The 71,912-nt window shown below is 46.1% G+C and overlaps 1 protein-coding gene across 1 annotated transcript; it reads left to right on the forward strand.

The window, feature by feature from the left end:
- Nucleotides 1-5,604: 5,604 nt before the first annotated feature.
- On the forward strand, nucleotides 5,605-50,533 carry GNPNAT1 (glucosamine-phosphate N-acetyltransferase 1). Its single transcript, XM_082275131.1, has 6 exons — nucleotides 5,605-5,758; nucleotides 34,977-35,149; nucleotides 37,559-37,621; nucleotides 39,571-39,698; nucleotides 47,957-48,018; nucleotides 50,347-50,533. The coding sequence occupies exons 2-6, from the start codon at nucleotides 34,996-34,998 to the stop codon at nucleotides 50,492-50,494; spliced, it is 555 nt and encodes a 184-aa protein (XP_082131257.1). The 5' UTR covers nucleotides 5,605-5,758; nucleotides 34,977-34,995; the 3' UTR covers nucleotides 50,495-50,533.
- Nucleotides 50,534-71,912: the final 21,379 nt, after the last annotated feature.

Here is a 71,912-nt window from a genome sequence, read left to right on the forward strand (position 1 = left end):
AGGTGCTTTCCATTTCTTCTGATCATCCTTGAGATGGTTCTACACCTTCATTTGAGTCCAGCTGTGTTTGATTATACTGATTGGACTTGATTAGGAAAGCCACACACCTGTCTATATAAGACCTTCCAGATCACAATGCATGTCAGAGCAAATGAGAATCATGAGGTCAAAGGAACTGCCTGAAGAGCTCAGAGACAGAATTGTGGCAAGGCACAGATCTGGCCAAGGTTACAAAAAGATTTCTGCTGCACTTAAGGTTCCTAAGAGCACAGTGGCCTCCATAATCCTCAAATGGAAGACGTTTGGGACGACCAGAACCCTTCCTAGAGCTGGCAATCCGGCCAAACTGAGCTATCGGGGGACAAGAGCCTTGGTGAGAGAGGTAAAGAAGAACCCAAAGATCACTGTGGCTGAGCTCCAGAGATGCAGTCAGGAGATGGGAGAAAGTTGTAGAAAGTCAACCATCACTGCAGCCCTCCACCAGTCGGGGCTTTATGGCAGAGTGGCCCGACGGAAGCCTCTCCTCAGTGTAAGACACATGAAAGCCCGCGTGGAGTTTGCTAAAAAACACCTGAAGGACTCCAAGATGGTGAGAAATAAGATTCTCTGGTCTGATGAGACCAAAATAGAACTTTTTGGCCTTAATTCTAAGCGGTATGTGTGGAGAAAACCAGGCACTGCTCATCACCTGTCCAATACAGTCCCAACAGTGAAGCATGGTGGTGGCAGCATCATGCTGTGGGGGTGTTTTTCAGCTGCAGGGACAGGACGACAGGTTGCAATCGAGGGAAAGATGAATGCGGCCAAGTACAGGGATATCCTGGACAAAAACCTTCTCCAGAGTGCTCTGGACCTCAGACTGGGCCGAAGGTTTACCTTCCAACAAGACAATGACCTTAAGCACACAGCTAAAATAACGGAGTGGCTTCACAACAACTCCATGACTGTTCTTGAATGGCCCAGCCAGAGCCCTGACTTAAACCCAATTGAACATCTCTGGAGAGACCTAAAAATGGCTGTCCACCAACGTTTACCATCCAACCTGACAGAACTGGAGAGGATCTGCAAGGAGGAATGGCAGAGGATCCCCAAATCCAGGTGTGAAAGACTTGTTGCATCTTTCCCAAAAAGACTCCTGGCTGTATTAGATCAAAAGGGGGCTTCTACTAAATACTGAGCAAAGGGTCTGAATACTTAGGACCACGTGATATTTCAGTTTTTCTTTTTTAATAAATCTGCAACAATGTCAACAATTCTGTGTTTTTCTGTCAGTATGGGGTGCTATGTGTACATTCATGAGGAAGAAGAATGAACCTAAATGATTTTAGCAAATGGCTGCAATATAACAAAGAGTGAAAAATTTAAGGGGGTCTGAATACTTTCCGTACCCACTGTATATTTTTTTTTGGGGGGGGGGGGTGGAGTTTGGGTGAGTTCCAACACTTTTTTTCCCCAGGACTTGACCCCTGACAGTAACCCTTCCAATGCCGCTCCATCTCAGCTCAGCCTGCATGGAATTTACTGTAAAGCGGACCGTGCCTCTCAGCTTGCACGCATCCACCATCCTTGTCTGTACCAGGGCCCCAGCTGCACCTCCATCACTCTGAGCCAGCTGGAGCTGGCCCTCTTTGTTATGTAGTAGAACTGTCCCGCTGTCAGGCATTGCACGATCGACACTTCTCTTCACAGCAAGACTCGCCATACTGTATCGGAAAAATGTCCCACTGTCATTAAATGCATGATCAACAGTTTTCTTTACAGCACCCATTTGGCCACTATCTTGGAAGAATGTCCCGCTGTCATTGGATGCACGGTCAACATTTTCCTGTATAGCTCCGGCACACACATGCCCCCCCCCCCCCCCGTTACACCGATCCACGTACCCTAGGCCATTTTATTCTTCATCCCACTCTCCCTATCTCCTCACACTTCTCTTGACCTTTAGAACACAGTAATTAAGAGAAAAGTGACATTTTTGAAAATTTTCTTTGACCGTTGAAGTAAGCAACCATTCCGGTAGCCCAGGGCGATATCCCGGAACTGCCCCCTAGAGGACTGCTGAGAATTACACTTTCTGGATTCCCCTGGGTTACCCTTAGCAACTGATAGCAGACAAGTAGCATTGAAAGTGCTTGGCTCACTCAATAATCAATCCAGGGGATGTCGTTTTTTTGTGTTTTTTATTTGGAACTGGGATAGGAGAAGGGATGAGTGGAATACTCCAACTATGAACTATGCACAATCTTGAGGACAACTAGCTGTAGTGTGCAGCAAGGCTGCTGCTTCACCTTGCCACTGAAGTGAAGATAGATAATGTGTTCCTGCTTGAATTACTCTTCAGGGTTCTAACTTGGCACCCCCTTTCTCACTTATTGTGTGTACTGACCTCCTGTCCACTGACTCTCCCTGGAGTGGTCCCCTTCCTGGGCAGACCCCCGGAAAGCTTCCCGGTACTCACGGACACTGTTTTTCCCAAGGTTGCTCTGCCTCCAACTCCACTAGTCAGCTTTCCTGGACTTCCCGGCTCAGCCCCACACTCCTGGCTCACAAGGCCGACCGCCTATGAACACCATCCACTGCAGCAGAAGGAGAGACGAATGTCACCATTCTTCTGGGACCTGGCTTCCTGCCCAAAGACACCCTGTCACATGTACCCTTGGCTTTTATCACATATCCCAGGATGCACCACTGTTTGTGCCAACCCACTGGGATAGTTACAAAAGCCTGTGTAACACTGGCTGGGTTTCCTCCACTGTCCAACAGGCTCTCCTATTGGATACAGTGGGGACACTCCCTCAGCCCAGATGAATCACACCCAGAGCACATGTAACAGACCTAACTATTAATAAGGTTCCCCTAATAAGCAGATGGAGACACTAGGCTTTACCTACCAAGCACCTACCTAGGAGGGCGCTACAATATGATTGGGTTTTTTTTGTTTACCAAAAATATGTAGCAAAATACATATTGGCATAAATTCATGAAGAAATTCATTTTTTTCAATTTTCTTATTGGGTGTGTTTTATAGCAGAAAGTAAAAAATATTGTTTTTTTATTTAAAAATGTTTTTGTTTATAGCGCAAAAGATAAAAAAAAGTGATCAAAAACCACCAAAAGAAAGCTCTATTTGTGGGAAAATTACATACATTTTATTTTGGTACAGTGTAGCATGATCACGCAATTGTCAGTTAAAAATGGTTGTAAAGCCTCAAGGATTTTCACCTTAGTGCATTCTATTCATTTCATCAGTTCAGACCGTTCATTTCATCAGTTCAGTCATGTTTTTTTTGTCATCAGTTTTTTTTCAGTGAACATCAGTTTTTCATCCTTTGTCATAAGTTTTTCATTCGTTGTCATCTGTTTCATCCGTTTTTTATCTTCTGACATCAGCTTTCATCCGTTTTTCATCCTTTGTCATCAGTTTTTCATCCTTTGTCATCCGTTTTTCATCCGTTGTCATCCATTTTCATCCTTTGTCATCAGTTTTTCAAAAGTTGTCATCCATTTTCATCCTTTGTCATCAGTTTTCATCCATTTTTCAATCATTTTCATCAGTTTTTTCATCCGTTTTTCATCTGTTTTTTATCCGTTTTTTGTCATCAGTTTTTTTTCAGTGAACATCAGTTTTTCATCCTTTGTCATCTGTTTAAGGGCTCTTTCACACGGTCCGCTTCCGTAGGCGGATCCGTGCTGCTCAGCGGGGATCGATCCGCGATCCCCGCTGAGCCGGCGGATGACAGCTCCGTCTCCACTTGCAGTGCAGTGCAGCCCCCGCTGCTCTCTATGGGGGATCGGATGAGAGCGGACCGCCTGTCCGCTCTCATCCAATCCCATCCGATCCCCAGGACGGATGGAAAATAGGGTTTCCATCCGTCCGGATTTCACGGACAGGATCGGATGCAGATGGCAGCGGGTGTCAGCGGACATGTCACCGCTGACATCCGCTGCTCCATAGGGCTGAATGGGGCATCCGATCAGATCCGTCTAAAAATCTGACAGGCGGATCTGATCGGACCGCCCGTGTGAAAGAGCCCTAAGGCCCCTTTCACACATACGGTCCGTTCAGTTCATCAGTTCAGTCACGTCAAAATGTTTCAGTTTTCCATCCATTTTTCATCCGGTTTTTATCCGTTTTTCGTCAGTTGTCATCCGTTTTTTCGTCAGTTGTTATCCGTTTTTCATCAGTTGTTATGTGTTTTTCATCCGTTGTCATCCGTTTTTCATCCGTTGTCATCCATTTTCATTCGTTTTTTCATCCGTTTTCATCCGTTTTTCATCTGTTGTCATCTGTTTTTTTATCCGTTTTTTTGTCATCAGTTTTTTTTCAGTGAACATCAGTTTTTCATCCTTTGTCATAAGTTTTTCATCCGTTGTCATCTGTTTCATCCGTTTTTTACCCTCTGACATCAGTTTTCATCCGTTTTCATCCTTTGTCATCAGTTTTCATCCATTTTTTTATCCTTTGTCATTCGTTTTCATCCATTTTTCATCCGTTGTCATCCATTTTCATCCATTTTTCATCCGTTGTCATCCATTTTCATCCGTTTTTTTCATCTATTTCATCCGTTTTTCATCCGTTTTTATCCGTTTTTTATCTGCTTTTTTTATCCGTTGTCATCTGTTTTCACCCATTTTTCATCCGATCCGTTTTTTTTAACAGATGAAAAATAGGGCTTTTATCCGTTCAAAAAAAAACTGATGTTGACAGAAGCGGATGAAAACGGATGTAAATGAATGATCAACCATTTACATCCGTTTTTTTTCCATAGGAATGCATTGATGTCCGTTTTTCATCCGTCAACAGATGGATGAAAAACGTACGAACGGTCCGTATGTGTGGAAGGGGCACTGTGTGAGGGAAATGCTGTGACTGGAGGAAAAACAGAGATCCGTGTTCCTGCTTAGCAGATACACAAGATCTCCATTTTCCTCTATGACAGAGCGGCGGTCTGCCTTGTTTACATACAGCGTTCTGCCTCTCCTCAGGACGATCGGCGGGTCCGGGTGGCCCTTGTGGCCGCTGATTAGCTCCTGCTGTGTCCAATCACAGCGGGAGCGGGGGCTCTGCGCGCCCCAGATCTTGTGCACAAAATCACGTACATGTATGTGATTTCGCGCAGCCGGGGCCGACCTGCCGCAGTATATATGCGGCAGGCGGTCCGAAAGTGACGCAGTGCCGTATCGCAAAAAAAATGGCCTGGTCGTGAAGGGGGGTAAATCTTCCAGAGTTCAAGTAATTTAAATAATTACAGTGCCATCATCTATATACAGAAATAGAAGGGATGATGTAAATTGCATAGTGTGTGTGTTTAATATCACTTTCAATATTAAAAAAAAAAAAATTTCCACAAAAAATTGCAAATAAAATCTAGTATTCTAAAAAAAAATTGGTCTGGAGATCGTCTTTATTGCCACGCAGTAAAAGTAACCGGAAATAATCCACTGGCCAGCACAGACAGTTCTTGCTTCACCTCCCAGTTCAGAGAAATGATCGCTTTGCTTATGTAAACAGAGCTCTGCGCATGGGGGCGTCGCCATAGCAACGCATAGCAGCCCTTCCACCTCCCGAAGCGGCGGCGTGGGAGAGTGACGTCAAGCTGTGGACAAGGCGAGGCTGGGGGCCGGCTTTCTGAGCGCTGATTGGCTGAGGCGCTCTGGGCTCGCCGCTCTCCCAGCAGACGTCACGCCACGTCGGAGTTTCCCCCACAGTAAGCTCGGAGGCCTGAGGAGCGAGGGAGCTGAGAGAGACCGGAGCCGGGTAAGAGCGACTTCCCTGACCGACGGGGGCCCCCCTGAGACTTCTCTGTGTCCTCCAGGGGCCCCTCAGTCCTCCACTTGTGTACCATAGACTGAGAGTGTTATTGCTGGCTGCCCCCCCCCCCCTCCAGGGACAGTCCCTGGGTTTGTAGCTTTGTCCCTGGCTTCTATACCCCACCCTACCTTTCTCCTTCACTTCCTGTCCCAGGGACACAACAGGAAGTTAAAGGAAATCTCCCAAAGTAAGGCGAGTTCTCCCTTTAGGTAGGTGTCCCCATTGCAAGACTTCACTTCACCTCCTGTTTTGGTGACAACTCTTAATTGCGGATTTCCCCTCACTTCCTGTCTGGGTGACAACAGTCACCAGAGCTAATAAACAGGTGAATCTCCCAAATGGGGACACACAGCAATAAAAACCTTACATAGGGACTTGATCCTTCCCTGCTCTATTCAACGCAGTCAATCAAATCTAATGGGTTTACCTTACGGGTTTTTTCATTCTAAGTTAAAAGAAAAAGAAACCCATCAGGGTACCCTTGGGGAGATTTCCCTTCACTTCCTGTCCCACGGATGCAGCAAGATGTTAGAGGAAATCTCTCAAAGTGAGTAGAACGTCCCTCTTAAGGCAATAGTCCCTGAAAGAGGTGTCCCCATTGGACGATTTTCCCCTCACCTCTTGTTTTTAGATTTCCCCTCAATTTCATTTGCAGTGACAGCGGTCACCAGTGCAAAAAAAGAGGGTAAATCTCCCCAATGGGGACACAGGTGGCAATAAAAGCCTGACAGAGAGAGTCTGATCCTTCTCTATTCAATGCCACAAAAATAAGGTTTGTCTGGAGATATACTTCAAAACCCATCTGGGTATGATTGGGGAGATTTCCCTTCACTTCCTGTCCTAGAGAAGCAACAAGATGTGAGAAGAAATCTCCTAAAGTGAGGGGAATTCTCTTCTGAGGTAGGTGTCCCCATTGCAAGACTTCACTTTACCTCCTGTTTTGGTGACCACTCTTAGTTCTGGATTTCCCCTCACTTCCTGTCTGGGTGACAACAGTCACCAGAGCTAATAAACAGGTGAATCTCTCAAATGGGGACACAGCAATAAAAACCTTACATAGGGCCTAAGCTCTATCCAACGCTACAGGAATTGGTTTTATATAGAAACTCATCTGAGTACGGTTGGGGAGATTTCCCTTCACTTCCTGTCCCAGACAAGCAACAGGATGTGAGAGGAAATCTCCCAAAGTGAGGCGAGTTCTCCCATTAGGTAGGTGTCCCCATTGCAAGACTTCACTTTACCTCCGGTTTTGGTGACAACTCTTAGTTCTGGATTTCCCCTCACTTCCTGTCTGGGTGACAACAGTCACCAGAGCTAATAAAGAAGAGAATTCCCCCCCCCCCATGGGGACAAAGCAATAAAAACCTTACATAGGGCCTGATTCTACCCTGCTCTATCCAACGCTACAGGAATTAGTTTTATATAGAAACCCATCTGAGTACGTTTGGGGAGATTTCCCTTCACTTCCTGTCCCAGACAAGCAACAGAATGTGAGAGGAAATCTCCCAAAGTTTGGTCCTCCTCCCTTGCACTTTCTTCTTCCCAGATCCACCCGCATCTTCTTCCTGGCAGTAGCACAAGGTAAGGGGGTGCATTGTGATGTAAGGAAGGGTGACTCTTGACTTCTGATCTTGGGGGGGGGGGGGGCTCTTGACATCTCATGTAGGGGTTTAAGGGGGAGTGGGGTGCTCTGGACATCTAATCTTACAGATATAACCGGCCCTTTGAGGGCAACCATAATGCTGACGCGGCCCGCGATGAAATTGAGTTTGACACTAATGCCCTAGAGCAGTGATGTCGAACCTTGGCACCCCAGATGTTTTGGAACTACATTTCCCATGATGCTCAAGTACACTGCACAGTGCATGAGCATCATGGGAAATGTAGTTCCAAAACATCTGGGGTGCCAAGGTTCGCCATCACTGCCCTAGAGAATGAAATAGTGGTAGTTCCAAATTTATGTCACATGATTTTACCACAGGTCTAGGAAACACACAATTTCAGTAAAAAAAAAAAAACATTAAAAGTTGATTTTAGGTGGCACAAAAACGCAGTAAAATACCTAAATTTTTGGTAAAATATAAAAGCTGAATGTAAAAAGATACTCAACATGCCAAACCTTAAACTTGGCGGTGCCCATGAAATGGCGACAAACTTCAGTATTTTCCATAGGCGATGCTTTAAAAGCTCACTATAGGTCATCGGTTTAGGGCAGAGATCTTCAAACTATGGCCCTTCAGTAGTACAGGAACTATAATTCCCATCATGCCTAGTCACGTCTGTGAATGTCAGAGTTTTACAATGCCTCATGGGATGTGTAGTTCTGTAACAGCTGGAGGGCCGTAGTTTGAGGATCCCTGGTTTAGGGTTATGAATGAGGTCTGGTGATTAGAATTATTGCTCTCATTCCGGAGTGAACAGCGATATGTAACGCGTATCGCAATCAATGTTTTCAGGTGTCGGCGCCCCACCAGATGTTTACATTTGTACGTGCCTGTATGTGGGGGTGAGGGGCCTAAATTTTCATTATGTCATTTATTTTTCTCCTCTCACCCTCCAGGACGGCAAACTTATGAGAGATGTCATGCTCCTCCCTACCGGAAACACAATCTAATTCACAGCTGTTAAAAGCCCCCACCCTTCCCCTTGTCCCTCAGTTAGATTGTGTTTCCCCACAGCGAAAACATTTTTTTTTTTTTTACTTACCTAAAAAACTTAGCGTTTTGATGGTACCCCTGTGAGCCAGGTTCAGTAAAGCCAGTGAGGGCTGCACTCTACCTGCTCGCCTCCTAAGGCTTCTCATAGGTCGCCCCCGAAGACACTCGCCATCAGTCACCTGGGGGATCCCTCTAGGCGGGTGTCCTGCTGAACAGCAGAAGTCTCCTCCATCTTCTGAGTGGCGTCCGGAAGATTCTAATTTTCCGCCGGAAGATTCTAATTTTCCGCCGGAAGATTCTAATTTTCCGCCGGAAGAGCGCGCTCCAAGCCTCGCTTGAGAACCGGATCTTCCGGTGAAGCGTCACGGGCGGAGCATGCGCGACGCTACCCGGAAGAGGGAAGCGAACTCGGAGGAGACGCCAGACCCGCGACTGCCAGGCCACAAAAGCCAGGAAACCTGCCGAAACAATGAAGCCTGCCGCAACCCACCTCACAGACGAGGAGGGAAGATCGGGGCAGGCAATGTCGTCTAAACCCAGGTTGGAACCAGGTAAGTGAGGTTCCTCAATGCCTTGTTTAGACGGGAGACTGACGGCTTTTACACATCCCTGATGTATCGTACACAGTAGGACTTGCATCTGTCTTTACTAGGAGTATAGTGAAGAGTAATCCATGTTGTGCTCTTCTCTTACACTGTCTCCAAGTGGAGCCCAGGAGGCTCCTATGATAACACCCCCTTTATCTGCAGGCACTAGTTCCTCTAAAAAATGTGGTAATTGCAGGGAGAGGCTGCCTAGCTCTCACACTAAGCCATTTTGTTATAAATGCATTAACAAACTGGCTGGTAAAGAGGCCTCGGGGTTAATGAAGGATTTCTTAAAATCTATGCAGGAAGAAATGTTAGCCCCTATACCAGTGATGGCGAACCTTGGAACTCCAGATATTTTGGAACTACATTTCCCATGATGCTCAACTACACTGAAGAGCGAATGAGCATCATAGGAAATGTAGTTCCAAAACATCTGGGCTGCCAAGGTTCGCCATCACTGCCCTATACAGTCTTTCTGTAGCTCTGCTCCCCTTCCCCAGACTATAGAGTCAACTGAATTCCCATTAAAGAAGGCCTCTTATCTCAGGAGAGTTCAGTATCCAAGGCTTAGTGCCAATGTCCCAGGACCTTCCCCCTGCCCAAGTTTGGGAGGGAGAAGAGATAAGGGATATAGAGATCCAGGGAAGTTCTCAGGATAGTTCTGGAGAAGAGAGTGGAGTAGACCCTGATGGTGATATAGAGGTAGTTAGAAAAAATAGGAACTTGTTTAGTTTGGAGGCTCTGCAAGGACTCCTCCAAGCAGTCTATACTTCAGAGGAAATTCCTGAACCCCCTAAAGAAATTTCCGCTCAAGGCAAAATGTATAAGGGGTTGGGAAAAAACCCATTGAAAGTAATACCAGTTCACCAGTCTCTCAAGGGGTTAATCCTTAGAGAATGGCGATCACTAGAAAAGGGTCTAGTCCAACAGAAATCCTGGAAAAGCAGATTTCCCTTTAAAGAGGAGGAGACAGGTTTTTAAAAAACCCAAAATTAGATGCTCCCCTATCCCAAGTAAGGAAGAGGTCAGACCTCTCCTTTGAGGATACGGGGAACATTAAGGATGTTATGGACCGTAAAATAGAGTCCTTGCTGAAAAAGGCCTGGGAGGCCAACTCAGCTAGTTTGGCACAAGCCCCTGCAGCCACTTGCTTTGCTAGGAACGCAAATTCCTGGATGGATAAGCTTACAAAGCACCTGGCACAGGTTAACCACTTTACCACCGGAGGATTTTGCTGTCTTATGTCCAGGCCACTTTTTGCGATTAGTCACTGTGTGACTTTAACTGACAATTGCGCGGTCTTGCGATGCCGTACCCAAATGAAATTGACGTCCTTTTTTTCCCACAAACAGAGCTTTCTTTTGGTGGTATTTGATCACCTGTGCGATTTTTACTTTTTGCGCTATAAACAAAAAAAGAGCGTAAATGTTGAAAAAATAACAATATTTTTCACATTTTTTTATATGAAATTCCCCCCCAAAAAAATGTAAAAATCTAAATTTTTTAAAATTTTGGCCAATTTGTTTTCTGCTACCTATGTTTGGTAAAAAAAAATTCACAATAAGCGTATTTTGATTGGTTTGCGCAAAAGTTATTGCGTTTACTAACTAAGGGAAAGATTTGTCTTTTTTTTTTTTTTTTTTTGCGGGACTGTGACATTGCGGCGGACAGATCGGACCCTTGACTGACATTTTTGACACTTTTGGGGGTACCAGTGACATTACTACAGTAATCAGTGCTATAAATATGCATTGTTACTGTGAAAATGACACTGGCAGGGAAGGGGTTAATTTTATTGGAGAGCGAGGGGTTAATGTATGCCTGGTGCTTACTGATGTGTGTGGGGGGAGCGGATTGTGTGACACAGGGACAGATCGAGGGTTCAGCTATGCTGAACCCTGCAATCTGACCCTGCCTGTCACTTAGGAGATCCGCCCGCTTTGTTTACACAAGCGGGTGGATCTCCAGACTCGATTCCCTGACGATCGGGGAAAAGCAGCGGCGATCGCCGCCGCTCCTCCCCTGGCCCGACTCCCGCTGTGACTGAATATAGTGGGAGCGAGCCTCCGGCGGCGCGTGCGCGTCGCCTAGAAGGTGGAGTGTCTGGCGACGTAGTACTACGTCGTCAGACCTACAAGAGCCACTTTGCCGCAGTACAGCTCTAGTGAGCAGACGGCAAGTGGTTAAGATAAAATGTATAAGGGGTTGGGGAAAAAACCCATTGAAAGTAATACCAGTTCACCAGTCTCTCAAGGGGTTAATCCTTAGAGAATGGCGATCACTAGAAAAGGGTCTAGTCCAACAGAAATCCTGGAAAAGCAGATTTCCCTTTAAAGAGGAGGAGACAGGTTTTTCAAAAACCCAAAATTAGATGCTCCCCTATCCCAAGTAACGAAGAGGTCAGACCTCTCCTTTGAGGATACGGGGAACATTAAGGATGTTATGGACCGTAAAATAGAGTCCTTGCTGAAAAAGGTCTGGGAGGCCAACACAGCTAGTTTGGCACAAGCCCCTGCAGCCACTTGCTTTGCTAGGAACGCAAATTCCTGGATGGATAAGCTTACAAAGCACCTGGCACAGGTTAAATCCCAGGACTTACAAGACTCCCTCCCTATTATAGAGAAAGCAGTTGCGTACTTAGCAGATGCAGCTGTAGAGTCAGTGGTCGCTTCAGCCAAAACAGGAGCTCTTATTAACTCAACCAGAAGAGCTATCTGGCTCAAAGAATAGGATGGAGATTTTACTTCAAGAGCTAAGCTTTGTGGGCTACCTTTTGAGCGGTCTCTATTGTTTGGTTCAGGTCTGGATGAGGTCTTGTCCAGATCCACAGAAAAAGGGGAAGAAATTTCCAACCAAACCTAAAAGGGATAGGCCTAGGAAGAATTTTTCGAGGCCCCCAGGGCCAAAATTCCCAAAGGGCAAGGAAAGAGCCCATTAAAAGATGGGGTCTTGGAAGAGGTAGGCAAAGAAAAGTTTGCTCTTTCCCTCTTCATCCTTTGGCGCCAAAAACAATAAGTGACGCCAAAATCATGGTGGGGGGCAGACTTAAACATTTTGTTTCCCAATGGGAAAGAATTTCAGTTTGCCCATTTATTCACACAACCATTCGAGAAGGCTTTCGCCTACAATTCTCTTCAAAACCACCAGTTTCAATAACCTTGACTCATCTCCCTATGCAGGTACAAAAAAGGAAGGCCCTGTTGCAGGGAATTCAAACACTAGCAGAGCAACTAGTGATAGTGCCCGTGCCAAAAGACCAGCACTTCCAAGGTTTTTACTCCCACGTATTTGTGGTACCCAAGCCCTCCTCGTCTTATAATAAATTTAAAGAGCCTGAACAAATTTCTAGTATACAAGATATTCTCCATGGAAAACATCTTTTCAGTACAGAGGAATCTCCAATAAGATGTGTTTTATGACTACCCTTGACCTCAGAGCTGCCTACCTGCATGTTCCAATTTATCCAGAACATTAGGCTTTTCTGAGGTTTGCGGTGGTCACCGAAAAAGGGATGGAGCACTGGCAGTTCAAGGCACTTCCATTTGGCCTTGCAGCCATCTCCAGGGAAAAGCCTTAATTCCTTATCTGGACGATTTACTGATCTTCGGCCCATTCGCAGATCAGGTGAATGCAGATACCCAGAGGGTAATGACAATCCTGCAAACCTTTGGCTGGTTAATCAGCCAGGAAAAGTCATCCCTGGAGTCGGCCCAGGTTCAGAGCCTTTTTCTCCCGGAAGAGAAGGTGGAAAAAATATAGTCTCAGCCGTGAGGACCCTAAAGGAGGCCCCTTCGTGTTCCAGAAAGGATATTCTGAGGGTCTTGGGACTCATGACAGCCTGCATCCCAGTGGTAGTCTGGGCGCAGCTCCATTCCAGAGATCTCCAGTTCTTCCACCTTTTCTCCTGGGACAGGAAGGTAGAATCCTTAGGCGAGATAGTGGTCCTCACCCCCCAGGTAAAAAAAGTCTCTAGAGTGGTGGTTAAATCCAAGCAATCTAGTGAAAGGCAGACCTTGGGGTCAGTGGAACCCAGTGTGGGTCACCACGGATGCAAGCACCTGGGGGTGGGGGGCGCATCTAGAAGGTGCTCAAGCCCAGGGCACCTGGGGAAAGGAGGTGGCACAGGCCTCCTCAAACTTCAGAGAATTTAAAGCGGTGAGCGAAGCCGTAAAGGCCTTCGAAAGTCTCCTACGGGGCAAGGAAGTACAAGTCTTCTCCGACAATGCTACAACAGTAGCCTACCTAAATCACCAAGGAGGCACCAGGTCAAGGCCTCTCTTGAAACTGACCCTGGAAATCCTGACTTGGGCCGAAGGGAGATAAACCTCCCTTATGGCCATCCATTTTAAAGGAGAAAACAACAAGGAAGAAGACTTCAGTCGTCATCCCATAAGGCAAGAGGAGTGAGAACTAAATCCCAAGGTCTTTCAGATTCTGGTCAAAAAGTTTGGTTGTCCAAAAGTGGATCTGTTTGCCACCCGGCAGAACAGAAAAGTAGAAAGGTTATTTTCCCTGACACAGGAAAAGGGAATGGTGGGCTTAGATGCTCTGGCCCAAAAGTGGGAGTACAGGTTGGCTTATGCCTTCCCACCACTAGTCCTAATTCCTCGAGTTCTACAAAAGTTCAGTCACTCTGAAGGGTGTGGCGTTTAACACCCTTCGGGTACAAGTAGCGGCTCTTTCAGTCTTTCTAGAAGCAAGAATCGCCAAAGAGCCTCTAGTTAAAAGATTTTTGTTAGCAAGGGATAGAGCTGCCCCTATAGCTAAAAATAGGTTCCCACCTTGGGATTTAACTAGGGTTCTAGAGAGTCTTATCTAGTAGCCCTTTTGAACCTATAGAGGTAGTTTCAGTTAAAGTATAACCTTAAAGAGGAAGTAAACCCTCCTCTGCAACTTGTACCTATAGGTAAGCCTATGATAAGGCTTACCTATAGGTACTGTAAATATCTCCTAAACATGTATCGTTTAGGAGATATTTACCTTACATGCAGCCAGTAACGTCACTGGCGCATGCACTCTGAAGGAACGTCCGCTTGTGCCGTTCCTTCAGAGCCCCGTGCCGTGACCGTCGGCTCCCGCGCGTGCGCGCGGGAGTGATGTCACCGCGGCTCCGGCCAATCAGATGGCCGGATCCCGGAAGACGGGCGACTGAACATGTCGCCCGTCATAGAGGTAAGCGGGCGCCACGGTGGGGGCTCGTTCTAAGGTAAGTATTTCATAATGAGCTAGTATGCGATGCATACTAGTTCATTATGTGTTTGTCTTTCAGGGTAAAAAAAATATATATATTTCGGTTTACAACCTCTTTATAACAAACCTTCCTGCTGGCCGACACAACGGCTAGAAGAGTAGGGGACCTACAGGGGCTCTCTGTAAAAGAGCCTTTTATGTTAATCCTGCCGGATAGGGTTATTCTCAGGCCAGATCCATTATATCTGCCCAAAGTAGCATCTTCCTTTAACAGGAAGCAGGAAATAATATTGCCATCCTTCTGTAATAGTCCTAAGAATGAAAAAGAGAAAAAAATTCACTCCTTTGATGTGAGGAGATACCTCCTTACGTATTTACAGAAGACCAAGGAGTTTAGAAGGTCTAGTCCTCTTCTAATCCTTCACTCTGGACCAAGAAAGGGACTGCAGGCCTCAAAACCCTCACTCTCTAGGTCAGGGGTCTTCAAACTATGGCCCTCCAGTTGTTCAGGAACTACAATTCCCATCATGCCTAGTCATGTTAGTGAATGTTAGAGTTTTACAATGCCTCATGGGACGTGTAGTTCCGCAACAGCTGGAGGGCCGTAGTTTGAGGATCCCTGCTCTAGGTGGATTAGACAAGCCATTACCATGTTTTATGAGGTTTCAGGTGTCCCTGCGCCAGCAAAGCTGAAAGCGCACTCAACAAGGGCCCTAGCAACACCCGGGGGCCGAAAAAGCTGGAGCGTCTTGGGAACAGATCCGCAACGTAGCCACCTGGTCCAGCCATGACACGTTTCTGAAGCTCTACCGAGTGGAGGTGCTGTCTCAACAAGATCTAGCCTTCGGCCAAAAGGTCTTACAGGCAGTGGTCCCACCCTAAGGTAGGCCTGTGGGTTTGATTTATTATCCTCTCATAAGTTTGCCGTCCTGGAGGGTGAGAGGAGAAAACCTACCGTTGGTTCACCGGTAATGGTTTTTCTACGAACCCTCCAGGACGGCAGGCCTACTTCCCGCCCTGTTAAAAGGGTGTTTGAAAAAAATGTATAAGGTAGGTGGTGAATACCTAAGTGATTATACATCCCTTGGTTGTGAAAACCACTCTGGTACAACTGAGGGACAAGGGGAAGGGTGGGGCCTTTTAACAGCTGTGAATTGGATTGTGTTTCTGGTAGGGAGGAGCATGACATCTCTCATAAGTTTGCCGTCCTGGAGGGTTCGTAGAAAAACCGTTACCGGTGAACTAACGGTAGAATTTTTTGGTGACCGGTTCTCTTTAAGGCCCCTTTAACACTTGTGCGACTGCAAAGTCACATGACAAGTCATATCCTATGATTTCCAATGAGTACCATTGATATCTGTGCGACTTCATAGTAGTCTCTGCACTACTTTGGTCTGACTTTGATGCGACTTGACGTCCATAGACCTCATGATTAAATAGGCATTGTTTCAAGTCTCGTTGAAGTTGCACGACTTTCAGGTCGCACAAGTGTGAAAGGGGCCTTAATGAGACATCTAGGGTCTAAAAGACCCCCCCCCCCCCATGTCTCCCCTGTGCTCCACTGAATGTACATCACACTGCATTACATTCTTTCCTGGCCTTGATGGCCGGGGAAACTGTCAAAGGGGACCCAAAAGTGACGTCCCTTCCGGGTCGGCAACAAGAAGGTGAGGAGAGGGGGCGTGTGTCCGTTCTGCTCTCTCCCCTCTACCCAGTGGCAACTACAATGCTGGTCCTGGACCCAAAAATGGGCAAGCCGAGTCCGGGATACATAGCGGGGGGCGTGTGGAGCATTCAAGCACCAGGACGCAATCTCTTGTTGCCATGCCCACCTGGCGCCTGGGGTTTGTCGAGCCCTGTCGCAAAGTGTCCCCATTGAAAAGATTCCCCCTCACTTTCTTTTGCGGTGACAACGTTCACCATTACAAATAAACTGAGGTTAGTGTCCCCAGTGGGCACACAAACAGCCTGACGGATGGTCCAATCCTTCCCTGTTCTGTTAAACAGTTAAAAAAAAAAAAACAAAAGGTTTTACCTTGCGATAAACTTCAAATCCCATCCTTGTACAATTGGGGAGATTTCACTTCCTGTCCCAGAGATTAGGGTTGCACTGATACCATTTTTTTATCGGCGAGTATGAGTACCTATACTTTCAGTACCAATACTTTGTGGTGCGATGTGCGTCAATACAAACAAATTGGTGCAAATCGCACTGCAAAGAATCGCATGCGATTTCTCTCACTACTCCTGTGTGTGTGTAAAGGGAAAAGTGCCATCTAGTGGGCGGTTTGTTAAAAATGTTAGAACTCACATTAATACATATCAGAAAAGACAGGGAAAATCTCCCCAATGGGGACACAGACAGCAATCATAACCTGGCTGAGGGTCTGATCCTTCCCTGCTCTGTACTAAAACATTACAAACATTGAATGATGTGGCTTTGTGGGTGGAGCCACAGCAATTAAAATCCTCAACGCGTTTCTGCAGGGAGAAGCACCCCAAAATTCATTTAGGTGGTTGGGGGGGGGGGGGGTTGAGAATGTTGCTTTTTTACATTTTTACATCCTAAATACGGGGTGGGTGTATCATGAAACATGGCCTAAAAGGTGGACTGTTAGTCATTGGTGACACGGTCTCCAGCAGTCCACCCATTTATTATCATTTTATAATATAATTGTAATTAAAAGTTTAAGATTACATATAATGTATTATTATTGTTATAATTTAAATAATAAATCTACTTTTATAATATTATATTTTTAGGTTTACAATTGTCTATAAATAATACTAATAATAAAATAATATTGTTTTTTTTTTAAATATAATTAAAAGTTTATAATTTCTTATAAATTATTATTTTATTATTATTGTAATTATGTATATAAAGTTTGATGATGATTGTTGTTGCAATTTTTTTTTTTTTAATCTAATTAAAAGTTTATATTTACTTATAAATTATTATAACTTTAATGATGATTGGAATTTTATTATAATTTCATATTAATTTTAAATTATAAAATACTTTTATAATACAGTTATAATTACATTTTTTTTCCCAATAATTACATATTTATAATTATCTATAATAGTAGTAACTATTGTGGTTGTTATTATAAATATAACTTTTATTAAATTCTAGAAAATATCTACTTAGATTTACTATGTGTAATGATTTTCAGGTATTGTTGGAGTAAGCCCCCGGTCACACCGGTGCGGCTTGTCGTGCAATTAGAGGTCTAAATCGCATGACAATTCGCACCCTATTGTTGGCAATGGAACTGTTCAAATCGGAGCGACTCTGACTTTGCTGTGCCACACCGATTTGCAAAAGAGCTTCCTGCACTATTTTTGCCAATTTCAGGTGCGACTTGCATAGACACTGACATTGTGTGAATTCAAAGTGGAATTGGTGTCACTGGGGGCTAAGTGATGTAATCTTTACATTTTGGTAGTTTAATTCTTTATTTTTCATTCGGTGTTATTTATTCTGTGTAGTATTTTAATAGGATGGTATGGTTGATTACAGTATAGCAGTCCCCTTTCACACCTGTGGCGACTTCAAAGTCGCACAATTTTACCGCGACTTTGTTGCCGCGGTTTTGATGCGAGTTTGACTGGGCTTGAATGTCTTTGGACCTCAAAACGAAATCATGCCAAAGTAGTGCAGGGACTACTTTGAAGTCGGTGTGACTTCAAGTCTCACAGATCTGAACGGTACTCATTGGAAATAATGGAGAACGACTTTTCATGCGATTTTTTTTTTTTTTTTTTTTTTTGCAGTCCCAAATCGCATTACAAGTCGCACAAGTGTGAAAGGGGCCTTTCATTTTTTTTTTTCTTTTTTGTTATTTAATGCTGTTATTGATAATTTTAGTCCCCGTTCACACTAAGGCGACCTGTGAGGCGACCTGGTCGCCTCACAGGTCGCCGTAGGTCGCCTTCCATAGAGAAGCTGCGGACCCGTTCTAATAGGAGTGTCACAAGTCGCTCCGACTTAGAAGAAGGGTCCGGAGCTTCTTTGGGGCGACCCGGAGGCGACCGCCATAGACTTCAATGTTATGAAGTCCGTGGCGGCCGCTCCGAGGTCGCGGCGCGCTGCTCGCACCGCGACCTCGGAGGTCGCCCCCCCCCAAGTCGGATTGCCCCTGTGTGAACGGGGCCTTATTGTTTCTGTTGCAAGATTGGGATTTCAAAATAACATTAATGAATAAAAACTAAATAAATAAAAATTAGGCAGACTTGATGGGCTACTCTGTCATCATGTTCTTTGTTTGTATTTTGTGATGTCTTTGTGGAATGTAACCGTATTTTGATAATTTCCCTTTGGGATTATTAAAGTATTCTGAATCTGAAGGTAGAAGTACTTTGGTTACTGCTTTCACACTCGCATGATTCCAAGCAGTGCTGTGATAAGATCTGTTTTCATAGCGAACAATAGAATCTGTTATTTTCTATCAGTTCATTAGAATAAATTCAGTCGTTATCTTGTTCAGCCAGGTGGATGTGTGGGGAGGGGGGGATGCTTTGTCTGAGCGTAGTGATAAAGCCGTATACAGGAGGGCTGTATACAATGGTCTGGGGGGGGGTCTCTATTGTGATGCAATACATATATACATATCCTTCCAAACAGAACAAAGCTTTGTATCTTCTTCTGCATACAGAGGAGTATTCTCTTGATTTAGGTCATCTGATCCTCAGTGGTTAATAAAGTGATTTAGAATACATTCAAAGTTATTTTAACCTTGAAGTGATACTAAAGGATAATTTTTCTTTTAATAAAAATAAATTATACTTTACCTGCTCTGTGCAACGATATTGCACAGAAAGGTCTCTTATCTTCTCTGGAAGTCCCCCGGCTGGTGCCATCCACTCCTCCCTGTGTAGATATAGATTTCACTTCACGGTGGGCTTTAACTTTAGGGACATTATTATCACATTGATTTATATTGTTTGTAGTATTAAATGGTTTGAGACAGCGCAACACATTTCTAGATCTAGTTTTTTGTTTTGGGATTTTTTCCTTTTTTTTTTTTTTTTTTAATATCAGTGAGCGCAGGTTTGTTTTTGAATATTTAGCCACTTTAGTCCCGGTTCACACTGGGGCAACTTGTTAGGCGACTTAGCCGCCTGACAAGTCGCGCGCCATTCAGTGCAATGGAACCGTTCTAATCGGAGCAATTCAAGTTGCTCCGACTTAGAAAAAGGTTCCTGCACTACTTTGGGGGTGACTTGCATTGACTTGTATTAGAGAAGTCGTTTGCAAGTCCTGCTGAAGTCGCGCTGCACGGGGCGGCTTCAGAGTCGGGTGACTTTGAAGCCGCCCCAGTGTGAACCGAGCCTTATTAAGCGCAGGTTAATGTTTATATATATATACTTTAAAGAGTAAGGGCTCTCTTTCACACGGGCGTTCCGATTAGATCCGCCTGTGAGTTTTTTTAGGCGGATCTGATCGGATGCCCATTCGTGCAGCAGCTGAGTAATGCTGGCCATACACTGGCTAAAAAATTGTTTGAAAATCTGTCATTTGGTCCATTTGTTTGTTTCTCGTCCAGTGAATGGGCAGAAATAGAAAATCTGTTTTAACTTTTCAGAGCCTAAAAATCGAAGGAACAGTTTCGCAGCAGTGGCGCAGCGGTGACATGTCCGCTGACACCCGCATCCGATCCTGTCCGTGAAATCCGGACGGATGGAAACCCTATTTTCCATCCGTCCTGGGGATCGGATCGGATGAGAGCGAACAGACGGTCCGCTCTCATCCAATTCCCCATAGAGAGCAGCAGGGGCTGTGACACCTCCCTCTCCGCACTGCAAGCGATCCCCTACGGAGGCGGACCGTGTGAAAGAGCCCTGAAGCTGGCCAAACACTAGTGGAAAAATCGTTCAAACTCATTTTAAAAAACGAAAAATCATCCGTGAGAGCAGATGATCGTACCATCATGTAATGACCGAATTTCGAACGATAAATCGTCCAATGGATATAAATGAATCCATTTCTCATTCAGTTTGTCACATATGCCTAGTGCAAACAGGTCGGCTGAGAAACACATTAACCTTTCAATTTATCGTTCGTTCGGGAGAATTTTCAAAACTGTTCCTTCGATTTTTAGGCTCTGAAAAGTTAAAACTGATTTTCTATTTGGGCCCATTAACTGGACGAGAAACGAACAAATGACTTTCAAACTATTATTTAGCCAGTGTATGGCCAGCATTACTCAGCTGCTGCACTTGCAGGGCTCTGAGGAAAGGGGCAGGGTCTGTATCCTTGTATACATTATTTCCCTTTAGGAGTATCTCCCCATAAATTACCTTTTTGTTCCAGAGTCTGCCTAAAATCTGATTTGGAAAATCTGTAAGAAATTTGCACTGTGTATGGCCTGCCTAAGCCAATCACACAAGCAGGAAATGATATTTTTAGGGGGTGTTCTGTACGCCATCTGTTTTATAGCCATTGTAGAGTGTGGCGTGTCATTGAATATGTGGCATGTTGTGTATTTTAGCTTATACAAAGAAATGAGGTGGAAGTGGTGACAAGTCACTCTACAGGGCTGAATCCTGTTTGTAACATGGGAGTGACAGGATTACAAATCGTCAGTAAATATATTGAAGGGAAACGGACGTGTGAATATTTACTTCATGTCAACTGATTGTGTTACAGAGCATTGTGTATGAATAGAACCGCAACATATATATATTGTATCCGTTTCAGATATACTTACAGGCACAGGAAAAGGTGATTAACAGAGTGGATTCAAGTAGTCACATTTTTAATTATTGTAACCGTTTCCTTAAAATGTAATCTATGCAAAATAAAAAATGGCATATATAGTGCAGTCTGTAAAAAGCAATAGGAAGTAGGGCCAATGCTTTGTAAATGGCAATAGGAAGTAGGGCCCATGCTTTGTAAATGGCAATAAGAAGTAGGGCCAATGCTTTGTAAATGGCAGTAGGAAGTAGGGCCAATGCTTTGTAAATGGCAATAGGAAGTAGGGCCCATGCTTTGTAAATGGCAATAGGAAGTAGGGCCAATGCTTTGTAAATGGCAATAGGAAGTAGGGTCAATTCTTTGTAAATGGCAATAAGAAGTAGGGCCAATGCTTTGTAAATGGCAATAAGAAGTAGGGCCAATGCTTTGTAAATGGCAATAGGAAGTAGGGCCAATGCTTTGTAAATGGCAATAGGAAGTAGGGCCCATGCTTTGTAAATGGCAATAAGAAGTAGGGCCAATGCTTTGTAAATGGCAATAGGAAGTAGGGTCAATGCTTTGTAAATGGCAATAGGAAGTAGGGCCAATGCTTTGTAATGGCAATAGGAAGTAGGGCCAATGCTTTGTAAATGGCAATAGGAAGTAGGGCCAATGCTTTGTAAATGGCAATAGGAAGTAGGGCCAATGCTTTGTAAATGGCAATAGGAAGTAGGGCCAATGCTTTGTAAATGGCAATAGGAAGTAGGGCCAATGCTTTGTAAATGGCAATAGGAAGTAGGGCCAATGCTTTGTAAATGGCAGTAGGAAGTAGGGCCAATGCTTTGTAAATGGCAATAGGAAGTAGGGCCAATGCTTTGTAAATGGCAGTAGGAAGTAGGGCCAATGCTTTGTAAATGGCAGTAGGAAGTAGGGCCAATGCTTTGTAAATGGCAATAGGAAGTAGGGCCAATGCTTTGTAAATGGCAATAGGAAGTAGGGCCAATGCTTTGTAAATGGCAATAGGAAGTAGGGTCAATTCTTTGTAAATGGCAATAGGAAGTAGGGCCCATGCTTTGTAAATGGCAATAGGAAGTAGGGCCAATGCTTTGTAATGGCAATAAGAAGTAGGGTCAATGCTTTGTAAATGGCAATAGGAAGTAGGGCCAATGCTTTGTAATGGCAATAAGAAGTAGGGTCAATTCTTTGTAAATGGCAATAGGAAGTAGGGCCAATGCTTTGTAAATGGCAATAGGAAGTAGGGCCAAAGACCCATTCATTTTGAGTGGGCTGCCAGCATACCAGAACCGACACAACGTTCATGAAGTATATTTCCTGAAGTAGTACACCACAATGTATGGTAGTGCGTGTCAGAACTTTGTTGCTTTAGCGCAAGGGTGATTCAGCCCTTATAGTAGAATGAAACCTGTTTTTAAAAAAAAAAAAAAAAAAAAAAGTAAAAATGGCCCTGGGAGGTTTATGTCATAATGATAATATTAGTAGTATGCACAGCATATTGACACATTAGCGGAGTTCCAGCCTGGGAGGGGGGGGGGGTTGGAATTAGAAATCAGAAGTGACAAATACTGTAGCTGCTGACTTTTAATATAAGCACACTTACCTGTCCAGGTATCCCGCGATGTCAGCACCCCGAGCCGATCTTTCTATTGGCTCCAGGTGCAGGCGCGGCATCCTTACAAAGGGAAACAGGGAAGTGAAGCCTTGCGGCTTCTCAGCCTGTTTCCTACTGCGCATGTGCGAAGTCGCACTGCGCTTTCTGAATGGTCCTGCTGTCTTCTGGGACCTCTGTGTGTCTCCCAGAAGGCACTGAGGGTAAGGAGGAGGAGCTGCAAATGACATAGGTTGCGGCGGAGACCTTAGATGAACGTGGGAGCAGGTACATAGTTTTTTGACAGGTATCCGCTCCCCCGCGAAAGGTGCCAAATGTGGCATCGGAGGGGGGGAGGAAGCGGTAAACCTGAGCTTCCATATTTGGGTGGAAATCCGCTTTAGGGCTCTGTCTGTTTTTTTGGCGGATCTGAACGGTCCCCCCCATGCATCTCTATGGGGCATCGGATGTCAGCGGAGACATGTCCACTGACATCCGATCCGTCAAATCTGGACGGATGGAAACCCTATTTTCTCTTACGTCCTCCGACAGTCGCCGCCTCTTCATATTCGTCACATATGGGGTATTAGACTTTGCTCCGAAGGAGTAGCTAGGCAACAGAATATGTTAACAATAAAGCTTTAACATATCCCACCCTCAAGGGGTGGTCCCCTCAGTCAATACCCTCCTACTTCCTGCAACCATATCTCAGTTTTAATGTCTAGCTTGTCAGGAGTGGCTGGCTCTCTCTGTGCTGGGACTTTTTGTCCCAGACTCTTTCTTCTTTTTAATATTTTGTTTGAGTTTTCTCTCTACCTTTACTTAGCTGTTATTTTTGTCAGCATTAGTTAGTTCTTCGGACGAAGAGGATCATGCGGACTGGGTCTCGGGCTGATCCCCCTGGTCGCAGGTCGTGGGTCAGTGGCTTCCCAGTCTGCCATCGAGCGTTCAGCCAGGTAACGCTCCTGGCACAGTGAACGACCCATCCCTGTTCGGTGCAGGGATGATTGGTGAGGTGGCTACCTCACCGGACGCTGTGCGGTTTCTTAACCTCCATTATGTGCGTCTTGAATTGCGACTCTCCCTGCCTCATGTGCAGCGGCTTGTTCGCCTGTGCGGGTCCCCCACGCCATGTGAGGTAAGTGTATTTATGTGGGGACCTGTCTGTCTGGGGGGGTCTCAGTCTGGGACTGTGTAACCTGCCTTTAATCACACTGCTTGTCTCCCTATCTCTCGGCTGCATGCTGTGGGCTGCAAGGGGGGGGGGAGCTGTATGACACTGAGTGTGTCAGGCTGGGCAGTGTGAGGTGCTGTGTGCTGTGGGGCATGTTTTTTCTTGGCATGTTTGGGCATATACAGCGATCGCTGCGGCGATCTAACATGTATCCTTATATTGGGATGTAATGTGTGTGTTTTTTATGCACTATGGAGCGGCGTTTTCGGCGCCAAACGACGCCATTTTACCGGCGCCCGCTCCGGCCGCATGGTTTACATGCACGGCGGCCATTTTCTTGTAGCCTCCATAGGCTTACATAGAGCGCCCTGGCAGCATCACTTCCTCTCTCCTGGAACACCGATCGAGGCAGCAGCAGCAGCGGGGTCTCCTCAGGTTTTATCCTTCTGTTCTTGTTATCCATTGCCTGTACTCAGTTTGTTTATTCCCTGTGGGGGTCTCATTGTGCCTGAGTGTGGTGCGGTGGGCTGCGCTTGCCGCGCTTGCTAAAAGGGGGCAGTTAACCCTTGGTTGTCTGGCATTACAGGGGCAATGGATTCTCAGGAGGGCAAGTTTCCTACAGTATTGGTGGAAAGCCAGGGGACCGCTGTTTCCCCCCCAGGGGGGGATTTAGCCACTATTGTGGCTGGCCTTGCTGCCCAGGTGCAAATGCTGGTGGCTGCTCAATCTACTAAACGGCCCAGAGTTGCTCTGTCCTCTGATTCTGAGGGTGAAGGTGATGGGGCTGTTCTGGCAGGGACCCCCCTATCGGGGTCCCGCTCCTCTCTTGATCTAGTGGGGTCTGAGGTAGAGGCTGAAGTTGAGGGGGTTGATAATTCTCCCCCTGGCTCGCCTGAAGAGCTTGCAATCATGGATGAGTTGATTGCTTCCATTAAGCAGACGCTACGTTTGCAGGACGAAGTGTGTCCCCCCGCTGCTTTGGCGGCTTATGGGACGCAGAGAAAACGCAGGACGCCGCAGGTTTTTCCCTGCAATGCTGATTTTCAGCGCGCTGTTAAGGATCAATGGCGCGATCTGCGCAAGCCTTTTGCGGTACCAAGTAAATTCAAGCTGCGTTATCCTTTCTCGCCTGCCACTGATGAACGGTGGTGTGTGCCTCCACCAGTGGATCATGCAATTGCGGTTTTGAACAAAGCCACTGCGATTCCTGCAGAGGGTTCCCCTGTTTTCCGTGATGCCACGGATAGGAGACTGGAGTCTCTTGCCCGTCATACTTATTCTGTTACGGGCTCTATGCTTAAGGCTCTGTTTGCTTCTCTCATGGCGGCCCAGGCGATCGCAAGTTGGACGCAGATGCTTAGGCGCGTCCTAGTGGCCGATTCGGCCTCGGCGGCGACCCTGGATATGGTGGATCAGATCCACCAGGGTGTCATGTATCTGTGTGATGCGGACCTGGACCTGATTCCGTTGGCTGCACGTGTGCACAGCGTGGCGGTGTTGTCTCGCCGCCTGGTTTGGTTGAAATGTTGGTCGGTGGACCAATCTTCACGTAAGACCTTAGCCAATCTACCTTATGATGGGTCTCGCCTTTTTGGGGAGTCCCTGGATGTGTTGATTAAGGGGATCACCGGGGGTAAGAGCATTCTCTTGCCCCATTTCCCCAAGGCTAAGGGGGCTTCTGGGAAGAAGCATGCAAATTTTCGGCCCCCTCAGGGGTCCTTTCGTGCCTTTCGGCCGCACTACAAGGGCAAACCGTTCAAAGGCCAAGGCTCTCAGAAGAAGCCCTGGTCTGGGAAACAGAAGTCCGGCCAATCCGGACCTGCTGCCCATAACAGTTCGGCCTGAAGGGGCGCCCTCACCCAGTTTTGGGGTGGGGGGACGCTTGCTCGGTTTTCTTCAGCCCTGGTTGGCCCGTGTGCGGGACAGATGGGTTCTGGAAATCGTTCGATCTGGTTACAAGATCGAGTTTCTCTCTCGGCCGGAGAGCAGATTTTTTCCCTCAAATCTTCAACTGTCTCCAGAGCGACTGCGGGATCTGCACCTGGCGGTGCGGGACCTGAGGGCTCAGGGAGTGGTGGTTCCGGTGCCTCATCGGGACAGATTTCGGGGGTTTTATTCCAATCTGTTCACCGTGCCCAGGAAGGAGGGCAAGGTTCGTCCGATTCTGGACTTGAAGGCTCTGAACCGCTCTGTGCGGGTTCGCAAGTTCCGCATGGAATCCCTGCGCTCGGTGGTGGCTGCCCTGGTTCCGGGGGAATTCATGGCCTCCATCGATTTGAAGGATGCGTACCTTCACATCCCCATATTCGAGGGTCATCAGAGATACCTTCGATTTGCCATTGCGGAGGTTCACTACCAGTTCGTGGCGTTGCCCTTTGGTCTCGCCTCGGCTCCGCGGGTCTTCACCAAGGTGCTTGCACCGGTTCTGGCATTGTTGAGGGCCCAGGGCATTTCTGTCCTGGGGTATCTGGACGACATTCTGGTTCGGTCTGCGACCAGACAGGGTCTGGAGAAGGACCTGTCTGTCACAATGCAAACTCTGCAGGAGTTTGGTTGGACGATAAATGTTCCAAAGTCGACACTGAGTCCGTCGGTTCGTCTCCCCTATCTGGGAATGATACTGGACTCGGTGCAGGCGAAGGTCTTCCTGCCGGACGACAAGCTCAGGACTCTTCAGGAGGAAGTCAGGTCCCTCAGGGACGTTCCACACTCGTCTCTGCGGATGTGTATGAGATGTCTGGGATTGATGGTCTCGGCCTTCGAGGCGATTCCTTTCGCGCAGTTTAACACGCGGGGTCTCCAAGCGGAGATCCTGTCCAAGTGGGACGGGCGACCTCAATCCCTGGATCTTCAGATCTCGTTGAGTCATCGCACCAGGGAAAACCTTCTGTGGTGGCTCCAGTCCCCGTTGGTGTCCGGGGGCAAGTCGTTTCGTCCGATCTCGTGGACGATAATCACCACGGATGCCAGCCTGTCGGGCTGGGGTGGTGTTCTGGGCGTTCTGTCCGCCCAGGGGACCTGGTCGGAGGGGGAGTCTTCCCTCCCGATCAACATTCTGGAATTGCGTGCGATAAGGCTCTGTCTTCATCGCTGGACGGACCGGCTGCAGGGCTGCCCGGTTCGGGTGCAGACGGACAATGCCACGGCGGTGGCCTACATCAACCACCAAGGGGGCACCAGGAGTGCCCGAGCGGCTCGAGAAGTGGCCGACATTCTGTCTTGGGCCGAGACTCATGTCCCGGCGATAACGGCGGTTCACATTCCGGGAGTGGAGAACTGGCAGGCGGACTATCTGAGTCGCCAGACCCTGGATCAGGGGGAATGGTCTCTCCACCCGGCTGTCTTCCAGATGTTGTGCGCGAAGTGGGGTCTTCCAGATGTGGACCTGTTCGCGTCTCGCCTCAACTACAAGGTGAAGAGGTTCGTGGCAAGGACGCGCGACCCTCGGGCAGACGCGTCGGACGCGTTAGTGGCCCCGTGGCATCAGTACAGGCTGATGTACGCGTTTCCACCGATTCAGTTGCTGTCCAGGTTCCTTCGCAGGTTACACTCGGAACGCAGCACGGTGATTCTGGTGGCACCGGACTGGCCTCGCCGGTCCTGGTACGCAGACCTCGTGAATCTGGCCCCTTGGCGTCTGCCTCTTCGAGACGATCTACTGTCTCAAGGACCGATTTACCATCCTGCTTTACAGTCGCTGGCTTTGACGGCCTGGCTGTTGAGACCGAGGTCCTGAAGGAGAAGGGTCTCTCTCCAGAGGTCGTTCATACTTTGATCAACGCGAGGAAGTCTTCCTCGGGAAAGGTTTATTACCGTACTTGGAAGGCCTATTTTGCCTGGTGTGAGTCCAGGGGGTTTTCACCCCGCACGTACTCGGTTTCCCGTGTGCTGTCTTTCCTTCAGACGGGTGTCGATCAGCGTTTGGCGCTGGCTACGATAAAGGGTCAGGTGTCTGCGCTGGCCGTTCTGTTTCAACGTCCCGTGGCTTCCAACTCCTTGGTTGGCACTTTTATTCAGGGTGTGCGGCATCTGGTTCCTCCTAGGAGGGATCCTTTGCCCCCTTGGGACTTGAATCTCGTTCTATCTGTGTTACAACGTGCTCCTTTTGAACAGATCAGGGAGATCTCGTTGTCTATGTTGTCCAAAAAGGTCGCCTTTTTGGTGGCGATCACTTCGGCTCGCAGAGTGTCGGAACTGGCGGCTTTGTCCTGCAAGTCTCCGTACCTGGTTGTTCATTTGGATAAGGTGGTCTTGCGACCTAATCCTTCTTTTCTGCCGAAACGAGTTTCGGAATTCCATCTTAACGAGGATATTGTTTTGCCTTCGTTGTGCACGAAGCCTAAACATCCAAAGGAGGTGAGATTGCACTCTCTGGATGTTGTTCGGGCGATAAGGGTTTACCTTAAATCGACTGAGTCTTTTCGTAGGACGGACTCCTTGTTTGTTCTTCCGGAGGGTCCTCGGAAGGGCATGGCGGCTTCGGCCTCTACCATCGCCAAATGGATCAGGCAGACCATTGAACAGGCCTATGCTTTGCAGGGGAAGGTTCCCCCTGTACCTGTGAAGGCGCACTCTACTAGATCTCTGAGTACGTCTTGGGCCTGCCGTCATGGGGCTTCTGTAGCCCAGGTGTGTAAGGCGGCGACTTGGTCGACCGTGCACACTTTCACAAAATTCTACAAAGTAGATGTTCAGGCATCGGCGGATGCTTCCTTTGGCCGCAAGGTTCTTAGTGCGGCTGTTCCCTAGGGTCCCTTGTTGGGGACTCCTGGCTGTTGGGATAGTTTTTTGTATCCCCTGGTTTTTTTGTCTTTTCCTGGGTTGTTGCTCCTGTTGAGCACTTATTTTTGCTGTTGCCCAGCTGGTTTCCTTCCTTTGGTAAGGTTCCTTTCTTTGATGTGGAGACTGCGTTGCCTTTCGGCGCGGATGCGTTTCCCACCCCTCATGTTTGCACTGCTTTGGGACGTCCCCATATGTGACGAATATGAAGAGGCGGCGACTGTCGGAGGACGTAAGAGAAAACGGAATTTTTGTAAAATCTTACCTGTAAAATTCCTTTCTCTGAGTCCTCCGACAGTCGCCGCCCCCGCCCCTCTTTTGGGGTTTGAATGTATACTCTACTGCTATTCCACTAAAACTGAGATATGGTTGCAGGAAGTAGGAGGGTATTGACTGAGGGGACCACCCCTTGAGGGTGGGATATGTTAAAGCTTTATTGTTAACATATTCTGTTGCCTAGCTACTCCTTCGGAGCAAAGTCTAATACCCCATATGTGACGAATATGAAGAGGCGGCGACTGTCGGAGGACTCAGAGAAAGGAATTTTACAGGTAAGATTTTACAAAAATTCCGTTTTTCATCTGTCCAGCGGATGGGATCGGATGAGAACGGACAGACGGTCCGTTCCCATCCGATTCCCTCATAGAGATGCATGGGGAACTGACCGCTGTGTCTCTGCACACAGCACGGAGAACAGCTGTCATCCTCCTGCTCAGTGGGGGATCGGCGGATCGATCCCCCGCTGAGATAAACGGAGTCCATCCGACGGACGGACAGTGTGAAAGGGGCCTTAAACTGTAGAGTGAAAAATCTGGTACAGCTGTGCATGGTAGCCAATCTGCTTCTAAATTCAGGTTGTTCAATTTAAGCTTTGACAAAAAAAACTGTAAGCTAATTGGTTATTATGCAGAGCTGCACCGAATTTTGCACTCTCCAGTTTTAGTAAATCTACTCCATTATGACAGACTTAAAATGGATATAAACCTGATTCATGAAGTTTGATCTAAGCACATATATCTGTAGTGTTTTCTTCTCTCTCATCAAAGCCCTAAGTCCCGCTGTTTAGTCTCTCTGTTATCAGCATGATATCTTCGGACAAGTTCTCTGTCAACCAAGGTAAAACCAGGCTGAAATTTGGGCTGTAGGAGGTTGCTATAAATAGGTTAACAGAGAGCTTGTCTTGTCACAGCACAGCTCTGCAATTCTCTGCCTATGTGGAGTGTGGGGTGTGTGCCTTTCCTCCAAACATGTTATACTCTACTTCCACTGTGTAATGGTTTTGCACAGAGCAGCCCCGATCCTCCTCTTTTGGGGTTCCCCCAGTGGTGCTCCTGGCTCTTTCTTCCGCCGAATGCCCACTATAGCAACAGAGTGTAGCTTGGCCCCGCCCCTGCTCCCTCCCCACTGGCTGTGATTGACAACAATCAATGGCTCTCCATGCTGTCTCTGAGCCAATGAGGAGTTAGAGAGCCGCTGCTCTTGTGCACATTGCTGGATCGAGATAAGGGGCTGGTGGGGGGATTCTGGAAACAGAATGTTTATCTTTAAAGCGGTAGTAGACTCCGCTTTTTAACTTTTACCTACAGGTAAGCCTATAATGAGGCTTACCTGTAGGTAAAAATATTTCCTAAACCTGCACGGTTCAGGAGATATTCACCCTGCTTGCAGCTGCTGACACCAGCGACGCATGCGCTCTGAAGGTCCGGCGTATCTTGCTGGACCTTCAGAGCTCCTTGCCGGAAAGTGAACTCCCGTGCGCATGTGCGGCAGTGACGTCATTGCGGCTCCAGCCACTCACAGCGCCCGGAGCCGCCGAACCCGGAAGAGACGCAGAGGGAAGATGTCAGCTGCCTCAGCGGTGTCCAGGCGATTGCGTCGGAGCTTCGTTCTAAGGTAAGCATTTCATAATGTGCTAGTATGCGATGCATATTATGCCATTGTCCTGCAAGGTTTTTTGTTTTTTTGGGGTTACAACCGCTTTAATGCAGCGAATGCATTAAACCTAGGGGTCAGGGCTGCTTTTGTTGGGGGGGGGCGCGTGTGTTTTTTTTTTTTTTTTTTTTTTTTTTTTTAACCTTTAAAGCAAAGTTCCACCCTGAAAACATTTTTATAGATAAAAATACCCCCGGGACCGTCGAGGCTAGTGCATTTAAGCAACGATAGCCTCTGAACTGTCCCCTGTTTCACTTACCTTTTTAGAAGAAATACTTACCTTGAAAATGTCTTGTCCAGCGCTGCCATTTCAGGTGTGGGCAGCTGAAGCCAGGACGTCCTCTTCGGTGACGTCTGAGTCCCAGAATGCATTGCACCGGCCCTGCTGGTCACTTCCGGTGCAGGCGCGTCATCCCTGCACAGCTTTTGGGCATGCCCAGAAGCTGTTTAGCAGGGAATGACGCGCCTGCACCGAAACTGACTAGCAGAGCCGGTGCAGGCGCATTGATTCCTGGGAGGGATGACGCTCATCTCCCAGGAGTCAGTGCAAGCAGGAAGTGACAGCGCGGGCCGTGGCCGCAGAGGGAGGAAGAGGAAGGAAGGTGAGTATATTTTCTTTAAAAACAAGGTAAGTAAGTAAAAAAAAATATTCAACTTTAATTCCACTTTTACAGCATATGAATGAAAGCTTACCATTATAATACCCGTCAGTAGTGTTTATATGGTTTCTCACAACCCTGGTGGTAACTGTCACTTTTGTTGGACAGCTTGGTCTGATAAAAAAAAAAACATGTTGAGACTCAGAAACACAAATGATGTTTGTCAAGTTCAGCCTCGGAAAAATGTGTTTAGAATCCGGTAAGACGTGTTCTTCAGCATGTCACATAGGAAACGGGTGAAGAGTCGGGACATTGCTTAGTTATATGGAACACATTGCAAGCAAAGTGATTAATCGGGGATCCGCCCTGGGCACAGGCAGACTGAGAGATGAATAAGCAGTAGTAAGTAAGTAGACGGTACAGAGGACCTCTGGGGAAAATATAAAAATACTCCCTTCCAGTGATGAAGTCATTAAAAAGGAAAAAACTGGGTGTAGTATAATCTTACATTACCTTCCCACAATCCCTCCCTGCACAGCAGGAATTAGTACCTCTCCAGTTGGCGGTGGGTCCTTTTTTCGCTCTCTTGCGTCTGTCTGGGAGCATCTCCTGTACTGGGCGCCCTCTTTTGGCCGCTTAGTCCCATAATGATTTCGCTGTGCTCCCACACCGCTCTGTTCCTATGCCGCAGCCCTCAGAAATACTCCCAAGTGCTTGGACTAAGCAGCCAATAGCCATTCCGAAAAACAGTCATGTGGGAGAAGAGAAGGTCGTTAACCCTGTGTAAGCTCTGACACAGACCAAAATGGAGCTTACACAGGGATTAGGTTTAACCACTTAAGCCCCGGAAGATTTTACCCCTTTCCTGACCAGGGCCTATTTTGTGATTCGACACTGCGTGACTTTAACGGACAATTGCGCGGTCGTGCATCGCTGTACCTAAACGAATTAGACGTCCTTTTTTTCCCACAGAGCTTTCTTTTGGTGGTATTTGATCACCTGTGCGATTTTTTTTTTTTTTTTTTTTTTTTTTGATCATGCGCTATAAACAAAAAAAGAGCGTAAATTTTGCAAAAATAACAATATTTTTCACATTTTTTTTATATGAAATTCCCCAAAAAAATGTAAAAATCAAAATTTTTAACATTTGCGGCCAATTTGTTTTATGCTACATATGTTTGGTAAAAAAAATCGCAAAAAGCGTATTTTGATTAGTTTGCACAAAAGTTATCGCGTTTACTAACAAAGGGAAAGATTTTTTCATTTTTTTTTTTTTTTTTTTTTTAACCACTTAAGCCCCGGAGGATTTTCCTGCTAAACGACCAGGGGGTATTTTGCGATTCGGCACTGCGTGACTTTTAACAGACAATTGCGCGGTCGTGCGACGCTGTATCTAAACGAATTTGGCGTCTTTTTTTTCCCACAAACAGAGCTTTCTTTTGGTGGTATTTGATCACCCGTGCGATTTTTACTTTTTGCGCTATAAACAAAAAAAGAGCGTATATACAATATTTTTCACATTTTCTTTTATATGAAATTCCCCCCCAAAAAAATGTAAAAATCAAAATTTTTTAAAATTTTCAGCCAATTTGTTTTCTGCTACCTATGTTTGGTAAAAAAAATCGCAAAAAGCGTATTTTGATTGGTTTGCGCAAAAGTTATCGCGTTTACTAACCAAGGGAAAGATTTTTGTCATTTTTGGTGTTTTTTTTTTTTAACGTGTAATGGCGGCGATCTGCGTTTTTTTTTTTTTTTGCGGTACTGCGACATTGGGGCGGACAGATCGGACCCTTGACTGACATTTTTGACACTTTTGGGGTTACCAGTGACATTTCTACAGTAATCAGTGCTATATATATGCACTGTTACTGTAAAAATACACTGGTAGTGAAGGGGTTAACTTTATTTGGGAGGGAGGGGCTGTGTGTGTCCCTAGGGGCGTGCTTTCTACTGTGATTGGCTGTGGCTTGAGCTGTAAGGACACTGATCAACGGATCTACATAGTAGATCCATGTGATCAGTGTTTTTACAGCGAGGAGAATGACAGGTGGCTTGTGTACACAAGCTGCCTGACATTCTCCCTCTCCCCCGCCGATCGCCGAGTGACCGGCGGACATCGGGTCCGCTGGTCACACGCGTGGGGGGGGTCCGTGACCGCGCGGGAGCGCACCTCCGCGGGCACGCGCTCGCTCCCCAGAGCCTCACAGGCGAGCGACGTAGACCTACGTCACTCTGCCTGTGAGGGGCTGACTGCCGCAGTAAATATACTGTAAGCAGTCGGCAAGCGGTTAACAAAATTTTTTTTTTTTTTTTTTTTGCGACGTACAGATCGGACACTTGACTGACATTTGTGACACTTTTGGGGTTACCAGTGACATTACTGCAGTAATCAGTGCTATACATATGCACTGTTACTGTAAAAATGACACTGGCAGTGAAGGAGTTAACTGTATTGGAGAGGGAGGGGTTAAGTATGTCCCTAGGGGCGTGCTTCTAACTGTGATTGGCTGTGGCTACTAGTGTAAGAACAGAGATCAATGGTCCTACATAGTAGAACCGTCTGATCTCCATTCTTACACAGGGGAGACTGACAGGCGGCTGTGTTTACACTAGCCGCCTGCCTTTCTCCCCCTCTAACGGACGATCGTGAGTGCCCGGCAGACATCGGGTGCGTGGGGGGGGGGGTCCGTGACCGCGCGCTCGCTCCCTAGAGCCTTACAGGCTAGCGACGTAGCCCTACGTCGCTTTGCCTGTGAGGGGCTGACTGCCGACGTAAATAGTCGTGCGGCGGTCGGCAAGCAGTTAAAGATCCAACAGACACACACAGCAGCAGGTGAGTGTGGAGAAAGTAAAGATCGGTGGGCAATGATGGTTTTTGCAGTCAAGAGAACCTGACACAGTGACACATTGGGGTTAATTAACTAAAATTTGAGTGTTCAAAATCTGGTGCAGTTGTGCATAGAAACCAATTGGCTTCCAGGTTTTATTGTCAAAGCTTAATTGAACAAGCTGAAGTTAAAAGTGGATTGGCTAACATGCAGAGCTGCACCAGATTTTGCACTCTCCAGTTTTAGTAAATCAACCCCATTGTGTTTTCATAAACTTAACCATTTGCATACTATCCATCAGGATAGCCTGTGCCAAGGACCAACCTTCCTGCACCAAAATATAACAAAACCCAAATCCCAGGCCGGAACCGAAACCTTTAGTCAAGGTTGACATGTGCGATGACACATTGCATGTGATTCGGAGCGCACTGCCCTGAAAACTACATGCGATGTCTGTGTGATGCAAATTCAGCCATACAGATTGTATGGCTGAATTTGCATCGCATTTGGACACAACTCGCACAGGGCCCTTTTTTTTTGGATCGCATGGGTGTTCACACCTATGCGATCAGATTCATGTCCGAACTAACAGTTCGTAGTGCGATATGCGAACTGATCTGGGGGTGTCGTTAACTTTGTATTGACACCCCCAGCGATTTGCATATGGCAGTGTGAACTGACTGAGAGTTGAATGCGATGCATTTGCAGGGTTCTCGCATTGCATATATGTGAACCGACACTTATTGCATTTTGTACACTTTAGGGTTCAGAGTCTCTGTGTGCAGAGGAGGGGGAAGTATGATAGATATGCTGATATCTGCACTTTATTATGCCTGTTATCACTCACTCCTGCTAATGTATATGGTCATTGCTCTTCACAGGTTCCCTTCAAAGTGGGGATAGGCTGTACTTTTGAATTTCAAGAACTCAATTTTTTGCAACCATATCCTGCTTTTCTAAGTTTTTTCCTCCATATCTGATTGTTGTGAAGGAATAGCTGTCATTTATAGTACAATTTTCATACCAGAGCAAAAGTCATTTTGTATGTAGACTGCTTATCAGAAGGTAAACAGTACATGTTTGCCTGTGAATGCGGCTCTTCATCTTATCTGTCACTTTCATTTCAGGAGCTCTGCTCAGTTCACCATGATCCCAGATGAAACCCCCCTGTTTGACCCTCATTTACTGGAGGAGATTGACTGGAATCAGAATACGGTGTCGTTCAGCCCTCCCATCTCCCCGCGGAACCCCGGAGAGTCGCTGGTCCTGAGGCCGCTATGTACTGCCGATTTAAACCGAGGTCAGTGAACATCTAGAGAAAAAAAAAAGGAGCATTGTCCATAACAAACCATTACAGGCCTCCTCCTACTGCAGGTTGGAAAGCTAAATCTTGCAGACAAGGAGAGCCCTGGGGCAAAGACTGCTGTAACCCTCAGTGCCGGTTCACATTTGTGCGATGCGGGAATGCTGGGAATATGCAGCGTGATCCCGCATCGCATCCGCACCTCTGGCTTCTTAGATTGTAAGCTCGAACGAGCAGGGTCCTCTGATTCCTTGTGTATTGTATTTGTACTACCCTCAAGTTGTAAAGCGCTGCGTAAACTGCCGGCGCTATATAAATACTATATAATAATATGCGATACGCAGGGGGATGTCAATTAAAAGCTAACGACACCCCCAGTTGCGATCGCTTATCGCAGTGCGATCTGCAAGTTCGCACAGAATCGGATCGCACTAGTGTGAACCACTATGCGATGCAATTCTTCTTCTGCGGATAAAAAAAAGCCTCATGTGCGAGTTTAGTGCCGATGCGGTGCAAATTCAGCCATACAAAGTGTATGGCTGAAATTCGCACCGCACATGAGATCGCATGTAATTTTGGAGCAGTGCGCTCCGAATTACATGCGATCTCCGCAACCGCACAAATGTGAACCGGGGCTCAAAGCCATCAGAAACAATCTTTCAATGATGCAGAAACAGTTAAAGCCTAACTCCAGGTTTACTTTGACTTCAAACCAGGGGTCTCCAAACTGCGGCCCGAGGGCCGGATGTGGCCCTGCGCTAGCCTTTTTTCCGGCCCTTGGAGCACTATTCTTGCCAATGATATGAGGCAATATTCCTCCAACTGAAACAAAACAATGAGGTACTATATCCTCCACTGACACCAATGATGGGGTACTGTTACTTCCACTAATACCAATAATGGGCCACTATTCCTCCCACTGATTACAAACCATGGGCATGTTTTCACTGATGCTGGGCCCGAGACATCCACCCTCACCGACCACAACCTGGACCCCCGTAAAGTCTGAAGAATAGTAAATTGGCCCTTTGTTTGAAAGGTTTGGAGACCCCTGCTTTAAACAGTTTGGGGGAAACTGGCCTAAACAAATTACTTTCTTCACTAACAGATGCACCTGCTGGGAGTGCTGTATGAACTGTATGTAATATTAGCTACATACAGTATACAGTGCTGTGTTCTAGCAGCAGGATGGGGGACTTCCTGTCCTGTTTCTGGGATAAAATAGCTGGGATAAAATCGAGTTGAGTTTTTTATGAACTCTTTGAATGCATTGTCTCTTCTGCATTAAAGTTACTCATTTGTCTGTCTGCAATTGTACAGTGAGCCACGCAATTGTACAGTGAGCTCTGACCAAACTCCTGTGCATGCGCAGAAATTACGTCATCCCCGCCCGGCCAACGACAGCTGGCTGCCAGAAAATGTCAATGGCTGAACGGGGAGGTTATGGAGGCCGCATCGCTGGAGCTGAGGTGAGTATAGTTCCGCTTTAAAGTCATAGTAAACCTGGAGTTAGGCTTAAAGAGGTTGTAAACCCGTACAAACTTTTTTTTTTTTTGGCAACCTGTAAGAGAAACACATAATGAGCTAGTATGCATCGTATACTAGCTCATTATGCAATACTTACCTTAGAACTAGCCCCCGCCGTGCAGCCCGCTCACCTGTATGACGGGCGACATGTCCAGTCGCCCGTCTTCTGGGATCGCGGCATCCGGCCATCTGATTGGCCGGAGCCGCGGTGACGTCACTCCCGCGCATGCGCGCGGGAGCCGACAGTCACGGCATGGGTCTCTGAATAAATGGCACAAGCGGCCATTCCTCAGAGCGCATGCGCCAGTGACGTCACTGGCTGCATGTAAGATAAATATCTCCTAACCGGTACATGTTTAGGAGATATTTACAGTACCTATAGGTAAGCCTTATTATAGGCTTACCTATAGGTGAAAGTGTCAGAGGAGGGTTTACTTCCTCTTTAACAGAAATCTGGTTGGTGGGTTATGACACATTAGCGTTCTTTGTTGCAGTGCCTTACTGAATAATGCTGTTAGTTGCTATGGACCGCACAGACCACTTTCTTTCCTCCCTGAATCCTGCTGTCACCAGTTTATATAAGGACCCCTTTTGCATATTCATGTGTATAATGTTCAGTGCTACAAAAATAGAGTACTCTTCCTGATACTCTTATTTGCACTTAGGATTCTCTCACTTGGTCATTGTCTAAAAAAAAAAAAAGCCTAAAAATGAGTTCATTTAGGTGTTTGTGTGCAAGAGGCCTATTAAAAATGCATCTCTACATTCAATGTTCAAGCATGGAAGTCCATATGTGGTTTTATTTGGTAAGAGTACCGTTGATAATGAGCAAAAGTCCAGCTACAAATGAATAATGTTATTAATTTTCTTTTATTTCAGGATTTTACAAGGTACTAGGACAACTGACAAAAGTAGGAGATGTATCAGCGGAGGATTTTATCAGTAAGTACGATACTTTGACAACTAGGATTGTTGTTGATATCCGCAGCTGAAATACAAGCCATGCACATCTATTCAGTTAATTAAGACTGAACTGAAAGGACTTTCTGTTTGTTTTTGGTTGCAGTGGTCAGTCAGTGAGTGATCTGATACAATGGTGGACATGCCTAATGCAGCAGTGGTGCAAATGTTGGAAATTTTTTGTTTTTTCCTTCAGTTCAGGTGGTCATAACCGGGTGTAGGTTTATTTCATCTGAAACTTTTTTTAAAAATGGTATTTACAAAATTTTTTTTTTTTTTTTTTTCATATATATATTTTAAAGTCTTTAGGTCCATAATATAACACTGCAGGGTCCTCTTCACCTTCGCCTCCTCTCCAGGCTTAGGGGTCCAAGAAAGTTACTGTAGTGGTTTTGCAGGGGCCATGATGCCCTGCAGTCATAGTATAGTTCTCGGTCTTTCAGGATGAGTGACTGGGCGTTACACAAACCAGAAGAAGACTAAAGGCCCGTACACACGAGTCGAAATTCGGCCGGGAATTTTCGTCCCGACGACTGATCTGCCGATTTTCAGCTTGTTAGTATGATGCTTCCGACAACCGACTCCGACTTTTCGGCCGAAAAAATTCTGGTGTGCAGGCTATAAAATTTTTGTCCTCCGTCAAAACACGGCCGATTTTCATGCAGTCAGTACAGATTTCGACAGGGAAAAATCTTATGAGCAAGACTGGGCATGCTCAGAGAAGAAAGAACACAAAGAAAGCAATCCAACACATGACATCACTTCTGAAGTAGAATTTTGTCGTGCGAGAAAATTTGCGTGCAGTCTAGGCACATTCCAACCAACAAAACACCACTCTGGACAAAAGATGGACGACCGGTCGGCGGAAATTCATTGCGTGTGTACGGGGCTTTAGATCATATAGAAGAGGTATTATAGGGGTCTCCAGATTAAAGTTAAATATTACAACCTAAGGTGCTTTTTGTAATTTTTAAATAGAACCTAGACAAAAAAGAAAAAGGCCAAAATACATTTTGAAACAAATGTCAGCAATGTGTAATATTAAGAAGAAAAAAGTGTTTTTCCATATATCATTTCTGTTGTGTGTATGTTCATTTACATACACACCACAACCCAAATTGCTTACATATACCAACTCCTGTGTAGTAATGCTACACAGTGACTGTGCATCACTGTTCCTCTCACTTAACAATCTTCTTGATTTTTTGCTATGCTCACTCTAAAAATATATTGTGTGATAATCGGATTTAGTTGTCATTTTATGCAATGGGTACATAGAGTTGAATCAGAAGTCCTTTAGGATAACTGTTACCCTAAAGTGGTTGTAAAGCCTAAACATTTATTACCCTAATGCACTGCCTGCATTAAGGTAAAAAATATTTCAGTATGTGTATCACCCCCTCGCCCCCCTTATAATTACCTGAGCCCAATTTTGATTCAGCACTGTGCCAGTATGCAGCGGCTCTCTTCTCTTCTCCCTGCTCTCACAGGCTTTGCTGAGAGCAGCAGAAGCCATTGACTCCTGCTGCTGTCAATCAAATCCTGTGACAAGGGAGACAGGTGCAGGGGACAATCTTGCTGTCTTCCTCTATAGATGCAAGCAGCGGGGCTCTGGAGCAAGCCCGTAGGTGTGGCAAAATAGAAAGTGGCTTCCTGTGGTGGCACACTGAGTAGAGGAGGAGCCAGGAGGGCCGGCTGGGGACCCGAGAAGAGGAGGATCGGGGCCACTCTGTGCAATACCATTCCACAGAGCAGGTAAGTATAACATGTTTGCTAGTTTGTAAAATATTTTTTTTTCTTTTAAAAGCTTTAATATCTCCAATTACACGGTAGATTCGCTTTTAGGACCTATAATAACCTGCCTTGGATATAATCCAGATTATCATAGGGAAATCACACTAAAACCAGCAAATTTATCTTTTCCTTGCTAGAAAAATTTGACCACATGAAGAAAACAGGGGACTACTTTGTGATTGTGGTGGAGGATTTGAATCTCGGACAGATCGTAGCTACGGCAACCTTAATTGTAGAACATAAATTTATACATGCGTGTTCAAAGGTATGTGATCAGTTTTCTTAAAACATTTTTATTGCTTGGTGAAGAGCTTTGTGGGGCACCGTCACTATGTGGCTGCATATCTTAGCTCTGTTTTTAAAGCTGCAGGCCGGTCAAAATTGAATGCTAATCCTTAAAATGCATGAGGACAATTCAGCCTACCTGCTTAGATTTTCAGCCACCCAAAATGTGGATATACAGAATTAGGCACCAGCTAAAAGGTGAAAGCGCTTAATGCACTTGGGGTTTAATGGACTGCTCACTATTGATGTAAATCACAGGCACTGGTGCTCACTATTGATGTAAATCACAGGCACTGGCTTTGCAAAGCATTTGGAAAGCTTTATTAACACAAAGCAAATACCTTTTGTCAATGAGACTTAACCATATCTGTGTAACTTTGCTTTCCTCATTGGCAGGTGCCTGCATCTTCATTTCTTTGGTGGCCAGTCCTTCATCTGACGATCCCATAATAGCAATTGTCTTACTGAAAGTGTGGGGGGGGGTTTATCCAAATTTATGTTCAGATGTGGTTATATTTACAGAAATTATGGACCTAAAATTAAAATACCTCCATTGTATAGTATCCTGAAAGGATAATGAAAGGGTAAAAAAGGTATCTCTTGATCTAGAAGTAATTGCATATCCCCTGGCATTGTTTGCTGCCAGAAGATCTTGGGCAAATGACATTCAAGCTGAGGGCTGGACAATGGCTCTGCCTGCTCGTTGACTGTCAGCAGACACCGTATGACCTAGCATGAGATCAGTGACTATCAGGAGACACTGCTGGGAGGATTTACAAATACTGGAGAGTGCAAAATCTGGTGCAGCAATGCCTAGAAACCAATCCGCTTCCAGCTTATTTAAACAAGCTGAAGTTAGAAGCTAATTGGCTTCTAACTGTACCAGATTGCACCAGAGTGCTTCAGTTTTAGAAAGAATCCCCCTGTGTGACCTAGAATTTGGCAATTCTTTTGTTACAGACCTATTACATGATTGACATCTTATTAGCTTTTCAAGAAGAACTTCAGTTTCTTTTTTCAAAGTCAGCAGCTACAAATCTGTCAGTTACCAATGCCTGGGATTGAGCGAGGTCTTCTAGCAGCCAGTTCTTCTTACCGCTGTGGTTTCCCAGCGCCATCATCTTGGATACTGCTGTGGCTTGCTGAAGAGTTACATCCGGCTCCACATTGCGCATGCACAAGCTGGCATAGTGCTTTGTGACTGGTCCTGCAGCCTCTTGGGACATGTGACATGTCCCAGGAGGCTGTGGGAGGGGAGGGGACAGAAAGGGACATCATCCTCACCTAGGAGAGGATTGCAGAAGTAAAAGCAAATACTGATAAGTCAATACCCGTTTTCCCCCTACCCCAAAAAAACCGGTAACTTGAGGGAGGGAGCGAACCAGCGGGACTTCACTTTTTGAGTGAAGTTCCACATTAAGATCATTGAACAGTCTAAATATGTAGGGGTGTTGATTGTACCTGTAACATAAACGTGAACGTAGATGTAACATAAATGTAAGAGTAGGGTAGTTTTTGCCAGTAGCTGAGATGTGATCTGTAAAAGTAGTGTAATTGTAAATATAGTTTAATTCTGTGCTATTAAAGATACAGTACTAAGTAATACACATATGTTCTTTAATTAGCATTTGGAAGGACAGCGCAAGTATCTAGGCCAGGAGTTACACCTAGATGCCAGTGAAGTTATCCTGTCCATATAGACCTAATATCTCACCTTCATGAAGCCTCAAAGAAAGTCCTGGCCACTTTGTCTTCAAGAATCTGAAGGGGACAGTCACAAGGCCCTGAACTGTCTGCCAGCTTTGACTTATATCAACACATCTGAGGAATCTATTTTTAGCTCTCATAAGAGCTAAAATATTAGTTGCAGAGAGATGAAAATAATGCCTTCTGATCGTGTACACGTAAATCTGTATTTGTAGCGTATGTAGAATCTTGGAGTAATTCTCCAACACGAAACATCCTGTGGGCTGGGACGGGAACACCCCCCAGGGTTTATTGGCCAAGGGCTAAAGTCCAGCCCACATCCATATTCCAAGAAATTGAGGCACATGGGATATGGACAGGGCGATTCCTACGAAGCCGGTTCAACTGGGAAATTATGGATGTTTCCACAATTCTTCTGTCAAGGATAAACTTTGGTAAAGTTTATTTCTGTTTTTATCCCTTTTTATTGTCCTAGTGAATGGCCAATTGTGTGTCCTTCCTTCTTCCTTTTTTTTGCAATTCTTTCTTTTTATTTTGTATATATTGAATGCACTGCCCACTTTTAGGATATTACATTTATACAATTAATAAGTGACTTCTGTGTACTGAGCTAGGGCTTGTATCCGTATCCCTGGAGAGATTGACAATCTTTATGCAATTGCACTGCATTGGCAGATTGTAAACCAGCAGATCTGGCAGATGGTGCATTGCCAGATGGTGATGTGTGTGTGTGTGTGTGTGTGTGTGTGTGTATATATATATATATATATGTGTGTGTGTTGTGGTGGCCTAGCAGACTAGTCTGTGGACAAACTGTTGGGTGGTGGCAAGCTCTCGTCTGGTGTGTGGACAGTGGGAAGATTAACACCGTGGTTTTAGCTTGTAGGATAGCTGGAGGAAGCCTAGAAGTGTGTGTGTGTGTGTGTGCTAATTGCTAGACTGTTCCCCCCAACCCTTAGAGTGCACCAGATTGTATGTAAGATTTGTACCTGCCTGTGTGAGGTCAGCCAGTTAGATTGGAGTGGAGTTTCCTTCTAGTGGTGGCCAAAGGTAGTTCGGGCTGTGAAAGTGTATCACGGCCAGTCTTATTTGCTTCAAATAAGTTCCCCCTCATAGTCCAGTCAAGGACCACGCCACGGTTAGCTAGCCGCCATGGGCGTGCGTTTTTGTGACAGTACCTTTTTTACTTTTTAGACTTTAATAATTATTTTCTACCATGGCCAAAGATGTAACATAAGCCTTGTTTTTATCTCTTTTGTTCATTGACGGCCACAGCTCCTGATTCTTCTTAATCATTGTGTTATATTGCCCCCTACAGGAGTAGAACACTAGGCAGGTAAAAGCTTGAATGCGCCTATGGGCAGTCCCAGGGGATATACTCCCACTCTCAGCTATAGGCACTCAGTTTTTTTTTCTGCCTAGTCAGGAGTAAAGACCTAGTTTTTTGTTGGGATCTTTGGTCCTGGCAATTTTTTCCCTTTTTACATGGAATTTTTTTCTATCCTTGCTTTGTTCCTGTGAGAATCTACATTCAGCTGCCGGACTGGGAGATGGACTGGATACTTTTTAAACCAATCCACAGGGTCCCCTCAGTCTGGCCAGCAAGCGTGCGCAGGCCTCAGCTCCGCGCTAGGTCGGCCACGACATAGCCCCACTGGACGGAGGCTGGCCTGCAAAACGTCTCGCGAGGGTGTATACGACCTGGCCTCGGCCTGAGTTGCAGCTTTCCTCCTGGCCGACAGCCCCCCATTCCGTTGGAAAGGTGGTCTGTCCAGAGCGGTGCGCACCCTGTTCCTGGTATGGTAAGTAGCTGTCCCCCCTCTTCCCCTGGATAGTTTTGGGGTGGGCCCCTCGGACAATTTGTTCCAGCCCTCTCTGCTGTACACATTCCAGGGGTGGAAAATTGGCAAGCGGATTACCTCAGTTTACAGGCGTTGGACCAGGGGGAATGGTCACTTCATCCGGAGGTGTTTTATCAGTTGTGTCTCCGGTGGGGTACTCCTGAGGTGGTCCTGTTGGCCTCTCGTCTCAACAGGAAGGTACAGAGGTTTGTGGCACTGGATCCTCTGGCCGACGCCAGAGTCAGTATTGTCAGATTTACGCCTTCCCCCCTCTCAAACTTATGCCAAGACTCCTGTGCATGATCGAGGCAGAAGGGAGTCTGGTCATTCTAGTGCAGCCGTCACTAAATGGCGGACCGCACAATGCTTTCACCCGGGCCGCGAGACCGCCTCCTGTATTCAGTCATTGGTTTGCTGGGACCGCGGGTGTCCCAGCAACGTGCTGTGTGTGTGCTACGCCCCCTCCTCACTGCGTCTCCCGGGCCGGTGTCCTGTCGGGCCGCGAGTAGGGGGTGTGACGTCATGCGCGCGCCCCGTCCGTGCTCCTGACTGCGGCTCTCATTCAGCCAGGCAGCGAGTTGGGACGTGACATTATGTGCGCGCCCCGCCCCCCTGCTTGCGGCTTCTGGCTCGGTTCCTGGCTCCTGGTATGTGGAGCACAAGGGGAGAAAGCAATGTGGTCATAGCTGCACTTAAAGCTGATGGGAGGTTTTTAAAGTGTGCAGATTGATGGGCATTTTTGTAGTGCTCATTAGAGTGCCCCATAAAAAAAAAAAAAAATGTGCCCATCAGCGTGCCCCTTATTTAATGTTAAGGGGCACTCTAATGGGCATATTTTATGTTAAGTGCAACGCTGATTTACACGTTTTGTTTTGCCCATCAGAGTGCCCCCTAACATAAAATGTGCCCATCAGAGTGCCTCCTAACCTAAAATGTGGCCATCAGAGTGCCCCCTAACATAAAATGTGCCCATTAGCGGGCCCCCTAACATAAAATGTGTCCATCTGAGTGCCCCTTAACCTAAAATGTGCCCATCAGAGTGCCCCCTAACATAAAATGTGCCCATTAGCGGGCCCCCTAACATAACATATGCCCATCAGAGTACCCCCTAACATAAAATGTGTCCATCTGAGTGCCCCTTAACATAAAATGTGCCCATCAGCGTGCCCCTTATTTTATGTTAAGGGTCACGCTGATGGGCATATTTTATGCTAAGGGGGCACTCTGTCCCTTAACATAAAATATGCCCATCAGAGTGCCCCCTTAGCATAAAATATGCCCATCAGCGTGACCCTTAACATAAAATAAGGGGCACGCTGATGGGCACATTTTATGTTAAGGGGCACTCAGATGGACACATTTTATGTTAGGGGGTACTCTGATGGGCATATTTTATGTTAAGGGACAATCTAATGGGCATATTTTATGTTAAGAGCAATGCTGATTTACACGTTTTGTTTTGCCCATCATCAACGTGCCCCTTAACATAAAATGTGCCCATCAGAGTGCCCCCTAACATAAAATGTGCCCATCTGAGTGCCCCCTAACATAAAATGTGCCCATCTGAGTGCCCCCTAACATAAAATGTGCCCATCTGAGTGCCCCCTAACATAAAATGTGCCCATCTGAGTGCCCCCTAACATAAAATGTGTCCATCTGAGTGCCCCTTAACATAAAATGTGCCCATCAGCGTGCCCCTTATTTTATGCTAAGGGTCACGCTGATGGGCAAATTTTATGCTAAGGGTCACGCTGATGGGCACATTTTATGTTAAGAGCAACGCTGATGGACACGTTTTGTTTTGCCCATCTTTCTGAGTCATAGCACAAACTTAAGATTCGGACCTCGGCCCAAAGAAAATTTTAGCAACTGGACCTCCTTGAATTTTAATTCATTACCCCTGTTCTAGTGGCTCCAGACTGGCCTCGCCGGTCTTGGTACGGCTGTTTGTCGATGCTCCTTGGAGACTTCCTCTCAGGGGAGATCTGCTATCCCAAGGGACAAACTTCCATCCTGCTTTACAAAAAGGTAGAATAAGCCTATGCGCTGACCATCAACCAGATGTAGTCAAAGGAAATTAAATAGAGTAAGAAATAAGAATAAATGAGACAATAGGGGCCCAAAGATTAGCAGGCATTTCCTAGCAGTGTCTCCACATTCATAAAGGAAAGTAAATAATAAAATAGAACTGACGCTCAATCACCCCCATTATGTATGATCCCTTGAGAAAGTCACGTTTATGCTGTGACGCAACGCGTCAGGAGAAGCATCTGACATCCCTTCCGGTCTTCGGCCGAGACCGTAAGTGCTTGGATTTCACTGCCTTGCCGCTGCCACGCTACTTATATGCTGTTTACACTTATACTAAATGTGAGTGCATCATTTTTATACCTATGTTTAAATAAATGCTTTTTAAACTTACTACACCATGAAGTGCCTCCTTTTATCGTTGGTTTGAGCTCCAAACCCTGCTTAGGATTTCACCCTTTGATGTTTTGATGCTGGCTTCTCAATAAGGACCTAAAGAGTCTGCCTTAAAGGAACCATCACTTTGTTGTTCTTTATGAACTGATGAACATTTTTCCACGTTTTTTTTATCTTCATTCATTGTTTTCTTTTTTATGCTACTTTCACCCAAATCTTTTATTTGTATTTGGGCGTTATTGTATAGATCTTGATTATATATCAAATTGTCATTTACCACTGTGATCATCTATATTGTGCACTATATCACTTTTTAGTGGGTTCAGACAGATCTCTCTCTCCCTCTCTCTCCTTTATTGGATCTGACCCTTTTATAGCGCGGTGCACTTTAGGAGTTTATTTTCACCACTTTTTTTTTTCTCAGTGATCCTTTCTTATCACGCTATATCATTGTGGTATTATACACAATTTTTGCACTATGCACTTTATCACTTTGTGATACTATTTCAGCATTAATTTGTATTTATTCATCACTTCCTATGATATTTATTTCATCTATTAATTTTACCTATTTATATTGCTGTTTATTTTTTGCACATATTGTCACTATACACATTACTGTTTATTATTGTGCATTGATTTGCTGTTGCTTTTAGATGTGTATTCTTAATCCATCCTGCTTTACAGTCGTTGGCTTTAATGGCTTGGCTGTTGAAAGCCAGGTGCTGAAGGATAGAGGTTTGTCTGATTCTGTGATTCCTACGCTGTTAAAGCCTAGAAAATCTACTTCTAGGATGATCTACCATTGTACTTGGAAGACGTACATTGTGTGGTGTGAGTCTTTTGGGGGTTCTCCCTCGCTCTTTTTCTGTGTCTTGGATCTTGGCTTTCCTCCAATGGGGGATTGAGCAGTGCCTGGCCTTGAGTACTATCAAGGGCAAGGTTTCGGCCTTGGTGGTTTTCTTTCAACGTCCATTGGCCACACATTCCTTGGTGCATACCTTTATCCAGGGAGTTCGACACTTGGCTCCTCCAGTGCGGTCTCCATTGCCGCCTGTGGGATCTCAATTTGGTGTTGTCAGTGCTCCAGAAGTCTCCTTTTGAAAATGTTCGGGAGGTTTCGTTGTCCCAGAAGGTGGCCTTTTTGGTGGCTATTACTTCTGCGTGCAGGGTATCGGAGCTGTTGGCGTTGTCTTGTCGTTCACCTTACCTGGTGGTTCACAGAGATAAGGTTGTTCTCCAACCCTGTCTGTCGTTCCTCCCAAAGGTCGTCTCTGATATTTCCATTTGAATGAAGACATTGTGTTGCGTTCCCTATGTCCCAGGCCTAAACATCCTAAGCAGATTGCCTTGCATTCCCTGGATGTGGTTCGGGCCATTATGGTGTACCTGGCAGCTACAGAGTCTTTTAGGAAGTCAGACTCACTATTTGTACTCACGGATGGACCTCGGAAAAAGGGTTGGCCGCTTCTGCTGCAAACATTTCCAGATGGATCAAACAGTGATTCAGGCCTATTCAATTAGGGGTCGGGTTCCTCCTTTCCCTATTAAGGTGCACTCTACTCGGGCACTTAGTGCCTCCTGGGCCTTCCGTCATCGGGCATCTGTGATGCAGGTTTGCAAGGCGGCCACCTGGTCATTGGTGCACAATTTCACAAAGTTTTATAAAGTGGATGTGTTGGCATCTGCGGATGCTTCTTTTGGCCGCAAGGTTTTGTAGGCTGCTATTTATAGGACCTGGTCCTCTTTGAGGGTGTATTCTTTTTTCAGGTGAGCTCCAGTTGTTTGTGGTTAAGCTCCATGTTACGTGGTTGGCTATGGTTAGCCTTGGGAATTTTTTTTTTTTTTCTGCTGTTTTCCCACCCTTCATGTTTAACACGGCTTTGAGACGTCCCAATGGTTAAGAAGAATCAGGAGCTGTGTCCTTCAATGAACGAAAGAGAAAATGGGATTTTTGACCATTTCTCTGATGTTCATTGACAGACACAGCACCCACCCCTCTGTGGAGTTGGCTTTCTTCTGACACAGCTTGTAACAAAACTGAGTACTTATAGCTGAGAGTGGGTGTATACCCCCTGCGACTGCCCATAGGCGTAGTCAAGTTTTTTCCTGCCTAGTGTCCTACTCCTGTAGGGGGCAGTATAACCCAATGGTTAAGAAGAATAAGGAGCTGTGTCTGTCAATGAACATCAGAGAAATGGGTTTTACGGTAAGTCAAAAGTCCTATTTATTCGTTACCTTCTCATCTTCGTTTTCTTTTCTGCAGAGAGGTCGGATAGAAGAGGTGGTCGTAAGTGATGAATGTCGAGGCAAACAGCTTGGAAAATTGTAAGTAACAGTCCAATGCCATCTTGCCACACATCTTGTTTATTCTGGTATGTTTTCTTTTTACCCTAAAATATGAACATGGTTAACAGATGATGCACAGCAAAATGAACCACAAATACAGAAAATAGAATAGTACAAACAAACTGGAATCACAAGTATAAAAAAAAAAAGTTATGAACAGATGAAATGCATATTAAAGCAGTACTTTACCCAAAATATGGGGTTCTGCTTTTCTGCCTCCTACCCCGCTTCTCTAAAACCCTTTTGAAGGGGGGGTAGATACCTGGTTTTGACAGGTACCCTCTCCCATTTCTGCCCAGATTGCTGCGGTTGATCCACCTAAAGTTTTCCCATATACCCCCCCCCCCCCCCCCAACCAACCTTGCCAATGCCAGGAACCCAAAGACCAGTAAAGAACCGGCTTAGGTGAGGGAAGCGCTGAATCCTTGGACAGGTAAGTGTCCTTTTAGTAAAACTCAGCAGCTACAGTATTTGTAGCTACTGATTTTTATTTTTTTTTTGTTCCTAGGGTGAAGAACCGCTTTAAGAATATTTATGAAAGAAAAGCAAAAAAAGAACAAGAAAAGTAACAAAATACCAGACAAGCGCAACCTGTCCAGGCAGGGCTTTAAAGGAGAAGGAAACCCTACAATACCTAGGGAGTAAAGACTTTTGGCAGAACAGACCTGCAAAGTCAGTTTAGACTCTTGGTTATTCCTGGTATCTGTACAATGCTGGGAATGGGCCAACTGATGCATGGGATGTACTTCCTGTGCTTGTTTACAGGAGTTGCATCACCAATGGTTGCCCAATGGCTTAAGAGGACCTGGGAGAATCAGCAGCAGAGAGTGGTGTTTTTTGGTTTGGTGCTGCCCTAGGCAAGACTAAAATTGGGCGCCCCACTATGTAAATTTGCTCCACCCCTTCCTGTTTAAGGTTCAACCCCTTTTTATTTAGGGTCCACCTCTTCCTATTAGAGCGCCACCTCTTCCTCTCTGTAAATTAAAAGCATGGTCTCTGGTGGGCTGTGTGAACTCTCAAGTGGCTATGTGGGGTCTCTGGTGGCTATCCTTCACTTGCAGTCCTTCACTTTTGGGAGGGTCCCAGCATGAACCCCTGAGATCTAAGGATGCGACTCCCTTCAAAATTGAAGGACTCAAAGTCCCAGCATGAACCCCTGAGATCTAAGGATGTGACCCCTTAGATCTCACAGGTATATGCTGGAACCTGTAGTCCTTCACTAGTGGATGTCACATCCTCAGCTCTGAGGGGCTTATGTTGGGAGCTGCAGGCCTTCACTTTTTGGAAAAGTGAAGGACTACAAGTCCCAGCATGAACCCCTCCTCTTTGTATGGGTCTCTGGCTCTGCAATGCCCGGCTCCCTTATGACACTGCAAACACGGTTCCAATCTGGTGCCCAGCCTACCCTCAGAGTTTCCTACCCTAAGATCATGGAGATGGAGGAGGTGGGTGGACATTGCTAGGTGTGGAGCGGTAGAGGAAGTTTAAATCCTCCTCTGCTTTGAATGCTGGGGCCACGGCCTCCCTCTGCATTAGGGCGGGGACGTGACCTTACTGGTTGCTAGGCGTCAGGCACTGCAGCCCTAGCAACCAGTGGGAATTAGAGACAGCTGTGGAACCAGCTATGGGTCTCAGCCTGGGATTAATATGGTTAGTAAAGCGACACTATTTCTGCGCCTCGTGGCAGCCTTTTTTGGGGGCATGAGATCAGTAGCCCAGTCTGCCCCTGTTCTCTGCAGTCCTCAGTGGGAAGTCTCCTTTCTAGTGTCCCTTCTGCCGGGTGGTGCCGCCACCCTGGAAAATGCTGCCCAAGGCAAACCCCCCTTGGTGTCAGTGGCCTGGAACAATCATTGCTAGAGGACATTACCAAAGGAGATGGGTGTGTGCCCGTATGACTGTAGATTATGACAGAGGCTTGCCCCACCAGTAGAGTTTATTTCACTTTAATGCCCCCCTCTCCAGCAGTAAATCCTCACCTGTCATAGGGAAAATACCAGGTATTTCTGATTTTAGAGCAGCATGTAATTCCCCTTTCTTTTGTAGGACAGTACTGGTGCTTGGTAACTGGCCCTGCGCTGTCACAACAGAGTGTAGAAAGTGCGGGCTGGTGTGTGTACTGTACTAGCCCATACATTAAACACCAGCCCACATGGGAAAACCGTTTTCCTGTACAGGCTAGTGTGAACAAGTCCTAAACATACAGATTCTTGCATAGGTTAAGCTGTGACAGGTTCTCTTCAGCTTTTTGATTCTCAGAAAATAACCCTAATTTATCACTAATACTTGATTCCTTGTTTTCCCCCGCAGGTTAGTATCTGTGCTTACATTGCTAAGCAAAAAGCTTGACTGTTACAAAGTTACACTTGAATGCAAGCCCAAAAACGTTGCCTTTTATGAAAAGTTTGGCTACAGCTCCTCAGACGAGACCTACATGCAGTGTCGATTCTTTGAATAAATTTCCACTGAAACCTTTACCAAAGTGACAGAGAGGGAGCGAGATGAACGCCTTCACAAAGAGAGGGACGCCTGGACTGATTGCTGTAATAAAAACATGTAAATAACAGAATTGTTTTTAAACTATTTAAGAAAAAAATTTAATTTTGTTAATAAGAGAAGGAAAAAAAAATCTTTGCATAAATGATCAGAATGGTACAGGGAAAACAATTACAGAATTATCAGAAGAGTTTAAAATGTTTCACAGTTGGAATAATTTAAAAATTGTATGTATAGAAAACTTTTTTTCCTTTTTTAATTGTAAGATAAGAGTAAAGAAAGGTGTGTTGTTTTTTTTCTACTGTAGTCCATTTATTTTTGCATCTGTGTTCCCTTTTTGGAGAGGTTTTCCTTTAATTCCAGTTGAGGAAACTGCAAAAGGAAATGATGGACATTTCTATAAAATTAAGGGAATCCCCTTTTTAGTTGTTACAAAAACGGGTATCGCTATTTGAAGATTTCCCTTTAAGGGCTCTTTCACACATGGAGTCCGTCGGGCGGACTCAGTTTTTCTCAGCGGGGGATCGATTTGCCGATCCTCGCTGAGCAGGAGGATGACAGCTGTTCTCCGTGCTGTGTGCAGAGACACAGCTGTCAGAGCCCCATGCATCTCTAAGGGGGAATCGGATGGGAACGGACCTTCTGTCCGTTCTCATCTGATCTGATGGACAGATGGAAAATAGGGTTTCCATCCGTCCAAGTTTGAGACATGTCTCCGCTGACATCCGATGCCCCATAGAGATGCATGGGGTGACCATTCAGATCCGCCAAAAAAAACTGACAGGTGGATCTGAACGGTCCGCCTGTGTGAAAGGGGCCTTAAGCTGAATTCCGGCCTTCCCTTCAGTCTTGCTCAGGCTCCTCCCGTGTACTGAAATTGCTTACTCTGATTTCACTGCACACTGTGAGCTTCTCAGAATGGGTGTTAGTAGCTACAGTAAGTCAGATTAGAGCCTGCCTCTTTTTCTGGCAGGAGGACATCCAACATCTATCATTTCCTTTCTGACTGTCCCTTGCCCACCACCTTTATACTTTGGATAGCAGTTCTTCAATCATGGAGGCTTAGCATTACATGGGGTGGTTTGCATGCAAAAAAGCCTGCCTAGAAACACCCACTCCCCCAGACTGTCATCCACCCAGCATTTCGATGTTTGCATAACTCCTTCTAACAGCCAACCTACTACTTGCATTAGTGGGCTGTCCCCACCCCCCATAATTCATACATTGGGATTGGAAATATGCCCCAATATCTAAGGCCCTGTTCGCACTTGAGCATTTTTCAGCTCGTAAAACGCTCATCTCTGAAGTCTCTCAAAACGCCCAACAAGCAAAATCTCATTCATTTCAATGGCCCCTGTTCACATTTGAGCGTTTTGCAAAACGCCTGAAGCTCAAAAAAGTACATGAGCTTCTTTTTTGGCACATTACAAGCTTTTTTGTTGTGAATGTTTGCCTCTAAACACCTGAAAACAATACGCTCAGGTGTGAATGGAGCCTTAACTGCAGGGAGAGGGTAAATTTTGCTGCAGCATTCTCAGTGAAGAACACTAAGGAGGAAACCTAGAGATTAAAGGCACCCTCTTCTATGCTGCAGGGAACAGCTTTGTAGAGTTTTTATTTTTTTTATTTTTTAGTAGAACTATAGGCAACCTTTTTATTTTGGATTGAGTAAGGAAGGGTTATAACCCCTGATGGATATAGATATATATATAATATCATTTATTATTATTTTTTTTTTTTTTACAATGTCCCATTGCAGAGTTTTTTTTCCTTCACTTCCTGTCCTATAGCCAAACAAGGAGTGAGAGAAAATCCTTGCAAACTAAGGGAATTCCTTGGGAACACGCAGGTCACCAGAACTAGTTTCCCCATTGGAAGATTTCCACTCTATTACTTTTCTGGGGACAGCCCAAAATTTGGGATTTTCTTTTACTCTCACTTTCAATGATTAATTGAGCGTAAACTCCCTTGTATGATTTTTACCTAATAGATACAGTAAATATCGCCTAAATGTGCACTGTATAGGTGATATACTTTAGATGCAGCCTGTGATGTCACTGGCACATGCGCTCTGATGGATCGGCATACATGTGCCGTTCCTTCAGAGCCGTGCCGCAAACAGTGACTCCCGCATGCATGCACAGGAGTGACGTCCTCACCGGTTCGGCCATTCATATCGGTGAAGATGAAAGCGCCTTCAGCAGTGACAGCGCACCACTGGAGGGCTTTGTTTTCAGCTATGGCTGTCAGTGTGGTAGTATGTTATGCATACTAGCACATTATGATTTAAACTGGCTGCTTTTTTTCCATATTTTTATATGCGGTTTTATATTGCTTTAAACACGACCAATAGAGAGGGAGAATCGCCCTCATGGGGGTACATACAGCAATAAAAACCTGACAGGTGTTCTAATCCCTCCACTCTATCCAAAACGAAAAAAAAAGTTTTGTCTTTTTAGTTATACTTTAAGCAATGATCATAATTTCTGAACTTGCAATGTTAATATATTCCAGTTGTGAATAGATTTTAAGTCTTTGATCTTGTAAGAAGTTTTTTTAATTTTTGGGGTTCTGTACTTTATTTTGATGCCTGGACTTTTTAGGCTGTTTACATTAAAGAACGTTTGTTACCCATTGGCCCTCTTACCTCTACTTCACTGACCTGGGAGAGCGCATCCTACCGCACACCATGTTTCCGCTGGTGGTGAAGCACTGTGTCTGGACTTATTTCAATGGAGATGGTAGCAGGTGTCCATAATCATACAACAATGAAAATTGGCCACATTTCTGAGGTGGATGTTGGAAGTAACAGGATGCTGGTATAAAATGCCCTATTCGGGAATTCACCTGGAATCACTCTAAAGCAGGGATATGCAAACTGTAGCCCCCCCCCCCGGATGTTGCAGAACTACAAGTCCCATGAGGCATAGCAAGACTCTGACAGCCACAAGCATGATACCCAGAGTCAGAGGCATGATGAGACTTTTTGCAACAGCTGGAGGGCCACAGTTTGCATTTTCCTGCTCTGAAAGGTCCTACCAAAGTGACAACCATTCTTTTAAGTATTGGTTAACTTAAAGTAGAATTAAACCCTCCAAATACAAAAAAAAAAAAAAAACCTTTGTAATTTTGCACCAAGTTGCCCCCATAATGTACTTTTTTCTTTAGCAGTATCCAGCTGCTTCGTTGTCTCTTTGCTGTGCCTCTCTGAATCTCAGGGGGGGGGGGTTAGCTGGAACAGCGCTGCTAGTGGTCCTCGAAGCCCACTAACAGGCCAGATTTTAAGTATTACCTTGGGGAGGCCAGATTTTAAGTATTACCTTGGGGAGATGCAGACTAGAATATTGCAATCACTGAGCAACAAATGGGGTCACCTGTGATTTAATTCGTTATCTTGCAAACCTGGCCTGTTAGTGGGTCCCGAGGACCGGAGTTGAGGACCACTGCTCTAGGGACACCTCCAATGGCAGCATTGCTGCTGTCCATCTCTGGCCTGGCAGGAGTCACTTAAGCCCCATACACATGGGCAGAATATCAGTCACGTGTACGGCAGCCGGTCCGGCTTCTGTTAAAGGGGCATGACTGAAACGGGTCTGCCGATTGGCATCTGCTCAGCACTCTCAGCTAATGGCTGACCAGTATGTTCTGATAAGGGACTGCCCCCATCCGAACACCATAGCTCAGTGGTGGAGATTGCTGTACTAACGTCAGATTGTTAGTACAGGATCTCCTCCCAAGCTCTTTAGGGTTTTTTTTTTTTTTCAGCCCCCTGGGTTCAATGGGTGGGGGGGGGGGGGGGGGGAAGATAGTGTGTACTAGGCTTTAAGGCCCGTACACACGATAAGAAAATCTGTAGGGAAAATTCATCCGACGACCGATCTGCCGATTTTCGGATTGTTAGTATGGTGCTTTCGACAGCCGACTCTGACTTTTCAGCTGACAAAATCCTGATGTGCAGGCTATAAAATTTTTGTTGTCCGTAATACAACGTCCAATTTTCGTCTCATTAGTACAGATTTCGACGGAAAAAAATCTTAAGAGCAAGACTAGGCATGCTCAGAGACGAAAGAACACATAGAAAGCAATCCAACACATGACATCACTTCTGAAGTAGAATTCTGTCGTACGGGAAAATTCGTATGAAAAAAACCTCTTCACTTTCCACATCAGACTAGCATGCCACAAAAAACGGACGACAGATTGTTTGATAATCTGGCTTTAGAATATAGGCTTTGGTGTGAAGTATGGGACCTGGGAACGAGCACATTGGTGTGGCTACACTCTAGGGCAGTGGTCCTCGAAGCCCACTAACAGGCCAGATTTTAAGTATTACCTTGGGGAGATGCAGACTAGAATACTGCAATCACTGAGCAGCAAATGGGGTCACCTGTGATGTAATTTAGTTTTCTTGCAAACCTGGCCGGTTAGTGGGCCCCGAGGACCGGAGTTGAGGACCACTGCTCTAGGGACACCCCCAATGGCAGCATTGCCACCCTATAGGACTAAGTACAATAGGCATAAATATGGATGAAAGATTTTGGTGAAAACAGAGGATGCAAAAAATAAAAAGAAGGGGGAGCGATCTGAAAAGTATTTGTGTATATATTTAAATGTGTTGTGGTTTACTTTAAACCCTGAATCCGGCCAACCCACCATAAATTCACAGGTGAGAGACACATCTCTTCTTTCAAAGGTTTTGTAATTCTGTATGTCCTGTAATTCATGTACCCTTCGCAGACCGCACAGCCAAGACAGTGCCCTCCGTTTTCACCATGGTAGGTAATACAGCCTGCTGATTGGGTACTGAAGGAGAAGCAGAACATTAATGAGATTGATCACTTTTCTCTCCATTAGATTGGACAGCGCTGTGCAGAACACTGGTGCTAAGACTAATGCTCTCTAGTCTGAGCTGTGCTGGAGAACACTGACAGCAAATAATTAAAAATAAAAAAGACAGGTATACTAGAACATAAAGTTCATAATTCTTTAAGAAATGCATAACTGCCTTAAAAAAAAAAAAGTTGGTCTTTAAAGGGATAGTTCATCTATCACAAAACTGCCTATGCAGATACGGGGCATCTGTAGATAAAAAACAAACTGTGCAGCCCTAAGTAAAGTTAAATAAAACCCTTGCTATAGGTGTAGTCCATTTAAATACCTTATGAAGCCTGACTGAAATACTCCCAGGACGTTGCTAAGTGAGGCCTAGTCATCACTGCTCACCTCCACCATCACAGGAGGGAGCTCTCAAATGCTGAGCTCAGAGCTACGGCATCAGGGAAAGTATGTGAGTGGGTTAAATCCAAGAAAGAGCTCCCTCCTGTGATGGTGGAGGTGAGCAGTGATGACTAGGCCTCACTTAGCAATGTCCTGGGAGTATTCCAGCCAGGCTTTATAAGGTATGTAAATGACCCACACCATAGCAAGGGTAATATTCATCTTTAGTCAGAGCTGCACATTTTATTTTAATCTACAACCATCCTGATTCTGCATTAACTATCCTTTAAAAGCTGCAGCGAACTCGTTTAGAAAGTGTATTCGTGTTTAATTTTCCAAGCTGAACCCAAACATGGTTTTAATGGAGTTTAGCACTGTTTGAACCTTGATCATTTTAACCACTTCCATACCGTAGGCCATCATATGACCGCAGCAGGTATCATTCAGATATCTTTTTTTTTTTTTTTCTGCTGGCGATTCCATGCAATGTAAAAACAGTCATGGTGGCTGTTCAGCCACTTGATTGTTTTTACAGGCGGCGGGTGGGGATGTTCCCCCCCCCCACTCTCCTGTGTGATTTGCAAGCCAGAGAATGAATTGGCTGGCAGCGGCCGTTTACCATGAAGCTGAACAAAGACCAGATGGGTCCCCAGCCATCTCTATAACCTTCGAAGGCCGGGTGCGATGTTATATTCTCACTTGTGGCACTGGCAGATGTAAACACTTCCCTTTTTTTATTTTGCTGGGAAGCTGAGATCGTTATTGACCCCAGACCTCTCTGTAAAGAGGTCCTGTCATGCTTATTTCTATTACAAGGGATGTTTACATTCCTTGTAATAGGAATAAACATGATTAAAAAAAAAAAAAAGTAAAGTGTAAAAGTAAATATGGAAAGCTCCCCTTGTGCTCGCATGCAAATGCATATGTAAACAACGTTCAAACCACACGTGCGAGATATTGCCGCAGAGTGAGAGCAATAATTCTAGTCCTATATCTGCTCTGTAAGGCCCCTTTCACACAGGCAGTCCGTTTTTCAGGTGGATCTGAACGGATGCCCCATGCATTGGGGCATCGGATGTCAGCGGGGACATGTCCACTGACATCTGATCCATCAAATCTGGACAAATGGAAACCCTATTTTCCATCCGTCCAGCAGATCGGACGAGAACGGACAGACGGTCCGTTCCCATCCGGATCCCGATTGAGAACAGCGGGGACCACACAGCGCGGAGACAGAGCTGCCATCCGCCTGCTCAGCGGGGGATTGGTGGGATTGATCCCCCGCTGAGATAAACGGAGTCTGCCACTCCCTGTGTGAAAGGGGCCTAAGTCAATAACCTTCATGACTAATACGGGACAAACACAAGGAGTAGGAGAGGGGTCTGGTGGTGAGTGTTGTACTTCATTCTGATTTTGTGAGTTTGCAGTAAAGCTTATTGGATATGAAGAAAAAAAAATAAAAAATTGGATGAGAATGGACAGGCGGTCCGTTCCCATCCAATTCCCCAAAAGAGAACAGTGGGACCTGACGGCTCTGTCTTCGCACACAGGGCGGAGACACAGCTGTCATCCGCCTGCTCAGCGGGGTATCGGCAGATCGATCCCCCGCTGAGATAAACTGAGTCTGCCGACGGACCAGAATGTATGAAAGGGGCCTAACTCTAAACAGGTAGTCTGTAAAAAAACAAAGCATAGCCTATGGAGATTTTTTTTTTTTAGTACCGAAGTTTTTGGCGCCATTCCACGAGTGTGCGCAATTTTAAAGCGTGATGATGGGTATCCATTTACCAGTGTAATATCTTCACATTATACAAAAAATTGGGCTAACATTATGCATTTACAAAAAAAGTGTTTTGATTTCCAAAAAAAAAGTGTTTGAAAAATTGTTGAGCGACATAAAAAATTGCACTGACCGATATTTTTTTTTTTTTTTCCCCTAGGGCAGTGATGGCGAACCTTGGCACCCCAGATGTTTTGGAACTACATTTCCCATGATGCCCAACTACACTAGTGCAGAGTGCATGAGCATCATGGGAAATGTAGTTCCAAAACATCTGGGGTGCCAAGGGTTACCATCACTGATCTAGGGTCTTTGCTAAAAAATATATATAATGGTTGGGGGTTCTTGGTAATATTCTAGCAAAAAAAAAAAAAAAAAAATTACATGTAGTTGAGGAATGCCAGAATTGTTCCAGTATGAAAGCAGTTTAAACAATATGCAAAGAATTTCAGAGGTGGCAGTGTAATTTTGGATGATGGTCCTGCCATGGTCTAATGGTTCTCAACTCCAGTCCTCAGACAGGCCAGATTTTAAGTATTACCTTGGGGAGATGCAGACTTGAGTACTGCTGCAATCACTGAGCAGCAAATGAGATCACCTGGGATGTATTTCAGTTATCCTGCAAACCTGGCCTGTTAGTGTGCCCTGAGGACCGGAGTTGAGAAACACTGCACTAGATACACAAATGACACCAGATGTCAATGGAATTAACTTTTTCTCAAAAGGGATTGCTCCACTAAAGTTAAATAAAGCCCTTGCTATAGGTGTAGGCCATTTACATACCTTGTGAAGCCTGATTGGAATACTCCCAGGGCGTTGCTACTTACTACAAGCTCTTTGTTAAGGTTGACTAAAGAGTTATTTTATGTATTCACAACTAAACTTTAGTCACTATACAAAGTATGCTGTCAGTAAGTAAAAACCAGTTACTGTGTACAAAAGGTGTTGGGCAGTTTTACTCTAACAATATACAAAACTGCGCTGACAAATGACTAGATTTGTCTTACCGTAAAATTCTTTTCTCTTTCGTTCATTGACGGACACAGCAACATATCGTCATTGGTTGAATAGCTTCGCTCTCTGGCGTTTTGTGTCAAAGCTATTCGACTAATGAAGATGTCGCTGTGTCCGTCAATGAACGAAAGAGAAACAGGAGCTGTTAATTCCTTGCCTGTCTCTGGCTCCCCTTCAGTCTTTTTGTAATATGCAACAAGTTTTATTCCAAGTTGTGCAAACACCCAAAAAAAAAAAAAAAAAAAAAAAAAATCATCATCTATGGCCTGCCTTATTTAAGAACCTTCATGACTAATATTGGACAAACACATTGAAGGGAGTAGGAGAGGGGTCTGGTGGTGAGCGTTGTACTTCATTCTGATTTTGTGAGTTTGCAGTAAAGCTTATTGGATATTAAGAGAGAAAAATAAGTAAGTACCTGACGATGTTTAGGCAGGAGCAGTAATATCGCCTATGTGTGTTTAGTCTGGCTCCAGTAGTTCTCAGAACAAGAAAGTTGTGCTTACAAATCAATAACCCCCAAACGGTTTATTTTCAAGCACCATAACTGCCCCCTCCCTCCAAGATTAGACACGGACAGATTACCGACCTCTGGTGGAGATCTGCAGTCACTGCATGAGCAATATTTCTATGGTGCATTCACACTGTGCTCCCAAGACTTGAGGTTAAAGCGGTAGTATACTCTGCTTTTTGCGACTTTTAAACTACAGGTAAGCCTATAATAAGGCTTACCTGTAGGTACAATTAATATCTCTTAAACCTGCATGGTTTAGGAGATATTTGCACTGCATACAGCCGCTCACGCGGTCTGAAGGTCCGGCGAACCTTCAGTGTTCCACGCCAGGAACTTGCCGAAAAAATTACTCCCGTGCGCATGCGCGGGAGTGACGTCATCGCGGCTCTGGCCAATCACAGCGCCAGAGCCACCGAACCCGGAAGAGACGCCTAGGGATCATGTCAGTTCCCACAGCGGTGTCCGAGGGTCTGTGTCTGGGCTTCGTTCTAAGGTAAGTATTTCATAATGAGCTAGTATGCGATGCATACTAGCTCATTATGCCTTTGTCTTGCAGGGTTAAGTATACAACCGCTTTAAGGTCATAGACAACAATAAAAATGAAGGCACTACTCCTTTTAACAAATTTTGATTAAACCAACAATAAAGTATATTAAACGTATAAAGTCCATAAATAAGAAACCCCAAACCCCATGCTGTGAAGTGAGTGGTAAATTCTTCTATTGCATCCAACCAGCGTCCTTCCACCACATGTGTAAAAATGCTCACCTCACCAACAGTAAATGGTCCAAAAGGCCTAATGAGCCTTGCAGACACAACCCTATAAATGGGATGGATATGCACTACAGTTTCCTATGAGTGGTTTTCTACTTTAAAGCCTGTAGCTCTAAAATGCTCAACTAGCCAAATCCCATTCATTTCAGTGGCCCTGTTCATATATGAGTGTTCTGGGGCTTGAAGAAAAATGCCTCAAAAATGTACATCAGCTTCTTTCTGGCAGTTTGGTGGTATAGAATTCAATAGAAACTCCTGAAAACGTGTGACTTGAGCATTGTTTCACACGTCTTCTGCTTAAACAGCAGCTCTCCACCTCCCCTCCCCCTAGTACTTTCTATTGGCTAAACAAACACCTGAAGCTGTAAAACGCTTGTAGTATATTTCTGAAAATGCTCAAAAACTCTAAAATAAAAATACCAGTATATCGCTAGGCTCAGTTGTGAATGCAGCCCCAGGGCCTTTTTTTTTTTTTTTTTTTTTTTTTTTAAAGACAAAACAGTGCATTTTTTGGTTCAATGGAGATGCAGCAGAAAAGCATGTAGCCGTGTCTTGCATTTTTTTTAATCTGCTAAAAAAATAAAAACCAATAAAAAAAAAACGCAAAACACCATGTAAAAAACACATGTGCAAAGCGCACAGTAAAAAAAACACTGCAGAAACAGATGAAAGCAAACTGCAGAGGTGTGAACCAGGCCTTAATCCCCTTCTTTACCTTATCATTATGCGGTCACATAGTGGTGGTGGGGAGACGTTCCTCCGCCTGGTATAAGCTCCAACTACAGTGACTTGGAGCTTACAAAAAAGTCTTCCGTCCTCACTGCTGGTGGGAGAGCAAACTGGTGAACAACAGAAGTAAAAGCTCTCTACCCTACATAGTCAAAAACATAACTGTGCTACTTGGTTACATAGTTAGTGAGGTTGAAAAAAGACATCAGTCCATCCAGTTCAACCTATGATGTGTGTGTGTTTGCTTTTAACCGTACATTGTATACCCCTGTATGTTGTGGTCTTTAAGGTGCCCATCTAATAGTTTTTTGAAACTATCAATGCTCCCTGCTGATACCACTGCTTGTGGAAGAGAATTCCACATCCTTACCGCTCTTACAGTGAAGAACCCCTTACGTCTCTTCTCCAGAGAGAATAGGTTCAGTGCTTGTAGTCTTTCCTCATAGCTGATGTCATCCATTCCCCTAATTATTTTTGTTGCCCTTCTCTGGACTCTCTCCAGTTCCAGCACATCCTTCCTGAGGACCGGTGCCCAGAACTGGACAGCATACTCCAGATGTGGCCGGACCAGAGTCTTGTAGAGTGGGAGAATAATCTCTTTATTTCTGGAGTGAATCCCCTTTTTTATACATCCCAGTATTCTGTTGTCTTTGCTTGCAGCGGCTTGGCATTGCATGCCACTGCCAAGCCTGTTGTCTACCAGTACCCCCAGGTCCTTTTCCATCCTAGACTCACCCAGAGGTTCCCCCCCTAGTGAGTAGTTTGCTTTCTGGTTTCTGGCCCCCAAGTGCATTACTTTACATTTTTCAACATTAAACCTCATCTGCCATGTAGTTGCCCACCCCATTATTTTGTTCAGGTCCGCTTGTAAGGTTTCCACATCCTGCCCAGAAGATATTGGCAAGCTTAGTTTAGTATCATCTGCAAATACTGGTTGCACTTCTTATAATCTTAAAAAAAAAAAAGTAATAATGAGTTGTGCAAACTGAAACCAGCAATATCTTTGCTCCTCCCCACCAAGTGTTTTTTTTTTTTTAATGCTAATTGTGAATAATAAGGCCTCAGTCAGACGAGGGTTGATACCCATTCTGCATCCAAGCCACATTGCACACAGCCCTGAGCTACATGCAGTCAGGCTATAGAGGTGGATGTAGACACATCCGTATGTCAAAATTTGACATGCATGCAAGAGCACAGATTCAAACAAACAGTCAGTATGCGTCAGGGCTGGCCCAAGACATTGTGCTGCCTGGGTCCAAAAAATAAATGCTGCCCCCCCCCCCCCCCAAAAAAAAACACATCTACCAAAGGCCCATTTTTATTTTATATCACAAAATGTAATTTTAATTAGAACAGGAAGTCAGATTTATATGCAACAGCACCTTGTCTATATGCCCAATTATATGACATACCATTCTATTTGATTCCAAACCACAAACTCCAGTATTCATTTTGTTTGTCTGAATGTCTGACGTCATTGTGCACACACAGAATTTCATATAAAAGAATGTGAAAAATATTGGTATTTCTCTTACGTCCTCCGACAGTCGCCGCCTCTTCATATTCGTCACTAATGGGGTTATTGACCTTTGCTCCGTAGGAGTAGCTAGGCAACAGAATATATTAATATCAAAGCTTTTAGCATATCCCACCCCCAGGGGGTGGTCCCCTCAGTCCATACCTCCCTGCTTCCTGCATTTCCAACCCAGTTTCTAATGCCTAGCTCAGGAGTAGGTTGGGCTGTTCCTGTGCTGGGGCTCTTAGTCTCAGCTTCTTTTCTCTTTTTGATTTTATTTGAAGTTTTTTTCTCTTTCTTTTACTTAGCTGTTTATTTCCAGCGTTAGTTTCTTCTGATGAAGATGATCGTGCGGAGCTGGGTCTCAGTCTGGCCACCCTGGTTCCCAGGGCTCAGGGCCAGGGGCTTCCCAGCCTGCCATCGAGCGTTCAGCTTAGGTTTTGCCCTGGCACATTGAACGACCCATCCCTGTTCGCTGCAGGGATGCTATCGGTGAGGTGGCTACCTCACTGGACACCATTGCGGTTTCGCACCGCAGTTCAGCTGCGTCATGCTTGCGACACTCCCTGTCCTCAGTGCAGCGGTTTGGTCACTGGAGCAGGCTCCCCACGCCATCCGGACTGGTAAGTGTAACTCTATTTGGGTGTCAGTCTGGGACTGTGTGACCCTGCATGTCTGTGTGGCTGCTGTGCTCCCTGTCAGTTCCTGTGTGGACTTGCTGCCTGTGTGTGGGCTGTGAAGGGGGGGGGGGGGGGCTCTCCCGCTCTGCTGGGTGTCATAGTGAAGCAGTCAGATTTTGGGCATGCTGTGCGGCGATCCGCCATTTTTTTGGGGCAAAATCATGGTGGCAGGTCCTGTGAGGTACTGCACGGCGTTTTGAGCGGCGATCGATCAGGCCACATGTCGGCGCCATGTTCTATTTGCCCAAGGATTCCTCAGCCGAGCGGCCATGTTATTGTAGCCTTGCATAGGCTTCATAGGGGGCGGTCAGTCTTGCATCACTTCCTTTTGCTCTGGGACAGCGATCGGTGCAGCAGCCTGTGTGATCTCTCCAGGTTTTTATATTTCCTTTTTTCCTGTATTCCCTGCCCAGTTTCTTGTCCCTGTGGGGGTCGGTGTATTCAGTGGGTGCGGTGGGCTACGCTCGCCGCGATCTTAAAGGGGCAGTACCCTTTATTACTTATTTTGCTGGGGCATGGATTCTCAGGATTGCAAGTTTCCTCCCACCTTGGTGGGGGGCCAAGGGGCTGCTGCTTCCCCCTAGGGGGCTGATCTGGCCACTATTGTGGCAAAACTTAGCTGCTCAAGTGCAGATGCTGGTGGCTGATCGATCCACAAAACGGCCCAGGGTGTCTATTTCCTCTGATTCAGAGGGCGATGGGGCTGCTATGGCTGGAGTGCCCTTCTCAGGGTCTCACTCATCCCTAGACCTTGTGGGGTCTGACGGGGAGGCTGAGGTGGAAGGGGTTGATAATTCTCCCCCTGGCTCGTCTGAAGAGCTTGCACTCATGGATGAGTTGGTTGCTTCTATCAAACAAACGCTGCATTTGCAGGATGAACCATGTCCTCCTGCTTTGATGTCCTCTTATGGGACGCAAAGGAAACGCAAAACATCGCAGGTTTTTCCTTGCTCTACGGAATTTCAGCGCTCGGTGGATGAGCAATGGCGCAATTTAAAGAAGCCTTTTGCTGTGCCGAGTAGGTTCAAGCTGTGTTATCCCTTTACACCAGCTACTGATGAGCGTTGGTGTGTGCCACCTCAGGTGGATCACGCGGTGGCGATTTTGAATAAATCAACTGCGATCCCTGCTGAGGATACCCCGGTGTTCCGGGACCCGACGGACAGGAGGTTGGAATCTCTGGCCCGTCATGCTTATACGGTTGCTGGCTCTATGCTGAAGCCCATTTTTGCTTCCATTATGGCAGCCCAGGCTATTGCGGATTGGACGCAGGTGCTCAGGCGTACTCTGGTGGCTGACTCTGCCCCGCCGACAACTTTGGCTATGGTGGATCAGATTCATCAGGGTGTCATGTATTTGTGTGATGTGGACTTGGATTTAGTCCCTTTGGCTGCGCGTCTTTCTAGTGTGGCGGTCTTGAACCGTCGCCTGATATGGCTGAAATGTTGGTCTGTTGACCAGTCTTCCCGCAAGACTTTGGCTAATTTGCCCTACGCGGGATCTCGCCTTTTTGGCGAATCTTTGGATACCCTGATAAAGGGTATTTCTGGGGGTAAGAGCACTCTCTTGCCCCAAACTCACAAGAATAAGTTTGTTCGTGGTAAGAAGAATGCCTTGTTTAGGCCCTCTCAGGGGTCCTTTCGGTCGCACTATAAGGGCAAGCCCTTCAAAGGCCAAGGCTCCCAGAAGAAGCCGTGGACGGGTAAGCAGAAGTCCGGCCAGTCCGGATCCGCTGCCCATAACAATGCGGCCTGAAGGGGCGCCCTCACCCGTTTCTGGGGTGGGGGGACGTTTGCGCGGTTTTCTTCAACCCTGGCTGGACCGCGTTCGGGACAGGTAGGTTCAGGAAATCGTTCGATCTGGATACAAGATCGAGTTTCTCTCTCGGCCGGTGGGCAGATTTTTCCCCTCAAACCTTCAGCTGACTCCGGAGCGCTTGCAGGATCTGCACCTGGCGGTGCGGGACCTGCGGGCCCAGGGAGTGGTGGTTCCGGTGCCTCATCGGGACAGATTTCAGGGGTTCTATTCCAATCTGTTCACTGTGCCCAGAAAGGAGGGCAAGGTACGTCCGATTCTGGACTTGAAAGCTCTGAACGGCTTTGTGTGGGTTCGCAAGTTCCGCATGGAATCCCTGCGATCAGTGGTGGCTGCCCTGGTTCCGGAGGAATTCATGGCCTCCATCGACTTGAAGGATGCGTACCTTCACATCCCCATTTTCGAGGGTCACCAGAGGTACCTTCGATTTGTCATTGGGGAGGATCACTATCAATTCATGGCGTTGCCCTTTGGTCTCGCCTCGGCTCCGCGGGTTTTCACCAAGGTGCTTGCGCCGGTTGAGGGCCCAGGGCATTTCTGTCCTGGGGTATCTGGACGATATCCTGATTCGGTCTGCGACCAGTCAGGGCTTGGTGAACGACCTGTCCATCACGATGCAGACTCTGCAGGAATTCGGCTGGACGATAAATTTTCCAAAGTCAACTTTGTGTCCGTCGGTTCGTCTTCCCTACCTGGGGATGATTCTGGACTCTGTTCAAGGGAAGGTCTTCCTGCCGGAAGACAAGCTTCGGACACTTCAGTGCGAAGTCAGGTCCCTCAGGGACAATCAGCGCTCGTCCCTCCGGACGTGTATGAGGTGTCTGGGATTGATGGTTTCGGCCTTCGAGGCGATTCCCTTCGCCCAGTTTCACACACGGGAGCTTCAGGCGGAGGTCCTGGCCAAGTGGGACGGGCGTCCGCAATCTCTGGATCTGCGGCTGTCGTTGAGCCATCTCACCCGAAGGGGTCTTTTGCGGTGGCTCCAGTCCCCGGTGGTGTCGGGGGGCAAGTCCTTTCGTCCTTTGTCGTGGACGGTGATCACCACGGATGCCAGCCTGTCGGGCTGGGGTGGTGTTCTGGGCGTTCTGTCCGCCCAGGGAACTTGGTCGGAGGAGGAATCCTCCCTTCCGATCAACATTCTGGAATTGCGAGCGATAAATCTCTGTCTTCTGCGTTGGACGGACAGGCTTCAGGGCCGTCCAGTTCGGGTACAGACGGACAATGCCACAGCGATGGCCTACATCAACCACCAAGGGGGCACCAGGAGTGCCCGGGCGGCTCGGGAAGTAGCCGACCTTCTGTCTTGGGCCGAGACGCATGTCCCGGCGATATCTGCAGTTCACATTCCGGGGGTGGAGAACTGGCAGGCGGATTATCTGAGTCGCCAGACCCTGGACCAGGGAGAATGGTCCCTTCACCCGGATGTCTTCCAGATGTTGTGCGCGAAGTGGGGGTCCCCAGATGTGGACCTGTTCGCGTCTCGTCTAAACAACAAGGTGGAAAGGTTCGTGGCAAGGACGCGCGATCCTCGGGCAGACGCCTCAGACGCGTTAGTGGCGCCCTGGCATCAGTATCGCCTGACGTATGCCTTTCCACCGATTCAGCTGCTGTCCAGGCTCCTTCGCAGGTTGGCCTCGGAACCGCACACGGTGATTCTGGTGGCACCGGACTGGCCTCGCCGGTCTTGGTACGCAGATCTCGTGAATCTGGCGGTCGACGCTCCGTGGCGTCTGCCACTTCGAGAAGATCTCCTGTCTCAAGGACCGATATTCCATCCTGCTTTACAGTCGCTGGCTTTAACGGCCTGGCTGTTGAAAGCCAGGTCCTGAAGGATAGGGGTCTTTCCCCTGAGGTCATTCCCACCTTGATCAAGGCTAGGAAGGCTTCTTCGGGGAAGATTTACTACCGTACTTGGAAGGCTTACTTTGCCTGGTGTGAGTCCAGGGGGTATTCCCCTCGCTCGTACTCGGTGTCAAGAGTGTTGGCTTTCCTTCAAACGGGCGTGGACCAGCGTTTGGCATTGGCCACGATTAAGGGTCAGATTTCTGCGCTGGCCGTTCTCTTTCAACGCCCTGTGGCGTCTAACTCTTTGATTAGCACCTTTGTTCAAGGGGTGCGACATTTGGTCCCTCCTAGGAGGGAGCCTTTGCCTCCATGGGATTTGAACCTTGTTCTGTCCGTGTTGCAACATGCTCCTTTTGAAAATATCAGGGAGATGTCGTTGTCTGTTGTCCAAGAAGGTTGCCTTTTTGGTGGCGATCATTTCGGCTCGCAGGATGTCAGAGCTGGCGGCCTTGTCCTGCAAATCTCCGTATTTGGTGATTCACTTGGATAAGGTGGTCTTGCGACCTAACCCGTCTTTTCTTCCGAAGAGGATCTCATAATTTCACCTGAATGAGGACATTGTCTTGCTTTCGCTTTGCACGAAGCCTAAGCATCCGAAGGAGGTGGCTTTGCATTCCTTGGATGTTGTTAGGGCAATCAGGGTTTACCTGTCATCGACTAAATCCTTTCGCAAGTCGGATTCTCTCTTTGTCCTTCCTGAGGGACCTCGGAAGGGCATGGCGGCGTCGGCTGCGACCATCGCCAAATGGATCAGACAGACCATTGTGCAAGCCTATGCTTTGAAGGGGAAGGTTCCTCCTTTTCCTGTGAAGGTGCACTCTACCAGGTCTCCGAGTACATCTTGGGCCTATCGTCATCAGGCTTCTGTGGCCCAGGTGTGTAAGGCGGCGGCTTGGTCGTCCGTTCACACCTTCTCGAAATTTTACAAAGTGGATGTTCAGGCATCGGCAGATGCTTCCTTTGGCCGTAAAGTTCTTAGTGCGGCGGTGCCTTAGGGTCCCTTGTTTGGGCCCTTGGCTGTTGGGGTGTTTTTACCTGTTTTTCCTGTTGAGCACGTTTTCCTGTTGCCCAGTTGGTTTTCTTACTTTGGTAAGGTTCCTTTCTCTGATGTGGGTACTGCGTTGCTTTAGGCGCGGCTGCTTTTTTCCCACCCCTCATGTCTACACTGCTATGGGATGTCCCCATTAGTGACGAATATGAAGAGGCGGCGACTGTCGGAGGACGTAAGAGAAAACTGAATTTTTGTAAAATCTTACCTGTAAAATTCCTTTCTCGGAGTCCTCCGACAGTCGCCGCCCCCACCCCTCTTTTGGGGTTTGTTTATGTACTCTACTGCTATGCTACTGAAACTGAGTTGGAAATGCAGGGAGGTATGGACTGAGGGGACCACCCCCTGGGGGTGTGATATGCTAAAAGCTTTGATATTAATATATTCTGTTGCCTAGCTACTCCTACGGAGCAAAGGTCAATAACCCCATTAGTGATGAATATGAAGAGGCGGCGACTGTCGGAGGACTCAGAGAAAGAAATTTTACAGGTAAGATTTTACAAAAATTCCGTTTTTTTTTTCAAAATTGTTGCTCTTTTTTGGTTTATAGCACAAAAAATAAAAATTGCACAGGTGATCAAATAACACCAAACGAAAGCTCTATTTGTGGGAGAAAAAAAAGACATCAATTTTGTTTGGGTACAGCGGCGCACGACTGCGTAATTGTCCGTTAAAAGTCACACAGTGCCGAATCGCAAAATAGGGCCTGGTCATTGAGCAGCCAAATCCTCTGGTCTTAAAGTGGTTAATGACACACAAAACTGCTGGGAAAAAAAAAAAAATCTTGGGCATCAATTTGCTGCCCCTCTCAAAGTTCTGCTGGGTCCAATGGACCCAGCGGGACCCATGGTAGGGCCGGCCCTGGTGTGCGTTCAGATCTGTGCACTTACTCCTGCAGGCATTTCAAATTTTGACATGCAGCCACTGCATCTTCATGGGCTTCCTGCATGCAGTTTGGGGTGGATGCAGGTGCAATAAGAAAAGGGAACTGCATGCAGAACGGGCGTCAACATCCATATGAGTGAAGCCTTAGGAAACTTTGTCTGTAAAGATCAGTAACTGTCCAGTTTACAGCATATAACTGTTGGTACTTGGAAAGGTAAAGAATAAATGAAAGACAAGGTTGTTTTATATAAAGGTTTATTTCTAAATTTCAGAAAATTTAAGAATACTTGATTAAATACTTTTCCCCTCTTTTCGTGGAATGTTAATTTATTGAAATATATTTAAAGGCATAATAAAAACAATTTTTAAATAAAAGCCTACGCCTCTTATTGAGAAAAGCTCATGTGTGGTCTTATTTTCTAACCATTGGTAAGGTTTACAATCACTACACAAATATGCATGGATGTATGTATGAGTTATATAGGGAGACGAGCAGTTATACAGATTCAATTATTTTTTGTCCAAAAATAAAATTAGCAGCAACAGTGAATTAAATAGAACTCTCCTTTTATATTGGTTTTTAGAGACCCGGTAACACGAGGTCACTTGTAAAACAAAGCCAGTCCCATAATAAAGGAAGCTTGCATGCTTGGCTTTCTGGTGGCTTGTCTTCACACTTCTTGCTCCCTAGCTGCTGCGGGTATTAAAAACTTGACCTCCAGAAGGTTTGATAACCTTCATGATCAGACCATTTTTTTGCTATTCAGCACTGCACTACTTTAACTGTAATTGCACAGTCATGCAACACTAAAAAACAACATACATTTCATTTGGGATCATAGAACTTTCTTTTAGTGGTATTTAATCATTGCTGGGGGGGTTTTTTTTTACATTTTTTTTTCTACATAAGCAAAAAACAAAACCCAAAAATTTTGAAAAACACACATTTTTCCTAATTTCTGTTGCAAAACTATGCAAACAAATCTCTTAATTTAGGCCAAAATGTAGTCTGCTACATTTCTTTGATAAAAATAACCCTAATCAGTGTAGATCATTTAGTCTGTGAAAGTTTTAGTCTACAAACTATGGTGTGTGTATATATATATATATATATATATATATATATATTTTTTTTTATTTTTTTTTAAATCAATCCTGATTTACTGACCACTACCTATCATTTTTTGAGGCCTTAAAATGCCAAGATAGTACAAATATCACCCCCAAATAACCTTTTTTTGGAAAGTAGACAGTCTAAGGTAATTGGTAAGAGGCATGGCAAGTTTTTTTTTTTTTTTTGAGTTGTAATTTTGTCACAATTTTTTTTGAAAAAATGTAGAAATTAAAAATAACGGAATTTTTGTAAAATCTTACCGTAAAATTTCTTTCTCTGAGTCCTCCGACAGTCGCCGCCCACTCATACAGTCTTCACCAATGGGGTATTGACTTCCTCTCCTTAGGAGTAGCTAGGCAAAAGACTTGTTAAAACAAAAGCATTTACATAGACACACCCATGGGGGCTGTACCACTGGTCCAATACCCCCTGCAATAGCCATCCCAACTCAGTTTGGTAGCAAGCAGTTAAGTGTATATGAACCCCAAAAGAGGGGCGGGAGCAGCGACTGTCGGAGGACTCAGGAGAAAGTAATTTTACGGTAAGATTTTACAAAAATTCAGTTTTCTCTTACGTCCTCTGACAGTCGCCGCCCACTCATACAGTCTTCACCAATGGGGATGTCCCAAAGCAGTGTAGACATGAGGGGTGGGCAACGCAACCGTCAGAAAGGCTACGCAGTACCCACAACAGAGAAAGGAACCGTACGTGAACAGCAAGGGAACCCACTGGGCAACAAAAAAGCTCAACAGGAGCAACAACCCAGGAAAGCAAATAACCAAGGGGATAAACTACCCCAACAGCCAGGGACCCAAACAAAACCCGGGTCCCCTACGGTACTGCCGCACAGAGAACTTTGCGGCCAAAGGAGGCATCAGCTGATGCCAGAACATCAATTTTGTAGAATTTGGAAAAGGTGTGCACCGACGACCAAGTCGCAGCCTTGCACACCTGGGCCACCGAAGCCTGATACCGGAGGGCCCAGGACGTACTCACCGCTCTGGTAGAGAGCGCCTTGACAGGGAAGGGCGGTACCCGTTCCTTCAACGAATAGGCCTGAACAATTGTCTGTCTGATCCATTTTGAAATGGTCGCCGCAGATGCAGCCATACCCTTCCGAGGTCCCTCAGGAAGGACAAAAAGAGAATCCGATTTCCGAAAGGATTCGGTCGATGACAGGTAAACCCTGATCGCCCTGACAACATCCAAAGAATGCAAGGCAATCTCCTTAGGATGCTTAGGATTCGCACAGAGCGAAGGTAAAACAATGTCCTCATTGAGGTGAAAATCCGAAACCACCTTTGGGAGAAAGGACGGGTTAGGTCGCAAGACCTGTGAACCACCAGGTAAGGGGAGCGGCAAGACAACGCCGCCAATTCCGACACCCTGCGAGCAGAAGTGATCGCAACCAGAACGGCAACCTTTTTAGACAGCAGAGGTAACAAAATTTCCCTGATGTTTTCAAACGGGGAACGTTTGTAACACGGACAGAACCAAGTTCAAGTCCCATGGGAGGTAAGGGCTCCCTTCTAGGAGGGGCCAAATGACACACACCTTGAATAAAGGTGCGAATCAAAGAATTAGACGCCACAGGGCGCTGGAAAAGAACAGCCAGTGCAGATACCTGGCCCTTAATCGTGGCCAACGCAAGGTGCTGGTCCACACCAGACTGGAGGAAAGCCAACACTCTGGCCACCGAGTATGAACGAGGAGAGAAACCCCTGGACTCACACCAGGCAAAATAAGCTTTCCATGTACGGTAATAGATCTTACCAGACGAGGCTTTTCTAGCCTTGAGTAAAGTAGGAATGACCTCTGAGGAGAGACCCCCGTCTCTCAGGACCTGGCTTTCAACATAGAGGCTAGACGGCCAGGTGAACGATGTCCGCGTACAAAGACCGGCGTGGCCAGTCCGGCACCACCAGAATCACCAGTGTTTGTTCCGAGATCAATCTGCGAAGGAACCTGGACAACAACTGAATCGGAGGAAAGGCATAGATCAGACGATACTGATGCCAAGGCACAACCAGCGCATCCGAGGCGTCTGCCAGAGGATCGCGCGCTCTTGCCACAAACCTTTCCACCTTGTAGTTTAGCCGAGACGCGAACAGATCCACATCCGGGGATCCCTACTTCGCACACAGCATTTGAAAAAACTCGGGGTGCAGGGACCATTTCCCCTGGTCCAGAGTCTGGCGGCTCAGATAATCGGCCTGCCAATTCTCCACACCCGGAATGTGAACTACCGATATATTGCCAGGACAGGAGTCTCGGCCCAAGACAGAATACTGGTCACTTCCTGGGCCGCCCGGGCACTCCTGGTGCCCCCTTGGTGGTTGATGTACGCCACCGCAGTGGCATTGTCCGTCTGCACCCGTACAGGACGGCCCTGAAGACGATCCGACCAGTGGAGCAGGCACAGCCTGATCGCTTTCAATTCCACTATGTT

This window comes from Pelophylax lessonae (assembly GCF_965119305.1).
Source record: "Pelophylax lessonae genome assembly, chromosome: 13".
Classification (NCBI taxonomy): domain Eukaryota; kingdom Metazoa; phylum Chordata; class Amphibia; order Anura; family Ranidae; genus Pelophylax; species Pelophylax lessonae.

Coding starts and splice junctions, on each gene's coding strand:
- GNPNAT1 (XM_082275131.1), top strand. CDS start 34,996: ATGATCCCAGATGAAACCCCCCTGTTTGACCCTCATTTACTGGAGGAG. Junction 39,699..47,956: donor TTATACATGCGTGTTCAAAG/GTATGTGATCAG, acceptor TCTTTTCTGCAG/AGAGGTCGGATAGAAGAGGT. Junction 48,019..50,346: donor GGCAAACAGCTTGGAAAATT/GTAAGTAACAGT, acceptor TTTCCCCCGCAG/GTTAGTATCTGTGCTTACAT.